General features: G+C 39.6%; 2 protein-coding genes across 3 annotated transcripts; both read left to right on the forward strand.

Annotated features, from left to right (window-relative positions):
* Window positions 1-3,261: 3,261 nt before the first annotated feature.
* Window positions 3,262-4,520, forward strand: LOC308273174 (hydroxysteroid dehydrogenase-like protein 2; the record flags this gene model as incomplete). Its single annotated transcript, XM_080710266.1, is given in 3 exon segments — window positions 3,262-3,408; window positions 3,410-3,424; window positions 3,426-4,520. Coding segments are annotated over 3 exon segments (1,257 nt in total).
* Window positions 4,521-21,706: 17,186 nt separating this feature from the next.
* Window positions 21,707-39,343, forward strand: LOC308272858 (adenosine 3'-phospho 5'-phosphosulfate transporter 2-like; the record flags this gene model as incomplete). 2 transcript variants are annotated; one of them, XM_080709885.1, is made up of 9 exons in its annotated part: window positions 21,707-21,907; window positions 24,629-24,750; window positions 29,174-29,328; window positions 30,711-30,818; window positions 31,623-31,720; window positions 34,598-34,690; window positions 35,088-35,199; window positions 37,655-37,724; window positions 39,193-39,343. In XM_080709885.1, the coding sequence occupies 9 exons, from the start codon at window positions 21,707-21,709 to the stop codon at window positions 39,341-39,343; spliced, it is 1,110 nt and encodes a 369-aa protein (XP_080566011.1). The 2 variants fall into 2 exon arrangements, with proteins under 2 accessions (XP_080566011.1, XP_080566012.1); XM_080709886.1 differs by lacking the exon at window positions 34,598-34,690.
* Between the last annotated feature and the right edge of the window lie 32,746 nt (window positions 39,344-72,089).

A 72,089-nucleotide genomic window follows, 5' to 3' on the forward strand; every position in this document is an offset into this window, starting at 1 on the left:
ATTTTCCTGATTTGATCTTCTAAAGATCTCTGAATTTCTGTGTTATCAGGTTCTGATGTTGTGGGGTTGTGGGCATTCATTGCTCCATTGTTATTCTTCTTTCCCATGATTTCAGAAGTTTGTGCCTTCTCTGGGTTCTTCCCTGAGTCACTATGACTTCACTTAAGGTGCTCTAGATCTCGAGTCTGTGGTATCTCAGTCACCACTACTCCTTTACTGGGTTGTATCGCAAAGTCTCAGATGCAGGGAGTCAATCAAGACTGCTTGAGACCGTGGGGGGTGCCAGGTTGGGCGTTCTACTGCAGGGAGTTGTGACTATGGTGTGATATCTCTGCCACCACCACTCCCCCCTGGTTTGGACTGCAAAAATCTGCTACCCAGGGAAACTATCTGTGTAAGTCTCTGGGAGTGCAGTACTTGGATTTCTCCTCTAGGGGCCGCAATTTGACTCACGGTTGTTGAGTGCACTGATGGAGCTGTAGTGGACTCATTGAATTTGCTGCTCCCACCGATTGCAATATGGTACCACTGCCATGCCCTAGGCCGTGAGGCTGGCCTATTTCTTCTCTGGTTTTGAGCTCTGCTCTGAGTCCCTGCAGGGTGTGCTAGCCCAGACCCGGGAGCTTTAGACACTCCTTGCACCAAAAAAACTGCTGAATAACACCCCGTTTTTCTGCAGCTGCTCGCCTCAGCTCTCTGTCTGCCCCTCCTCTTTGGAGCCTGGTGGGTTGTTGCGTGCGCTGGTCTGGAGCCATCCAGTGAACTCGCCGCTGCTGCCAGCAGTATGGCGCTGCTGCCTCAGGCGTGAGGCTGGTGTATCTCCTCTCTGGTTCTGAGATTCGTTCTGAGTTCCCCTCCTCTCTGGGGCCTGGTGCTGCAAGGGAAGATGGCGCCCACGCAGCTCTGCGCCACGGCTCTGGCTGCAGTACTGCGGGCTGGTTTCTTTCTGGTGTCTGGTTGTTTTCCCAGTTCTATTTTTCTCTGCCCCTTGTATTTACAGTTTTTATTTCTCTGCTGATATTGTTTTCTGGCTATGAAAGGCTCTGATTTTGTGGTAATAGAGATTGATTGTCAGCAGGATTCGTAAATGCTGCTTTTCTCCATTGCCATCTTCCTGGAAGTCAATGTTAAGGTATTTGAAATGAAAAGAGAGAATTAATAATAACAAAGTGTAAAGGAACAGATTCCCAATGTGACAAATTATAAAATTTGGAGAAAAATGGAGAAAGAAGACAATCGGCACTACTGAGCCAAAATGAATGAGAGCTCAGAAGAGAAATACTATGAGTGAGTGTACGCCTAATAATAAATGTTATAGTCTTCATATAGGACAGTATGTAAGTCATTTTTCTGTTATAATACCAAAATTTCTGAGGTGCTGGGAATAGTGGTGCACACTTGTAATCCCAGCATTCAGGAGGCAGAGATCAGAGGATCATGGTCCTCAGCTACTTATCAAGGCCTTTCACTACTCACTGAGAACCTATTTCAAAAAATAAAGAGACTAAAAAAAATAGGACTGGGGGTGTAACTCAAAGGTAGAATAATCCTGGATTCCTTCCCCAGTACCACAAAAAAAATTCTGAGGTAATCAACTGAAAAAGAGGCATGATTATTTTGGGTCATATTTTTGAACATTTCAGCCCAAGTTCAATTGGTTCTGTTGCTTTGGGGTCTGCAGCAAGGTACATCATGGCAAGAATTTGTAACAGATAATTTGCTTATCTCATGGCAGCCAAGATGCAAAAATGGAAAAGAGAGGTGAGGGGTCTAGTATCTCCTTTAATATCATACTTTCACAGGACTGGAAGACTTTCAACTAGGTGCCACTTCTTAAAGGTTCCACTACCTCCCTATAGCACCAAAGACTGGGGACCAAAACCTTACCACTTGGTTCTTTGGAGGAGACTTACCAAAACCATAGCAGACAGGAGATATTGGCCTTGACTAAGCTTACGACTTATTGATGCATCCAATGAATGTTTATATAAGCAAGCACTGATATAGGGTGGCAAATTTTTCAGATGTTTCTAAAAAATTAATCCTACCTTCCAAAAGTTTGTTGAATGGTATGTTACCATCCTCAAAATCATAAAACTAAGAAACACATAATTTTCTGTAAGTGAAGATGAGATCCAGAAACTAGTCATGTCTAAAAAGGCTTTCTTATCCACTCATGACATATGCATTAACACTGCCATATTAACCGTGGTGTGAGAGATCTATAACCATCACCGTGGCATACAGGCATGAGCTACTGTTGCCAAGGCAATGTTCCTTCCATGGGGAAGAAACAGATGTTCAAGAAGAAAGAGATGTTCAAAGCATCAAGCATCCCCAAGGCTTGGTAAGAGGTTGTAAAGAGCACTTGTATGGAGGAGGGCATTGTAGAGTTAGGAACCCTAAGGGGGTATCTAGTTCATATCTGCAATGAAGGGATTCCTTATGTAATAACACTCCAGAGAAATGGTCATCGAGCTCTGCTTTGTATCTCATGAGATAGCCCATTTTATTTTGGAAGGTTATCATGTTAGAGTCAGAGGAATGATTCTGTACCTCAGTTTAGTCTAGTTCTACCTTCCAGAACCACCTAAGTTTGATTCCTTTTTCTGTCATAGGCATTTAATTACCTGAGGACAATAAATTGTGTCCTCATGTCTTTCAGTGATTTTCTACGAGGTTTTCATTTCCAGATCCTAGAATAACATAATTACATTTATACTTTGCTTCCCTCTCTACAACCAATTTTAAAGGACCAATTGATCAAACTGAATATCACAATTAAATGCATGATGACCAAACCAACCAATGTACATATGTTAATAAAACAGAAATGTAAGAATAATGGCTTTAAGTTAAATATGAATGTACATATTTAATAGACACATTAACATATTAAATAGACCAAAAAAAGAAGTCATGCATTTGATATAGCCTGAGCCCCTGTTTTGGCTGAATCTAGGTTTTACTTTTTTTTTTAACTATAAAACCTAAGAAATCTCTAAGATACAACATTAGATGAAAAAAGGTAGATACAAAAAATATGTATTAAGAAAACATCTTACCGGCGTGGTGGCAAATGCTTGTAATCCCCGCGCTTGGGAGGTAGAGACAGGAGGATCGGGCAGGTTCGAAGCCAGACGTGCTGGCTTTCGAGACCCTATTTCAAAATATGAAATAGGGCTTTTCCCCTCCGCTGGCTCCTGCCGCCTTCGCTGCCGCCACCGCCACCATCTCCTCCTCCTCCGACCCACGGAAGTCATGTTACCCAACACCGGGAAGCTAGCAGGATGTACAGTTTTTATCACTGGTACTAGCCGAGGCATCGGCAAAGCTATTGCGTTGAAAGCGGCAAAAGATGGAGCAAACATTGTCATTGCTGCAAAGACCACCCAGTCACACCCCAAACCTCCAAGGCACCATCTTATACTGCTGCTGCAGAAATGGAAGCAGATGCAGGAAAGGCCTTGCTGTGCGTTGTTGATGTAGGAGACAAACAGCAGATCAGCAGCGCAGTGGAGAAAGCCGTTGAGAAATTTGGAGGAATTGACATTTTGGTGAATAATGCCAGTGCTATTAGCCTGACCAACACATTGGAAATACCTACAAAGAGAGTGGACTTGATGATGAGCGTGAACACCAGAGGCACCTACCTTACATCTAAAGCATGTATTCCTTTTTTGAAAAAGAGTAAAGTCGCCCACATCCTCAATCTCAGCCCACCACTGAACCTAAATCCAGTCTGGTTCAAACAGCACTGTGCATATACAATTGCTAAGTATGGGATGTCTATGTGTGTGCTTGGAATGGCGGAGGAATTTAAAGGTGAAATTGCAGTCAATGCCTTATGGCCTAGAACAGCTATCCACACCGCCGCCATGGATATGCTGGGAGGCTCTGGTGTTGAAAGCCAGTGTAGGAAAGTCGATATTATTGCAGATGCTGCCTATTCCATTTTCAAAAAGCCAAAAACATTTACTGGCAATTTTATTATTGATGAAAATATCTTAAAAGAAGAAGGAATGAAAATTTTTGATGTGTATGCAATTAAACCAGGCCATCCTTTATTACCAGATTTCTTCTTGGATGAACACCCAGATGAATTAAGCAAGCAACTGGAATCATCTGGTGCTGTTCCAGAATTCAAAGAAGAAAAGGCACAGCCATGGTCAAAACCGCGTTCTGGAGCTGTGGAGGAAACGTTTAGAATTGTTAAGGACTCTCTGAGTGATGATGTCGTGAAAGCCACGCAAGCAGTCTACCAGTTTGAACTCTCAGGTGAAGATGGTGGTACGTGGTTTCTTGATCTGAAAAGCAAGGGCGGGAATGTCGGACATGGAGAGCCCTCTGATCGGGCAGATGTGGTGATGAGTATGTCTACTGAGGATTTTGTCAAAATGTTTTCAGGAAAACTAAAACCAACAAAGGCATTCATGTCAGGAAAATTGAAGATTAAAGGAAACATGGCTCTAGCAATGAAATTGGAGAAGCTAATGAATCAGATGAATTCTAGACAGTGAAGGAAAAAAACAAAAATGACGACTGCTGTGCTTCAAAAGTAAAAAAAAGATCAACAGTTAAATCCAATGTTTGCTGTCTTTCCTGTTGTATTATGAGGATATGCATGTTTATTCTGGAAAAAAAATAGAATTTCTCTAAGACTTGAATTCTTATCATTGAAATAGCTAGCCAATTAAGTGGGATCTAAGGCATTGTATTTTTTATATTTTGTGAGTTTTGATTTCTGAGATCTACATCTCATTCACTATCTTCTTTGGGGAAAAGTATATATTATGATCAGGGTCAAGCATTAAAATTAGCCCTGTATAGACCTTCTCTTGTAAAATAAAGCTAGTTTGTTTTTAAACTTTTAGTTTGGGATTGTACACTAATGAAAACCTTAATATTTTGGATTTTTATATACTTAAAGACATCTACATGCTTTTCATATAAACTATAATAGTTAACTATGTAATATGTATTACTTATGAAAACTAAATGAAATGAAAATATTTTTTCATTTTGTTAACCAGTTTTCCAAATATAGTTACCTATAGAGAAATGTTAATGTAATTCAACTGATTACAGCATAGATCCTAGCATTTGTAGAGAACCATTTTTTTCTTTCTCTTGATTTGCCTATTCTGAGTATTTCCTATAAATAAATGGGATAAATGTGAAAAAAATATGAAATAGGTCTGGGAGTGTAGCCCAGAGATAGAAGGGCTTCCAGGAACCCCAGTACCATCAAACAAACAAATAAACAACAACAAAAAAATCTTGTGTTTTTAAAAGGAAAAAGGAAGAGTATATTTCTTATGCCTATAATATTACTGATATACTAGGCTTCTAGTAACATCTGTTGCTGTAGAGGAGGGAAATGAGGTAGATTAGGCCATAAGTGTATAACTTTTTACTACATATATAACTTTTTAAAATACATATATAACTTTTTTTTGCATACATAACATTTTACTACATATATAATTTTTCAATTTTTGAATCTTTAACTGTGTGAGTGTAATGTCATAAATATAAGAATATTTTATATTATTCTTTTATACTAATACCATATTCTTATTTTGATACTGTTGAATATTTATTATTCAATAAAAGTACAAAAATTAGAGTCCCACAAATGCCAGAATAAAACATGTCTGAGGCATTTTCTCTGGTCATCAGTATTAATTAAGCAAAATGGAAAATGAAATAATCCAAGAGTTGAATTCAGTACTCAAGTTCAAGCCTGAAAAATCACATCTCAGCCGGGCATGGTGGTGCACGCTTGTAATCCCCGTGTTTGGGAAGTAGAGACAGGAGGATTTCACAGGTTTGAAGCCAGCCTCACTGGCTTAAGAGACCCTGTTTCCAAATTAAAATATAAAAAATAAGTGTCTGGGAGTGTATCCCGGAGGTAGAAGAGTTTCCAGGAACCCCAGTACCACCAAAAAAGAGAAAAAAAAATCACATCTCTACATTAAATATCATTATCTTTAAATTTTTATGCCTATACATATTTCAACCAGAATTAAATGTATATGTAATTCCTGGCTGAAGGTTTTGAGAAAATTTAAAACTGACAACATTGCTCATTTTAGCAATGTTGGTAACTAATATGTTCAATGGTCTGATATGACTAATAATCAGAAATACCTTTTTTAAGGCATGGCAAATTAACCTTCAGATTGTAGTGTTTGTTTCATGAATAGGTATGAAAAATTTTTTTTCTTAAATTGTTGAGGCTCAGAATGTGACTGAAAGAATATAAAATGTTTTAGGAAGTCACAAATCAATGGAAGTCACACCTCAGTTGTCCCTGAGAAGCCCAGTCATGCCGGGAATTTTTATCTGGTAAAATCTAATGACAGATTCAGAAGCCAATCTCTCAACTAAATGTATTGCACATCAGTTGTATCAAAAAGATGTGTATGTTAAATATATATGTTAGATAGTTTACATGCTATGTTTCACATAGAAGTTAATGGGTACCTATAGTTGGTGATAAGTATTATTTCAAAACCACAGGTCCAACAATCATCTTATTTACAATCACTTTGATACAAAAGTTTGTTAAATAACCAGTCAGACTGTACTCCTGCAAAAGTATTATACCAGCAGGATTCATGGACTGGAATCAGGATGAATCTTTCAGGAGGATCCCCTGGCTTACAACAGCTAATTCAATATAAAACCAAGTTGGCTACTTGAATCACCCAAATAAACTATCATCTTAAAACATACTCAAAGAAGTTAAAAGCTTGAATGTTGTGTTTGGTAGGTGAGTGATGGGTCCAGCCCATCAGTGGCGGGGCTGGTGAGATGATGAGTACCGACAGCCCCAAACAACACCACATGGAGCCAGGAGATATGTCAAGCAAGATCTCATTTATTTTCCTTCAGGTAACCCAGTTTAAAGCAAAAAAGGAAAGGGGGGGGGGTGTTCCGGTCAGGAAACTATTCTAACCTATCAAACTAAAGGTAGCAGGGGCAAGGAGACCCCCCTTGTATCCACTCGGTGCTATTTGTTGTAGGTCTACTCATCGGAAGTTCTGGCAGTTGTGCAGACCTGTGTTCACTACATGTAGCCCATTCATCGGAAGTTTTTTTTTTTTTTTTTTTTTTTGGTGGTATTGGGGTTCCTGGAAGCCCTTCTACCTCCGGGCTACACTCCAGACCTATTTTTTTTTATACTTTTTTATTTGGAAACAGGGTCTCATAAGCCAGAGCGCGAGGCTTGCTTCGACCTGCGCAATCCTCCTGTCTCTGCCTCCCAAGCGCGGGGATTACAAGCGTGCACCACCATGCCCGGCACATCAGAAGTTTTGACAGCATGTTTGCTACATGTAGCTTGTTCATCAGAATTTTTGATAGGTGGTTATGTGGATGCCAACACGCTTGGCACTACCTGTCATCAGGCGGTTGAGCAGACCCCAACATCTCCCCCTTTTTTAATGTATGAGGGCGAAATGCATGGTCCCTGTCTTAGGCTGTCTTTTTTTTGAGGAGCTTACCCGTCATTGGGTACTCATGCTTTGATAGCCGCTCATAAGCCACCCCAGCCCCTGTCTTAGGTTGTCCTCCTCTGAGGATCTTACCTGTCAGTGGGTACATGGGGAGCAGAGGAGGGATGTTCATGGTCAGAACGCCAGTCACACTAATTGGGCTCTCTCTTGGTAAGCTTTGATATTGGATCTCTACTTGATGTATTTTAACTGCCTACAAACTGAACTAATCTACTGAAGATACAGGGGCCCAGGGTACAAACAATTAGGAGAGATCTTGTCCATAGTGCGTTGTTTTGTAGATCTTGTCGGAATTTTTTAAGGTCTTCTTGGAGTTGTTTTATCTTGTCCTGAATTAAGCCCAACTTTATAAAAACAGCATCTTTCCTGTAAAAATAAGCAGATGCCTCCCTTTTTGGCTATTAATAAATCCAATCCCTGTCCTTTTTGTAATAGCACATGGGCCAGAGAATCTAATTGGGCTTGTAAGTCTAGGATGGTTTCTGAGACGGCCTTAATATCATTGATTACTTGGAGGGAGAGCTTTCTATGTAACTCAAAGTAACTCAGGGTATTGGGAAAGGATAATTTGTTTAGCGGGGGCAAAATTCTATAGGGACAGGATGACAAACATTAGGGTTATCATGACTGCCTTCTAAAGTAAGAAACAAAGAACTAATCTCAGGGATTTCCTCTTCCCTGGAATCATAATTATCAGTTATTGTAGGCAGGTGTTTGATATCTCTCGCTGGGATCCAAAGTGGTCTTTTATCATCATAGGAGAAGACACATCCAGAGCCTCTTCCTGCAGTTATGAGGGGATCTGGGCCCTTCCACATTCCCATCAGGGGATCACTCCATTTCACTTTGATGGAGGAAAAGGGAATCTCTGTGGTCCAATGCCTATGAAAAGGGGATAGCCAAGTATCTTTTGAAAAATTGAGAATATTTAGGGTTAATAATGCCTTTTTTAATTGGTCATGTGGGGGCAGTGATTCCCCCTTTTGTTTTTGTAATTGGCACTTGAGGGTATGGTTGTATCTTTCTACTAGTGCTTGTCCCCGAGGGTTATAAGGAATGCCCACGGTATGGGCAATTTTCCAGCGTTGCAAAAAAGCAATAAATTGTCGGCTGACAAAACATGGGCCATTATCAGTCTTAATTTGATGGGGTAGGCCTAAAATAGCAAAATATTGTAAGAAATGGCTTATGGCATGTTTGGTCTTTTCCCCCGTGTGGGCTGAAGCCCAGGCGGCTTTGGAATAAGTATCCAAAGAGACAAAGATATATTTGAGTTTTCCAAAAGGTTTAAAATAGGTAACATCTGTCTGCCACAGCTCATTAGGGCGTAGACCATGCAGATTAACTCCAGTCAGTTGAAGAGGGGGTATCTGTAGAAATGGTTGACAGGATATACAAGCGCAAACAATCCTTTTTAGCTCTCTGCTGGGGACTTGAGGAAATTTATGATGTAATCCTCTTCAATTAATATGAGTAAGCTGGTGAAAATTAGATGCTTCCCCAATAGACATGTCAGCGCCCGTGGAGGCTAGCTGTTCATCAAGGGCATTGCCCTGTGATAAAAATTTTGATGACCGCGGAGATGTTGAACATATATGGGGGATTTTCTTTGTTTAATCACTGAGCGAACCTGTATCATTAGGGGTGTAATAGGATTAGTATCTCACTTAATATGGGCCTCTATCAGAATAGGTAGCAAATTTACTACATATAAGCTATCAGAAAACATATTTATAAGCTCTATTAACTTTTGAAGAGCTAGGGCTACAGCAATAGGCTCATTAAATTGAGGGGAGCCCTTTATCGGTGAGGAGATTATAAGTGCTGGTAAGGGCTCCTGGCCTGTAACAAAGGAAGGGTAGACTACCACCGACTCCCCCGCATGGCCCCATCAGTAAAAACTGTAGCAAAGCTAGAATCGGGGGCGGATCGAAATATTTTCGGGGGCTTCTATTCTAGGCGCATATATGAACTCATCTATTTATAGGGGCCATAATGACAATCGAGATTTCCGAGGAAGCCTTCCAGGGCGATTATAATCCTACTATTATTTCTTTTTAACCAGGAGAAATTGGAGAGATGAAAAGGAACAATAATCTTATGAGGATCCAGCCCAAATAGACGGGTGAAAATGTCTCTCCCTTTGATGATGCAATCGGCAACTTGGTCAATGATTGCGTAGATTTTTGTACCCCTTTAATGGCTAGATGGATCCAATGAACAGGGTCCCGCTTCTGAGCAAGTAATGCTGATCATAGGATTTGCCCCACAAAGACAAATAAAACAAGGGGCAAGGTGGAGTCATAACATTTTACCTGAGCATTGTCTATTAAACTCTGTATTTTTAATAAAATATTCTTACAAATTGGGTGAAGAGAAATTTTTAGGTCAAGTTGGCCCCCTTTGGAAGGTCAAAGAGAGGAGAGAGCTCTTCTGTGGATATTGAAATCCTAGGCAGAAGCCAGTTTATCTCTCCCAACAATCTCTGTAACTGAGACAAAGTATACTCTTGTTATACATGGAGCTGGGGTTTAATAGGGGACACAGCGTCCCAGGTTAGGACAGAGCCCAGGATCTTAAAAGGGGGGATTTTTTTTTATCTTTTCCTGGACTAGAGTAAACCCAAATAACATTAATCTTTTTATACATTTATCAGCCAATTGAGATGATAATTGGGGATTTAGGCTGCCTAAAATGATATCATCCATATTCCCAGGTAAATTAAAAAGAGGGGACAACACCTTAGACATATAATATTGTCAAATAGAAGGACTACTGGCCATCCTTTGGGGCAACACCGTCCACTCGTATTGAAGATCGGGGGTCTGATAATTTAGAGAAGGAACAGAGAAGGCAAACCTTTTCATATCCTTGGGATGTAGGAGTATGGAAAAAAAACAATCCTTTATGTCAATTTTTATTATATGGTATGGCAGGGATCCATGGGAGTCCCCTCTGGGGGGTCCCGAGGAGAATTATCTGTTCGTTGATTTTTTGGAGGTCTTGCAAGAACCTCCAGGTACTGTTAGATTTTTGTATAACAAATACTGGAGAACTGCAGGGGCTGGTGGACGGCCGAGTGTGTTTAAGTTGTAACTGCTGATCCACCAGTTGGTGAAGCTGGTTAAGTTTGTGTAGAGGAAGAGGCCACTGCTCCACCCATATTGGGTCTTGGGATTTCCATTGGAGCTGAATTTGAAACTGCGGAGCACTGGCCTTTAGGATTGGGGGTGTACCTGGGAGAGCTGACCATGCTGAAGGAGGGGGCTAGGGTCTCCCTGCCTCATGCGCTCAAAGGGTATGTCATCTCTATAATTAGGGTGACAGATATTTTCTTGGTCAAATTGTTGATGGTATTCTTCCTCATCTAGGAGGTCATCATAAGAGGCATGATTATCTGTTGTAATAATGGCTTCTGCCTCCCCTAAAATGTCCTGTCCTAGGAGATTGGCGGTGAGCTCGGGCACTACCAGGGGCCGAACCTCCCCCTTCCCCCCACTTGGGTCCCTCCAGGGCAACCAAGAGGAGGTTTCCCATGAAGAGGATTGGCCTCCCATCCCAAGCAAGGGAGGTCCAGGCACAAGCTGCAATGAGTGGGGGATCTCTTCTTTCCTGATGACCGTCCTGTCAGCACCGGTATCAATAAGGCATTTAAAGGTCTTATCTCCGATGGTAACAGACATTTTGGGTCTTAGCTCAGTCACTACCGGCACCGTCCAATGGATCTTTGAGGGGGGGATCCCCTTTTTTAAGGGGCTGGGGGTAGCCCCTGTTGAAGTTTAAAGGCTCCCTCTTTTGGTTGTATTTAGAACAACGGTCTTGAGCCCAGTGAAACCCCTTGCGACACTTGGGGCGAGGGGTTCGGGGAATTCCTCGCTTTCCTTCTTTTCCCTACGGGGGCCGTTGTGAATTGGGCATTCCTTGCGGAAATGGCCCTCTTTACCACATTTAAAGCAGGTGGGCTGAGAGGCAATCCTCGTCTCCTGGACAGCTTGTATTAAAGCTTGTAGGCTTTCCTGTTGGCCCTCCCTCACTGCAGCAGTCATAACTTGCATCTGGTGGCTCATGGACCCCACATACTTAGATGCCACAATCCACCTTTCCAGCGGGTGAGATTTTTGGCCTGAGAAAGCCAACTTATGGTTGGCTGTCATGCCATCCCACACTAGCATCCTGACAAACATGTCCTTTAAGGGCCCAGCAGGGAACTTTTTCTTGAGGCTATTCTAAACCCTCTCAATAAAGGTTGGCAAGTCTTCGCTGGGCTTTTGGGTGATTCATGCTATTGAGGCCTCCGTGGGCCCGCCATCCAACTTCCTCCAGGCTGCTAGTGTGGCGGTCCTAACCTGGTCCTGGTATGGGGGGGCAGAGCTGCCTGCTGTTGCCTGGTGGCAAACTGGTCAGTTGTGCCAGTTAACATGCCATAGGTTAGAGGGATGGCCAGATTGGTAGTTTGGTTTTTTTTCTCCTTTACTTCTACACTCCTCCTGATAGTAAGCCATCCATTTCATGAATAGGGGCCCAGGGAGAACAGCCTTGGTGAGATCCTTCCAATCACGAGGGACAAGGGCAGGTGGGCCAGGCTCTCAATTAGAGTGTCAGCCCAGGGATAGTTGGGCCCATCTTCTACCACCACCTTCCTAAGCTCCTTAAGATCTTGGGGGATCCAGGGGTGCCAGATAGGGGGAAGGTTTCCCCCAGGGTTAATGGTCACAGGGAACAGTTGGGCTTGCTTCCCCTCATAGTTGACTCCCTGATATAGGGGAGGTGCTGAGGGAGTCACAGGGAGGGGGCAGAAAGGGCTATGGGAGGAGAAAGATGCCAGGGGATCCCTTTTTTGATGGGGGGCAGTCCCAAAGGGATCGAGAGAGGGATACAGGGGTGGAAAATCTTTGGGGGCTTCAGTAGGTCCTTCATCTAATTTTTCCGCGCTGTCAAAGTGACTGTCCATACCTGGTCTTTTGGTTCCCAAGTGATACCAGAATGTACGGCGGTTTCCTCCCGGGTTGACGTTGACAGTTCCTCTGGCTCCCACGTGGCCCGATGGTGTCGAAGCGGAGGATGCAGAGAAGGAATTGGCCAGGGAAAGGGGTTGTGGGAGCCCTTAGCGTCCCCAAAGGGATCGAAGGGATCGGGAGGTTTCTTAGGGTCTTTGGGACCGGAGGAGGGTGTATGCTCGGCGGCCCCTTTTTCCACTGGCTTGGCGCCATGGTCAGCGACGTTTTTCAGGGGTTGTGGGGAAAAACACTCTTAAGCGCGGAGATTGTGGGAAGAACCCCGAGAGGGCGAACCTCTCCTTTATCTGTTTGAACATGCTCGAGTAGTGTTTGTACCGGGTCCTATGTGTCCCATCTAAAAGGTTCTCCTCGGGGAGCCAGGGGGAGATTTTTAAAAGACAACCCCAAGCTTGTCTGGCCTGATCCTCAGAGAGATCAAGTCCACGACTCTTTAAGAGCAATCTCAAAGATTCAAAGTAGGATTGGGCTTGGAGCGGCACAGAGCGGTGCGCACCATCTTCTTTTGCAGCACCAGGCTCCAGGGAGGAGGGGGACCCAGAATGGAGCTCAGAGCCTCAAAGGAGATACGCCTGCCTCACACCGAGGACTTGGTAGCAGCGCCTTACTGCCGGCGGCAGCAGTGAGTTCACCGGACGGCTCTAGACCAACGCACTCAACAGCCAACCAGGCTACAGAGATGAGCGGCAGACAGCGAGCCGAGGTAAGCCACTGCGGAAAGGCCGGGAGGAATTCGGCAGATTATTCTGCGCAGGAAGAGTCGAAACCTCGCAGGGGCTGGGCTCAGCACATTCTGCAGGGACTCAGAGCGGAGCTCAAAACCAGAGAAGAAATACGCCAGCCGCATGGCCAAGGGTGTGACAGCGGCGCCATATTGCCACCAGTGGCAGCAGCAGCAAATTCACTGAGTCCACTACAGCTCCATCAGTGCACTCAACAACAGTGAGTCAAATTGTGGCCCCTAGAGAAGAAATCCCAGTACTGTACTCCCAGGGACTTGACCCAGTGGGGGAGTGATGGTGGCAGAGATATCACACCATAGAAGAACGCACAACCTGGCACCCCCCATGGTCTAAAGCAGCCTCGATTGACTCCCTGGGTCTGAGACTCTGCGATACAACCTAGTAAAGGAGTAGTGGGGACTGAGATACCACAGACTCGAGATCCAGAGCACCTTAAGTGAAGTTGTAGAGACCCAAGGGAAGAACCCAGAGAAGGCACAAACTTCCGAAATGATGGGAAAGAAGAATAACAATGGAGCAATGAATGCCCACAACCCCACAACATCAGAACCCGATAAAACAGAAAATCAGAGATTTCTAGAAGATCAAATCAGGAAAATAACTGTAGAAATAATAGGGGTGTTTCGAAAAGAATTCAGAAAGAGCCAAAAAGAGATAAAGGATGCAATTAATGAAGTAAAGGCCTCAATTCAAAGTACAAACTACCGATTAGACCACATGGAGAATAGAATCTCGCTCTTAGAAGATGATCACTCCAAAAATGAGCACATAGTTACTAATTTAGAAAAAAAAATTCAACAGCAGGAATCTGACATTGAAGAAATATGGGCCCATTTTAAGAGAGCTAACCTAAGAACAATTGGAATAGAGGAGAGAAAAGAAGGTGAAACCAAAGGGATCAAGAATCTCTTCAAGGAAGTAATAGCAGAAAACTTTCCAAACATAGAGCAAGAGGTCGATACACAGGTCCAGGAAACTTATAGAACTCCCTTTAGACAGGATCAGAGAAGAGGATCCCCATGCCACATAATTGTCAAAATGACCGATGTGGAAGCCAAGCAGAGAATCTTAAAGGCAACAAAAACAAAGGGCCAAGTGACATTCAGAGGCAAACCAATTAGAATCACTCCAGACTTTCCAAACCAAGTCATGAAAGCCAGAAGGGCTTGGAGTAACATATTCCAAACTCTGAAAGAAAACAACTTCCAGCCAAAAATTTCCTACCCAGCAAAACTTTCTATCAAATTAGATGGAGATATAAGAAGCTTCCATGACAAACAGAAACTGAAGGAATTTATGTCTTCAAAACCAGCACTAGAGAAAATACTCAAAGAAATTAACTACAAAGAAGAAATAGGTAACACACACCAGAACCAGAGAAACAAGATTTTCTGTCCAACAGACAACTAAGATTGGTTATCTGTGGAGATTCATTATTTATGTTAGTCTTTTACCTATCTCTAAATTGTATTGTTTGCTTTTATTGTTGCTAATTTTTAGGATTTCTAGTTGGAATGTTAATATACCTTCAGATATAGCATTTGTAAATATTTTATCCCATTCTACCAGTAACTTTTAACTCTGCTTACATTGTCTTTGGATATACAATATTTTTTTATTTTTTAGGGAGTTTGTTTACCCTTCTGTTGCCTGTGCCATTGAAATCATATCCAAGAAATCACTGCCAATTTCAATGTTGTGAGGTTTTATGACCCAGATTTTCTTCTAAAAGTTTATAGTCTTAAGATTTATATTTAGGTCTTTTATCTATTTTGAGTTAATATTTGTATATGGGATTAGGTAAGGGTCCAATTTTATTCTTTTCCATGTAATTATTATTTTTCAACAATATTTAGTTAAAAGATTATTATTTCTTCCAACAAATGTTTGTGGAAACCTTGTCAAAAATAACTTGACAATATATGGAAGAATTTATCTCTAGGCTTTTATTTAACTCCAATAGTTTATATATCTGCCTTGAAAACAGTACTACACTGTTTCAATTATTGTAACTTTATATGGTTTGAAATCAGAAAATATATATCTTCTAGCTTTGGTTTTTTTCGAGATCGTTTTGGGTATCTAGGGTCCATATTCCATATTAGGATAGATTTTTTCTGAAAAATAAATAAATAAATGTATGATAGTTTCACCTAAAAAAAAAAGAAAAAATATTCTCTGGTAAGAAAGAAAGCAAAAAGAAATATTGAAATGTTATCTTTAAGTCATCAAAAGCTTGGTATCAGACAAATGAAACTGCTATGTGAGATTATCATTGTTAATTTTGGATAAATTGTTATAATACTAGATGTCAACCACTAAGCCAAACATGGGAAGGAGGGATAGAAAGGGAACGGGGTGGGGATTGGGTAGGGGCTAATTGGGCGATATGTGCATGTATGTCTTAAAAAGTTATTTTTTTATCCCATTATGATGTATGAATACAGTACACCAATAAAAAAATTAAAAAATATAAGTTATATGTTATATATTATATATATCCTTTCATATATTTACTTATATATTTTATATGTATTCAATGTTTCACTCTGAACTTCATCATACTGTATGATTACAATGCCCAAGTAAAAAAATAAATTAATAAATAAAATAAAAACAGCAAGGCATGGTGGTGCACACATGTAATCCTAAGACTTGGGAGGCTGACACAAGAGGTACACTGCCAGCCTTGGCTACTTTGAGAGAACCTGGCTGGAGGTGTAGCTCAGAGGTAGAATGGCCCTGGGATCAATCTCTAGTACATGTAAAGTTAATTAATTAGTTAATTAACTATAGAATATTTTCTGGACAGCAGGAAGACAGGAAACAAGTGAGATAGGAGAACAAGAAGTACCGTGGAGTAGAAATCAGAAAAGTTTCATAATGAAGCTGGTCCTCGAATGACCTAATCCCAATTATAAAATAAAAAAACAAGCCCAATAAAAAATATTTAGGTTGAACAGTTAGAGTGATAAATCCTTCCAGAACTACACTGCAAGCCGGGCATGGTGGCTCACGCTAGTAATCCCAGCATTTGGGAGGGTGAGACAGGAGGATCCCGGTTCACAGCCTCAACTACTTAGTGAGGCCCTCTGCAACCCAGTGAGACCCTATTTCAAAATAAAGAATAAAAAATAGTCCTAGGGTGTAGCTGTGAGGTAAAATGTTCCTGGGTTCCATCCCCAGTACTGGAAAAAAAAAAAAAAAAAAAAAAAAAGACACAAAGGCCTACGTGGCTCAAGGGCGCTTGTGATGTAAGCACCTTGCAGACCCGGGAGGGTGATTGTGATGCAAGCACCTTCCAGACCCTCAGCCTTGGCTGGGGAAGTGTTGGTTTAGGAGACAAGGCAGAGGAAGAAGTCGCCGGATCTGGGGAGGGAGAGACACTCCGTGTGACTGAGATGCCGCACGGAGGTGACCTACCGGCTTTGAGGTGGGCGGTCCCCAGGCGCCCTTCCAGTGTTTTGAGACCCAGGACCAGCCCCCCGGAGAACTACCCACTGCGGGTCTTCCTCCTCCAGAAGGGGCTTCGAGGAGTGAAGGGTCCCGAAGGCAGGAGCTGGTGTCCTCCTTTTTAAACAAATCGAAACCCGCTGGCACAGTTTCCATGGAGGCGCATCCTCTTCTGCTTGCGCCCCTTCGCCAGTTGGTTGGCGGGAACGGTTCAGGCCCACGTCTGTAGACTCCCTGGGATGAGGTCCTTTCGGCTCCCCTCGCGTCCCCTGGAGAACTGTCAGGCTCCTGCCTGCTCAGGGACAGCATTTGCAGTTAGGAACCACTTCCGGGGCGTGTGTTTTCAGTAAGGATGCGGGACAAGGTTCTCTGCTGTCCGTTTGCCTTGCAGTGGAAAGAGACTGTTCTTGCCGGTCTATTAAGTTTATGTCGCTAAAAGTTCTTCACGTTCCGATGGTCTTTGAATTTTTTTGGAAAAAAAAAGGAAAGGAGAAGGCGGAAACATTTGATGTACTAACAGTTTTTAAAATTTTTGACATCTGCATTACTTAGTAGGTTATCAGACACCTAGGATTTTAATTATACGGTGTTTTATAGTGAATTGAGATAGTTTGAAACTTGGAAGGGAGAGGTGCAGTCAGCATTAGAGAAACGTTTAGATAGCGTTATTTGCACTTAATATATAGATTAGATCCTAATTTTAGCTGTCTCCCTTGGGAAAAAAGAATAACTTTCAGAAGTTAGCACAGTGTCTACAGGTTTTTTTGTAATGAAGTGTGTAGAAAGAAAGGAGACAGAATCTGTTTTTCTGTCTTGTAATCATACTTAATGAACCGTGATTGATATATAGAGTACAGTTAATCAAGAAATAATGGCAAGATCCTTTTCTTTCTAACATTGTGGCAAAATATCTCTGGAATCATGTTTTTCAAGTTATTCACATGGTAACCACAGATTTTCCTTCCTTTTTTTCTTTTTGTAGTGGACGTCTTTCAGGTTGGAAAAGTCTAGATTAAGAAATTAGCAATTTTGACTTTACTAGGTCATTATATGTACCTACCGTGTTGAAATTTTCAAATATATGTTAGCAATGCTACCTTTTAATTTCATTGTAGCTGTTGTATTTTCTGTGAACTTAAGTTTCTTAAGTTTAGACAGAGGCCTCAGGCAGTAATTCACACTTGTGAGTTTTTTATTTTCTGCTTTAGTTTCAAGAGTTACTGTGGTATTCTAAAGCAAAGTAAATCATTGATCATTTAATTTGAAAATTAATTTTTAATTGAATGCTTGGGATCTTTTCTTCCCTCACTACAAGAACTTTGGCTCAGTTTTGTTAGATGGTAGTTGATATTAGTCCTTAATGTTTGAAATGGAAAGGAAAGGGCAAATGTTAGGGACACATTCTTAGGATCAGAGGCCTTCATCAGTCACTCTTTCTGACCAGCTGTGTGCTGGTCAATACTGCAAAAGTGCATTCTAAATGCAAAGCTCTAAAGGGCAGTTTTGTAGTACTGGTGCCTGGAGTTAGCAATGGAAATGAATTTATTTCCCTGTTTATTTCAGATGCTTTATGGGAAATTCAGGAGACATGTCAGTATTTGGGCTTACATGTTTAAAAAGGATAGGACTGGATTTAACTTCGCATATGTGACCTAGATGTGCAGCTCATAAAGTTGTCCAGGGATGTGTTCAAAGTGTTGAAGTGGTGGAAAGGAGCAAAATGATGTTCATAAAGTGTTTACAAAGGTGCAAGAAAGTCCTTCGTTTAATATCTTAGAATTTTTGTGCTTGAACATCATGTAAAGGTGATATCATCTCTTGCCTTATAAAATTCACATACTTTTTTTTTTACCTCAAAACAGAGAAGATAACTTATGATTTAGATATTTATAAAAATATTTAATGTGCTATAAGAATCTAGGACATCAGTTTGTTTTTAACTTAGAAGGTCCTAATCAAGGATGTAGTGTGGTCATATTTCACATTGAGCAGTGTAAAAGATGTGTGAGAAAGAGAAGAGATTATAAATCTAGCCAACAAAGTATGGCTGTTTGATGGTAGGGCTAGAAAAAAATGTAAATATGTTTGTGGATATAGTCACTAGGACTTTTGGCAAAATCGAAGTCTGAAGAATAGAAAAGAATCTTGAGATAACTCCCAGATTTTTAGCTTATGTTTCATATTAGATTGATAATATAGGAGGAAGTGAGTAAAGGTTTGTTTTGAGGAGAAAATAATGAATCCAAACTTATGCATTTTTAATATGAAGTACCGATTGAGCCTCACTGAGATGTAAAGCATTTAAAGTCTAGCCAGAAATCGAGATCCCGGTATCGCGATCCCGGTTTGAGTTGTACATCACAGGGGCTGAATCAGCTTTAGCGCATGAGCCCACAGCAGCAGTGTTTCTAAAAAAGTTGAATAATGGCCGGATATGGTGGCGCATGCCTATAATCCCAGTACTTGGGAGCTGAGACAGGAGGGTCACAGGCTCAAAGCTAGCCTCAGCAACTTAGTGAAGGTCTCAGCAACTTAGACCCTGTTTCAAAATAAAAATGAAAAATAGGGCTGGGGGAGTAGCGCAGAGATAGAATGCTGCAGGGTTCGACACCCACTACAAAAACAATTGAGTAATGATAGTCAACATGTATGCGCAATCAACTCTGTGCTGGGCACTTTTACATTTATTTCATATCACCCTAACAAAAAGTCCTGTGATAGCTATAGTTTTAACCTAATCCTCCCTCCACCCCCCACAGATACAAAACCTAAAGCTCAGAAAGGTTAAATAAATTGCCAAAATCCTCTTTGCCAGGAAGTAGCAAAGCCCAGTCCTAAGTTCAGATCTTGCTCAATTCCTAAGAATGGGGAAACCATACCATACTACTTTTTATAATGTTAGCTATAGTTGTTTGGGGTCATTACAATTTTCTTGGCATGTTGCTTAAGTAGACACATCACAGGAGATGACGACTTTGGGAAAGGGTTGCCTACTGGAGAAATCTTATGTTACCAGTAAAAGTAGCAAAGAGACTTTCTAGAAGTTTTTTTTTTTTTTATGTGTAAATACATAATCATTAAATGTACTTTTCTTCTAACCTCCATACTCTATGAGATTTTCAGTTTGCCCATAAAGTTTACCAAGACCACATTCCATTAAAAAATATCTTATTTAAGCAGACCGTGAGTGATTGCAAACTGAAGTTTAAGAGTCTCCAGAGAAAAGACCAGTTTATTTGGTTTATCTACTTATTGGATACAGAGCTGATAAATGAACACAGAGGCAAATACAATTTGAGTCTTGTCTTTCAAGTTGTTTCCTCCCAACTAGTAGGCAGGGTATCACAGAGGGGACACTAAAGGTGAACTTCAGAACGTGACCAAGAGAAAGGAGATTTGGGGCTGATGAAATATTTAAAGAAGATAATTTAAAGCATAATTTATAAAGTCACATCTCAAGGCCATCCAATAATGTAGTGTAAAAAGTTGTACTCAGATTAACAATGATTGAAACTTAATGTGGGAGGCAAGAAGAAAGTACAAAGAAACAAAGGAAAACTTTGTAAAACTACTCTGCCTAGAGATATGGCGGGTGCCCTATAAAATGTTTTGATGCCTGTGTATTATTAATTAAAAGTTGTTTTCATAGCATCATTTGAGTTACTACATAGGGCCTAGTTGATCTTTCTTAAGCCAGTAAATTAGGAATTATCCTGAAGAGGCAACTCTTGCCATTTTAAACTATCACATGTCTGTTTCTTTTAAAGAATTCCCAAAGCAGAACTCACTGCCACAACTATTTTTATCTCCTCATCCCTCAGAGTCTAAAGTTTGTTCTTTATGGAATTATAATGCCTTTGAGGAAAATGGGTTTTCTTTATAAGTATGTTCTGTTTTTTAATTGTCAAAATTCTTCAGGCTTTTCCTAATTTTTACATGGAATTTATCTTTCCAGCTTATATAAATCCACAGTGAAACTGACATTGATCTACGGTGCCATCGGTTTTTTTTTTCAGAATAACAAAAGATGACATATTTCCTAGCTGTTTAGACCCCGAAGACTTACAGTGATTTTCTACAAAGGGAAAAAAAATGTTTTCTTTTTAGCCCAAGATTTGCTATTAGTACATTAATATTATCCATTCTGTAGCCTCTGATAAACCTAGCTTCTTAAAATATTTAAAGTTGTTACTTTATTTTTAAAATATCATGATCAAACGTATTTTACAGTTCTGGTAGTTTTTATTTATTTCTTTCTTTGATACTGGCGAATGAACCTAGGAGCATTTTACCTTAGAGCTATACCCCAACACTATTTTATTTTTATTTTGAAACAGAGTCTCACTAAGTTCCCAAGAATCTAGTTAAATTGCTGAAACTGGCCTTGACCTGAGATCGTCCTGTCTCAGATACCCAAGTACTAGGATTACATCCATGCACCACCACACCTGGCTTGTCCTAGTATTAAAAGGAGAATTATTCTTTACTCTTCTACAAGGAAAGACTGATTAATGTTCAGAATGTTACGCATAAACGATTGAGGTTTTAAAATTTGTATATTTTTCCTAGGTATAAAAACAAGCCATGCTTAGTTTTTTGATGAAATAAGTACCAGGTTAACTTTTGGTTTGTTGCTCTGGAAACCAGTATAGTATATATCCAGTTTATTGATGCATTGATCTTTATCAGGTGAAGATAAATTATTTGGAGATTAGGTATATTGTTTTTGGTTGTTTGGAAACTAAGGAGAATTAATGTAGTGATTCCACAAAGAACCAGCCTTACTTTTAAAATTTTAAAGTATAATTTTGATTACCATTTGGAGCACATGACTTTAAGATCTAAACATTTTGCTTTAATTGCATATTTTCTTCTCTAGGATTTGGCAAAGCAGGCAAAAGTAACACTAAAGGAAAAAGACCAGCTCAACAAAGATAATTTTGGAAGCCCTGGATGCAACCAAAAAGGAACAATGTATCACAAGTTCCACAAATCCAGGGAATATACCTCTATCACTATGCCATCTGAAAACCAATCAGTGTCACCCCACATTGAGTCATTTGATGACATCGTAGTACATGGCATAAATCTCAGCAACTTTAACAAAATTGCTCAATTTTTTATATGTGTTGCTGGAGTTTTAATATTTTACCTAATTTATGGATATTTACAGGTAAAAATGTTATTTGCAATCTACTATTTATTTATAGCAATTGGCATCAGTATGAGCACTTAATAGTACTTTTGTTCAAGATATTTTTACTTACAGAATACCAGTTGATTCATAAATTTGAGGGTTTTTTTTTAATAGAAGAAAACAAAAGGTCTTCTTAAAATGGCTGCTGAAATACCGAGATCAGAATCTCAGAATTAAATTTTCTAATGGGGAGGAAGGGTATATAGAAACTATCTTGAAAAATTAAACATAAGATCAATTTTAAAATATTATACTTAACAAAATAGATAATTCCAACCCTGCATTAGTTTTTAAAGGAAAACTGCGTCAGGTATTGGTAAAGAGATATATGGGAACATAATTTTCCAATAAAATTGATAGCTCAATTCTTGGAGCTCATCATAAAAGCTCATTTTATAAAAATGTATCAGGATAGTTTGTGCTTTCCTATGGGTATCTTTACATCTTGTGATACTTAAATTCTTTTGTTGGCTGTTGAAGTATTATTTTGTCCTCATTTTTACTGATTTTTTAATCTAACTTCCCCAGAATCTTATTTTTGTTTACACAAAACATCTGTAATATGTAACAGTTTGTTTTATATTTTCACTGTATTAGGGGATAGTTGTATATATTGGTAAGCAGCAAATTTTGTATGGGACTCCATAACATGAAGAACCTTTAAAATTCAAAAAAGGAAAGAGATGTATTTTCTTAAAATGATTCTCATACTCATTAGTACTAATAAGTTACAGTAATCTTAAAAGTCTTACTCACTGTCTTTGTCTTAGAGGAAATTATAAAGGCAGATGTAAATAAACAAGAAAGTAGAGTTATGACTTTTAACTAGCTCCCAAAAATGCCATGAAGAATATTCATGTAAAACAAAGACATGATCAAAAATTGTAAATCTTTACAAATGAAGATTGTAGAAAACTTACTATTTCAATGAGTAGCAATTAGAACTAGAAATTAAAATTTCTTGTTGAACAAAGTTTTTTTCCCTTTTTTATGTCACTGTTACAAATAGTTTGGAGCTGAAGGGAAAGGAAAATTAATTAGAAATTTACCTTACAAATTTTATTAGATTCACTTTTATTAGTAGTCAGATATTGTCATTTTTAATTAATATGTGCAAAGTTTTACTTGTGTGTGTGTGTGTGTGTGTGTGTGTGTGTGTGTGTGTGTGTGTTACTGGGGATGGAATCTAAGGGCATTCTACCTTTGAGCTACACCCCCAGCCCTATTGTTTCTTCTTTATTTTGAAACAGGATCTCACTGAGTTGCAAAGGGCCTCACTGCATAGCTGAGGCTGGCTGTGAACCATGATCCTCCTGTCTCAGCTGCCCAAATGCTGGGATTATAAGCAGGCACCACCACGCCTGACTTGCAAAGTTTTATTTTAAATTACATAAACCACTGCAGATCCTGCTTGTGGGCTACCATCTTCACTTTGTGAAAACTGACATTGCTCTTTTTACACTTGGTTAAAATAGTTTAAAGAAAATGGTTGTGGTTTGGTAACATAAGTGAAATACGTGTCTCAGTCACACACAAGATAAAAAGGTTGATTTCAGTTCAAATTAAGCCAGATAACCTTATAAGACTACTTCTAGTGACTTGTTAAAATGGTCTATTAACAATTAACAGATATTATGATCATAACATTGTATTTAGGCAAATTCTCTCTACAAGGGGAATTTTTACTTGATCTGTGGCTCAAGAATTTCACAAAATACCATTATTGGTATGCAGTGTGTTCCTGCAGATAAACAGGCCTGAGATGATGTCCTTCTAGTGAAATAGGCTCTTCATATAATAAACAAGGTCTGGACATCCATCTTTTTCATTTTTTGATATGCTTTTACTGGTACGTGGAGATTATGCCTCACAGTGAGGTTCGAGTGGTGCGCAGGCGCACACAGCGCTTGCCGTGTGTCGCTCTGGATCCCACCCCTCGCCCCTGACATGCTAGTGAGATTGGTAGTGATACCTCCATACATGGACCTGGTGTTACTGAACTGCCTCCTCTTGGAGCCTCCTTTCCCCTCCCACTCCCCTCCCATCCCCTTCAGCTCTTCTCCTGCTCTCATTCCTCTGAAGTCCCTGTTGTTTACCATTTTCTTTGTAGCTTCCACTTAATGAGAGAAAACACACAACCCTTGACCTGAGATGGCTGATCTCACTGAGCAAAATATTCTCTCGTTTCATCTCTTTTCCTGCAATGGCTTAATTTTGTTCTTTACGGCTAAGTAAAATGCCCCTGTGTGTATGTGCTGCGTCTTATTCATGTATCTGTTGGTGGACACCTGGGTTGGTCCATAATTTGCTGTTACAATTGTGCTGTTGTGAACATGGATATGCATGAATTACTATAGTTTTCTGACTTTTAATTCTTTGGAAAGATTCCAAGGAGTGATATAACTGGGTTATACCAGTCTTTGGTGTTGGTGTTTTAAATAAAGAAGCAAAGGATAGTGTTTCTTTATATTTACTTATTTCTCTGCTTCCTTTTATACCTAGTCACTTAATGTCTATTATTTGGAAAGAACTAACTTCTAACCTCTAAAATACCTGTCATAAAGCCTGTGGTTTGATTGGGGGGGGGGGGTTGAGAGTATGGCTTGGTTCGTTTGAATATGTTGTGTTTATTATAGATTTACTGTGAAATTGGTCTACCCCTTTGAACTTAACAAAAAAATTCATGTCTTTCAACAGGAATTGATATTTTCAGTGGAGGGTTTTAAGTCTCATGGCTGGTACCTTACTTTAGTGCAGTTTGCGTTTTACTCCATATTTGGCCTAATAGAATTTCAGCTTATTCAGGACAAAAAGAGAAGGTATGTAGTTTGTTTTATTTGTTAGTTTTTGGCTATTATTAGTTGAATCTTTTTTAAAATAAATTTTAGCATGTTGAATATGCATGTAATTTACATTTCAATTAACATTTTTCATCATGAGGTTTGGTTAGAATAATTAACTTACTGAAAATAATTAATATGGGTCCTCTATACACTGAAAGACATCAGGCATCTCTTTAAAATGTAAAATTATAAAATAAAATAGGTTAGACACACCTTATGGCAAAGCATATCTTCTTAAAACACAAGAAAGTGTTCAGAGACACATACTTGTTTATAAAGTTCACTTAAATAGGTGTGATTGCTGAAAGGTTTTCAGTGCGACTACCATTAGAGTGATAAAGAGAAATAATCAGTGTCTGTTTTGTAACCAGTTTTAAAATGTGAAGTTAATGTTTTGTTTTATGCTGTATACCCAACTAATATTATCATGTAATGTTCAATAGCTTAGATTTGCATTCGTAAACATTAGAGAAAGATTTTTTAAGGCAAAAAGTACACATTCAAAAATCTCGTTTTTTTTTGTTTTTTTTTGTTTTTTTCAGTACCGGGGATGGAACCCAGGGACATTCTCCCTCCAAGCTGCATCCCCAGCCCTATTTTTTTAGTCTTTTTATTTTTGAAACGGTCTCACTGAGTTGTGAAGGCCTGGCTAAGTAGCTGAGGCTGTCCGCAAATCTTAATCCTCTGGTCTCCCACCTCCCAAATGCCAGGATTACAAGCATGCGGCACCAGCCTGGCTTTGGTAATATCTTTTAAAGTGACAACCATCTATATTTGGAAAATGTATGTCTTGAACATGTTTTTAAACATGTAATAAAATATTATAAACAGAAAGTGGAGCTGGGCATTGTGGCACATGCTTGTGATCCCAGCTTATGGAAGGCTGAGATAGGAGATTGCTGTTCGAAGACAGCCTCAGGTACTTAGGCTCTTTACAACTCAGTGCGACCCAGTTTCAAAATAAAGAAGAACAAATAGGGCTGGGGTGTCACTCAGAGGTAGAATGTTCCATCCTTAATACCGCACAAAATAAAGAATAAAAATAAGGAATTTGAGTACAAAGTAGGAATTTTAATATGAAATATTTTTGATAAATGCCATTCTTTCCTATCACACCCTAATAATAGGTACTTCATGTATCGGGCAGTGTTAAGTACAATAAAGACTATAATAGTAATATTCTGTCTTTTTCATGTGAATGTTTAATCCTTTAGAAAAAATTTTAACAGCGTGTGTGTGTGTGTGTGTGTGTGTGTGTGTGTGTGTCTGTGTGTGTGTATAGAATGGTGTTTAAGTATGTATGAAGGTAACTTTGTAATTTTAAATATTTAATTCTGTGAAACAAGATTTTTCCTGGAAGAATCTGTGTCATATTTTTTCTCATAGATCTAACTTTGTTTCTAAAACTCTTAATGCCAATAAATAACTATACTTATTATAATAAAAATATTTGAATATGAGAACATCACCTTCCTTATTTTCATGCTCTAAAACCATATATCTGTAGTTGATAGAGACTAATTGAAAAGGAAACCAAACTGATAGGCCTCTGATTGCTTCTAATATAAAAAAGACACTTGTCTTTGCTAAGTATAAAGTGACACAAAGATGTTGTACCTCCAGACTGTTAAATTTCAGAAAGCAACCATTGTCTGTCAGTTATCCGGTTGAGATGGGAGTGGGCCGTGCTCATGCCAGCCTTTAAACCATATTACCAAAACATATCACAGAATAAAATATTCATGTTTAATTTAAACATAAATGAAAGAATTTAGAAGGATTTATAGACAACTGTAATTATGAATTGGAATCTTTTCTTTCCAAGGCACATTAAGTTTTTAAAAACTCATTAGAGGTATGTTACAATGAAAATATGCCAAATCACATTTATTTTTTAACATATACCCACTTCTGAATTTATTCAAGTTGACTGTTATTAGACCTTTGTTAAACTTACTGCTTGTTGTTTTCTCCTTTCTACATTTATATAAATAACTGTATTGGAAAGAGAATGGTATTTGAAATTAGAAGGAATGGATTTGATTTTAGGCATTGCTTGGTAATGGCTTTGGTAAGACCTCAGGAAACTTTCTGAAATTCTCAGATTTATTGAAAATCAAATATGGTAATGTGTACCAAACTATATTATAAACGGTAATATTCTAAATATGCTACTTAATACTTTTTACCAAAAATTATCTTATAACTTTATTATTAAATACTTTCAGTTTTAAGCATGGTGGTTTATGCTTGTAATCCCAACATTTGAGAGGCTGAGACAGGAGGATCATGGATAGAGGCCATCCTCAGCTACTTAGGCCTTTTGCAACTCAGTGAGACTGTGTTTAAAAATAAAGAATGAAAACTCAGGTTAGGGGTGTGGCTCAGAGGTAGAATGCCCCTGGGTTCCATCCATGGTACAGAAAAAAAAAAAATCAGTTTTTTCGTACAGGAGATCTGTCAAATAGGGTTTGAAGGGTTTTTTAAATTATAAAGTTCCCACTACTTCTAAAGAAGTAGGCAATCAAAGTATTAAATAAAATACAAATCATGAGACTCCTAGAGGCCACCTGATGAAATCCAGCGTTCTCATTTTACCCATGAGGAAAAAGTAACCCAGGGGAGTGCTGAGATCTCTGTGAGATTCTATAGTAAGTTGCTGGCAGAATCCAAACATTCTGAATTTAGGTACCCTGAGTTTCAAATGGATTTTCTTTCTACGTATACTGTGCTGACTTTCTAATTATTCCTTTTAATTTTTCTGACCTAACTTTTTTTCTGGCCACTACTGTCTGTGATATATCTTTGAGGAATTTGACCCCTGTGACTTGTATCATTGTCGGGACAAGAGATGCTGCCCTCCTTCGCTGATGAGGAGAGCGAGGGCCTAACCCGGCGGACAGTGTGAACAGGAGTTTGTATGCACCGATGCATACTTATGCGTGCCAAGTTATTTCCAGTAGCTTTCAAAGGTTGACTGCTCTGTTAGTACTTGGGTAGGAAAGGCTTCAAAATGCAAATGATGTATTCCAATTGAAATTGTTCAGTAAGTTATTTTACCTTGAGTACCTGACCATAAAAAAGATACGGAGGAATTTTGTTGCCTTGATTTACACATAAACACAGGTTCCAAAGTGGGAATGATTTCTAAGTAGCAGCATAATCAAAGTATGTGATTAGTGCCCCATTGCATTCATCACACCAGTGTACAAGGCTATTATGTAGACCATTAAGTATGCAATCCTTGGGGGCACAGGGATACAATAATGGCTCAAAATCCTAAAGATGCCACATTTAGAATTTCCTTAAGGAGCCTGGTGTAATGGCACACACCAGTAATCCTAGTACTTGGGAAGCTGAAACTGGAGGATCGAGGGCTTGAGGCCAGCCTCAGCATCTTAGCTAGAGCCTGTTTCAAAAATACAAAGAGCTAGACAGGCGTGGTGGTGCACGCTTGTAATCCCAGCATTTGGGAGGCCAAGATTGGAGGATCAGAGTTTGCAGACAGCCTCAGCTACTTAGTGAGGCCCTCTGCAGCTTAGTGAGAACCTGTTTAAAAATAAAGAATAAAAAATAGAGTACGGGGTATAGCTCAAGGTCAAATACCCCTGGGTTCCATCCCCAGCCCTGCATAAATAAACATATAAATATATAAATAAATATATGAATATATAAATATATAAATAAGGCTAGGGATGTAGCTTGTAAGTAGAACACCTCTGGATTGAATTTCCAGACCTGCCCCCACAACACAATGAATCTCCTTTAGAAAATCTGCATACAGCCAAAATTAAGGTTTGTGATCATGAGAGAGGAACTGTATCTTAAAGTTCATTTTTATACTTTCTCAAAATCAGATGTGATTTAAGAGAGAGTATGGTAATGGCAATTATGTCTTGAGTTTTAGAACACATGTCCTTTTTCTAGAGAAATTTTGCTCAGGTTCTGCTGCAGAATGAATAGATGTATTTTTCCTAATGCTAGATGGAAAGAGTAAGAAACAATAGAAATTAGAAATTACTTAAAAGTTAGTTGAGGTGCCCTTTAACATTATGTAGATCAGTATTTTTTAAAATGGTTTCTTTTGTAAATCTAGCCAAGATAGTTTTTGTCTGTAGACTGCTGTTGAGAACACTTCAATCCCCATTTAATACCTTCAGTAAAACTCAGTACCTCTTAATCTTATTACTTCTTTACACAGTTGATAGGCCTCATTTATGGCTGATTATAGTTCTTTTACATAGTATTTCAACTTTAAGAAGTAATTTTTAGTACCTAGTTTTACTAGTATTTCCAGAAATATTAACCAACAATTAGTATTTACACATTGTAAATACATTATCTTAAAGTAGTATGAATTGGGTCCCAAAATGAAGGTCTTAAAAATTGTCTTTTACAGAATACCAGGAAAAACTTACATGCTAATAGCTTTTCTAACTGTGGCTACTATGGGGTTATCAAACACCTCTTTGGGCTACCTGAATTATCCTACCCAAGTCATCTTCAAGTGCTGCAAATTGATTCCTGTTATGCTAGGCGGAATTTTTATTCAAGGTATAGTAATGATATATTTTCATACTACCTGAAACTAATAGGCTATGTTATAGCATCTAGCATTAGGAAAAACATTAAACGTCTATAATATTTGTGGTGAGCATTTTAAGTATAGCAATTCTGAGTGATATCTTATAAAAGTAAGAAACTCTAAAAACACTCATGCTTCTCTGGTATACCTAAGTATTTGAAATCAGTAATTTAGACTTAAGAAAAAAGAAAAAATATTTTGTTTTATTATTTTACTTTGGAATTTAACACATTCTGATTCACATGTCGAAGACCCAGCTCAAAAGTACCTGGAAAGTTCCTCTTTTTAATTCATTCATTTTCCTTCCTCCACTGCACAGTGGGCAGTTTTCTTACATTGAAGAAAAACTTGATCTGAGTAGAACTGTTTTCTTATAGCCATGCTGACTGGCTGGTGTTTAAAGCCCCTGCTAAGCTATAAGCTGTGTGAAGTTACCGGGAGAAGAGGCAGCTAGAGCAACAAGCAGTAAACGAGTTTTTCTTCCCACTCACTCTTACAGGGATGTTCATATTTCAGTAATTGAGTACTTCTGCATCATTTAAGTCTCATTTTATGCATTTCCCAAAATAGATCTTTTAAAATAAAAGTGTGTATTATAACAACTTCACATACCATTTCAGGATAATGGTCCACATAGGAAAAAATGTTCATATCAATATTTATTAAAATTACATTTACCATTTAGATTTGGCACATATTATAATTCCTTATAATTCTTACAAAAAGTTAGGCTACATTTTTTTAAAAATATGGATGTAGTAAAACAAGCTAATGCTTCCCTGCCTAGAAGTTAATACATAATAGCATTTGTAAACTTAGAAACTATGAGAGAAAATTTATAACCTTTTATTACCTAGTAAGTTTAAAAAGCACTAACTTCTATAATATTTTAAATATTTGTGATTGCACACTATTCTTGTCATTTTTTTCCCAAAATCATGTACCACATACTGTGTTTGAGTCAGCAGTGGAAACATATCCGAAGGTAGCCCCGTACGTCAGTGTCACTTAGCCATCATAACTGTCTTGGTGTAAGTATACTCCAGTACACAGCAGCAGAATCACCTAAAGATGCACCTCTCAGGGCATATCCTGGCCATTATGATCTTCTGTATTTTATTCACTATCAGATAAAGTAGGACCTCATTTCTTACTTAAGGACGTTGGTGCCCACTCATAATTTAATCATCAGAAGCCCTTCTCTGTTTCATGCCTTGACCTAGATGTTCTTCACATTTTGGGCACTAGATATGACAAACAGATCCCTGCTCTACTTGCTAAGCACATAGCTCTGACATTAGGCTGGTTGGATACTTGCATATGAGACGTGGATGACCTTTGTTTTACATAGGGAAGCGGTATAACGTTGCAGATGCGTCTGCTGCAGTCTGTATGAGCCTCGGCCTGATCTGGTTTACTCTTGCGGACAGCACGACTGAACCCAACTTCAACCTGACAGGTATTTATATACATATACTGTGTTCCTAGATTTTATAGGCCTTTTACTCTACAGTAAGAATCTCTAAAATTTCATAAGGATTCTAAATGATGACATGAGGTATGTGATTCTCATATCTACCATGAGACGTTCACACTTCCCATCACAACTCTGGAATTGCAGTATCTGTAAAATTGAGGGAGCTCATTAAAACTATGAAAAGATTCTGCACTCCAGTTGCTTCAGAAGATCCTAAGTTTTGGGTGCTCTTTTAAATAAAATAGCTTATAAGGCACAGAGAATATGTATTATGTATATTATGAATATGGTTTATACAAAAAAGAAACTATAGTAAATTCTAGTCAGGAACCATCAAAGAAAAGACCTTTAGAGCTGCCTCCATGTGTATGTGTTTTAAATTAGACATTTTAGTAATATATGCATTCTTTTATGACGTTTCTCTTTATATTTTTCGCCTAGCTGACTAACCACTAATCCCTGCAAATCATCTAAGAATTTCTTCTATACTTGCTTAAAAGTAATTCTTTTAAACATATAATCTAGGATAAAAGTATAACTTTTATTTAAAAGGATGTGGAAATGCAGTCATGATGACAATCCAATTTTTTTAGTGTTAGTTAACTTATTTTGTTTTACTCTCAACTGCTAATTTGCAACTGGTTGTGGTTAAAAGTATTTAGCTTTTCAGAGCAAATGTTGTTGAAGATTTGCTTTTGGTTTTTAGCCCACTTTAATATGTGATAGAACTTGATCATGGTCTCTGTGTTTAAATAAGGCAGTTGTTTCTTTTCTACCTCCTCGAAGGCGTAATGCTTATCTCCCTGGCACTGTGTGCAGACGCCGTCATTGGGAACGTTCAGGAGAAAGCCATGAAACAGCATAATGCTCCGAAGTCTGAGATGGTAAATACTCTAGCACTTTTTTCTTCATGCCAGACAGACTAAAAGATGGTGACGTACCTAACTTTTTGAAATAAAGCATCAAAGACTTGGATTGTATAATAATAATTGTATATTATTATTTTATATGAATAACACATCCAGGAATATATTTCATAAAAGTAATACATTAAAAGAAGGTAAAAATTACCATTACCACTGCTAACAATTTATTGTTTTTTTTTTCCTCATTCATTTAGCACTTTCTTTCTTATTAAGAGAGTCTTTTGTTATGCTGTTTGCTTGCCTTTTTGTATTGAGTGTTATTTTACATGTAGAAGTTAAAATTTTTATATGGTCCCATTTCTTTTTATCTTCATGGCTTTTACTGTCATGGTTAAAAATGACTTTTTTGAACCCTAACATTTTAAGAATTTTACCTATGTTGCCTAGTAGTTTCATGATTTTTCTTTCTCTCTCTCTCTCTTTCTCTATAAATCATGATCTAATCCAAAACTGTAAAAAATTGTTTTCTTCAATATGGCTACCCAAAGTCCCAATTTTGTGTATTGAAGAATATGCTTTTTCAGCTTCTTTTAAATGCCTTCTCTATTATTATTTTTATTATCACATTCTGATGTAGGGTACAGAATTAAATTCTTTTGAATTTATTTCTGTATCAGTACATATACTAATAGCAGCTTTACCATACATTTACCATCTCGTAGGAGTAGCCACCATTGTTCCTTTTCTCTTTCAGAATATTACTATCAATAGTTATTCTTGGGTGTTCATACCCCCCCTAAACTAGAAATCCCATTGGTATTGTGATAGGTATGGCATTGAATTATAAATTAATTTAGGGAAAATGACATCTATACACTTGATTCTTGCAGTCCAAGAATAAGGTATGACTTTCTTTTATCAAGTGGATTTTTTTTACTATCTATTAAAATTTTAAATTTTCTTTATATAAATCTAGCATGTTTCTTAAAGTTATTTTTAGGTCTTCTTTTTGATACTTTTACTGTAAATATTCTTTTTCTTTTAATGTATTTTCTAACATGTTTTTATTTATATATAGGAAAGTGTGTGTGTGAGTGTGTGTGTGTGTGTGAGTGTGTGTGTGTACACTTTAAGGACATATAGTAATATTCTTTCCTGCTACTGTCTCAGCACAGAGTAGGGCATCTTCAGGCATTTTCTTCATCATCATCACAACTCTTTCTAGATGGCCTCAGAGAAAATTTAAAGAAATGCACGTGGTGTGAAAATTAATAAAATACAGTGACTTAGTGGTCAGTTTTGAAATAAGGTAGCCTCTCTCTCTTTCTCTCTCTCTCTCTCTCTCTCTCTCTCTATATATATATATATATATATATATATATGTATATATATATGTATATATATATACATATGTATATATACATATATATATATATATATATTTTTTTTTTGCGAGTCTGGGATGGAACCCAGGGGCATTTGACCTCTGAGCTACATCTCTTGCCCTGTTTTTTATTCTTTATTTTGAAACAGGGTCTCAGTTGCAAACTGCGATCCTCCGGTCTCAGCCAAGGGTAGCCTCATTTCACATCACAGCTTTACTAGCTCTCATTTGGGGAAAATTACTTAATATATCTATGTTTTAGGATTTTTTAACATATACTTTTATTGTTACTTTTTTCCCAGTACTGGGGATTGAACCCAGGGGCATTCTACCTCTGAGCTACCCCAGCCCTACGTTTTATCCTTTATTTTGAAATAGGGTCTCACTAAGTTGCAGAGGACCTCACTAAGTAGCTGAGGCTGGCTGCCTCCAATCCTCCTGTCTCAACCTCCAGGTACTGGGATTACAAGTATGTGCCACCATGCTGGGCTTTATTATTACATTATAATTATACATCCTGGTGAGGTTCAATGTCATATAAAAACCATGCCCACAGGTCTTGGTGTGTTTCCCTTCAAGTCCCACCCAATACTCCCCATACATAATAGTGAGATGGATAGTGATACCTTCATACATGGGTGTGCCATAATTCACACATGGGCAGTCCATAATTAGAACTGTTTCTTTCATCAGTTCTTCCTTTTCCTCTCTCCTTCATTTAAAAATTGGTATTGAGGCGGGCATGGTGGCACATGCTTGTAATCACCGTGTTTGGGAGGCTGAGACAGGAGGATCGCAGGGGTTTGAAACCAGCCTCAGCTACTTAGTGAGGCTCTAAGCAACTTAGTGAGACCCTGTTTCCAAATAAAATATATTTTAAAAAGGTCTGGCCCGGAGGTATAAAGCCTCTGGGTTCCACTCCTAGTACCACCAAAAAAAGAAAAAAAGAAAATTGGTATTGAGCACTGGATTAAGAGTATCTATCTCTTGGTGGTGTGAGTAATCTTGTAGAGCAGTAGCACAGAAACTGACACAGCAGGTGTTCAAGTCTAATACTGTTCTTGCTATTGCTGAGACTGTGTAAAGACCATAGTAAACTAAGACAAAAGGCTGGCATGGAAATTCAGAAATAGATATGCCATCAACTGCTATCATTTGCAAACAGCATTTAGTTTTTTCATGTTTCATAAGTAGATTTAAGGATTTTGTTTTGTTTATATTTTTAGTCTACTAACATTAAAATCTGATTTAAATTCACCAGGCAAGAAATGAATAATTATGTAAGTATATGTGAAAAGATGAGTTGAACTGTATCATTGGGTACATAAATTGAAGTTGTAGATTAATAGACATTGGTATCAACCATCATTTCCAGAAAGTTAGGCCATGTGGAAATGATGTTACTTTACAAAGGTTTAGTTTTGCACACTTAATTGAGTAAATTAATTGAGCTCTATATTTAAAGCTTTCATTTTCCACTTTGGATTTGATAGTATTTTTATCTACTTTAGGTTTTCTATTCGTATTCAATCGGTTTTGTGTACATTTTATTGGGATTGACATGCACTAATGGATTAGGCCCTGCAGCAACATTTTTTTCAAAGGTAAATACCATTCACATCTTTAAAAAAATAAACATCTTTCATTAGATAGATTTTCCTATATTTCTAATTTTCCTAGTTCCAAAAGACTATTGACGTAACTTGATAACTACTGCAATATATTGTAAATCAAAGATTATTTCAGAAATTAAATGATTGATGTTTAAATTTTTCTTATCATATACCTGTAAGTTAATTTTTAAGCAGTTCATAATGGAGAAGTTGAGGAATTTTAATTTCATCATTATTTTTACACTAAACCAAAAGTAGCATGTGCTGGACGGCATCGACAAATGGCTCAGCATTGCTTAAGAAGTTGATAGAATTAGAGGTAGTGTTTCGTTTGTAGGACCTCGGGTTTGTTTCGTCTTCTCCTTACAGGCACTTTCCTTTGTTGCAGGATCCTCTCAGGACCTATGGTTATGCTTTCCTTTTTTCCCTCACTGGGTATTTTGGAATATCCTTTGTGCTGGCCTTGATGATATATTTTGGTACCCTTGTTGCTGTCACAGGTAGGAGGGATTCACAGGCTTAGATTATGAAATAAGCTTTTATATCTTTTTTGGTACTCTTTTCCAAAAGATAAGGGTAACACCTCTTCTTCATTGAAAAGAAAATGTTATAGTACACCAGTTTATTCTTTGGTTTACAGCATATTTTTAATTTTTAAGAAAAATGGCGTTTCATCTTAAATTCTTACTCTAAGTTTGATTTTTTTTTTTTTTTTTTTTTTTTTTGGTCTTTCTGTGGAGCTGGAGATGGAACCCAGTGCATGGAGCATGTTCCACAACCACTCTGCCACTGAGCTATGCCTCCTTCTCTCAAGGCTTACTTGAAAGTTAAATGTATACATTTGTCTTAATAGTAACCCTGAAGCTGGGTGTAGTGGTGCACGCTTGTAATACTCGAGCTTGGGAGGCGGAGACAGGAGGATCACGCAGGTTTGAAGCCAGCCATGCTGGTTTAAGAGACCCTGTTTCCAAATAAAAATATAAAAATGGGTCTGGCAGTGTAGCCCGGAGGTAGAAGGGTTTCCAGGAACCCAGTACCACCAATAAATAAATAAATAAATAAATAAATAAATAAACAAACAAACAAATAAATAAATAAATAGTGAGGTTGAAAAGCATTAGAAAAAAATTTTGTAGAAGTATAGTGGTCGCCGGGCGTGGTGGCACACGCTTGTAATCCCCGCGCTTGGGAGGCAGAAACAGGAGGATCACACAGGTTCGAAGCCAGCCGCGTGCGCTGGCTTAGGAGACCCTGTTTCCAAATAAAAATGTAAAAATAGGTCTGGGAGTGTAGCCCGGAGGTAGAAGGGCTTCCAGGAACCCCAGTACCACCAAAAAAAAAAAGAAAGAAAAAAAAAAAGAAGTATAGTGGTATGAATACCTTCAAAGAAAATGTCACCTTTATATACTTTTAATTTATTACCAAAGTTGCAGTTTCTTTGCATTTAAAATAGGATAAGTTCATTTTAAACAAAGCTTTTGAGACCTTTCACATATATTTTCTAAAACAACAACCAGACTAGCTATTCTTTTCACAAATAATTATGCACCTGCTCTGTGCAGGGACTTTGCTTGGCACTCTAGAGGATTGAAGGCTGAATTTGTTCTGCTTTAGAGGAGTCTATAGCCACATGACGGGCTGGTGACAGGTTTGGTGCTGTTTCCCACAGCTGTGAGATGCAGTGCTTGTCGTGCTGGTGTGGGCAGCTTTCCCCCTCCTCTCTCTCTTATATTAAAGCCAAAGGCGATAGTAATTAAACATACACATAGCCCTTATTATATACAAGATGCCATTCTAAATATTTTATATATATCGAACATTTTAATCTTATAACAATCCTAAAAAAGAAAGGCACTATTAATGTTCCATTTGACACATGGATAAACTGAGGCTCCGGGAGGTTGACTTATCTCTTGGGCAGTGAGAGTCAGGATTCCAACCAGGGTCGTCTGACTCATACCGCTATTGTATTGTACTGCCTCCTGAGCTGGTGTGAAGAGTCCATATCCTCAGTAACCCAGGCTCCTTCTCCTGCTCTGCCATCATCATATGCCTGCCAGGAGTGGGGTGAGTAAGAGAAGATAAGAGACATACTCTTCTCTTTATGGAAACTGCCTAAGGACCCACACTCCTAGCAATAGCACATCTCACATTTCATTGGCACGTGACCTTACTTTTTGGTAGGAGAGACTGGAGCATATGCCCAGCTAAAACTAGGGTTCATCTACTAAAAGTAGGTACTGGGAATCATGCTCTGACACTTCTTACCAGGACTGTTTCTTCACTTGGCATTCTTTCATTCATACATTGAATATTATTAAGTGCCAGGAACTGTAGACTCTTGGAATATAAGGATCAATGAGAAGAAAGTAAGTAAAGCACACATTCTCTGGGAAAACAGCAGTGCACACTGATGTGGGGGAAGGGCTATAATGGAGAAGTGGGTGTAGTTCCTTCTCTGCCTGGGTGAAAGGACGACGGTTTCAGGCCTTATGGCAGACTTCAGGTGTAATACCTAGAAAGACAAGGAAAATTAATACAAATACATGAAATGGATCATAAAAACTTTTCATCTTACACAGAGATAATCACAATGAAGATTAGTGTATTCTTTTCTATTTTTAGTGAATAACTCCTGGTCTACCTACTCATATCTTCCTTAGGAAAGCCCTTCTTTTCTGCCACTCAATTCTCTTTAAGGGATGATGGCCCCATAGTACCCGGTTTGTATTGAGTACTTATTACAGTTGTACTTTAACTATATTAATGCCTGTTCCTGATAAAGCCCAAAGCCCCATAACAGCAAGAAGTGGCTGGTTGTCTTCTGCCTTGCAGTGCTCCTGGACCTCACATGATTCTGACATATCTTCAGCTATAAGTATTTGTTGAGTAAATTTTTTCTAAAATATTACCAGTGTAGTAGGCACATTCTAAACCAAGTCTTTGCCTCTACAGTGACAACAGGAAGAAAAGCAATGACCATTATACTTTCATTTGTGTTCTTTGCTAAACCGTTCACATTTCAGTAAGTACTTTTTATTCCTAAGTATTTCAGTTTTTAGACTGTGTTTCACATTCCCCCTTTAACAGCCTTATTATCAACCTTTACTTTTTTGCAGAAAGTATGATAATTTTCCTGTAAATTAGTGTGTTTTATTAGGCTTTATAAAGAGTCCTCATCTTGAATTTTTATCTGTTGAAGAGTCTTCTGCTATTTCAGAAATGTTACAATTTCTTGTTTTAAATTTATCATTTTGTATACTTAAATTTCCTCGCCAGAGCCCAGTGCATATATGTCCCTGTTTCCAGGATATTGAATAAATGTGAGTGGTGTATGTGCTGTGGAGATTAAGGGACTCCCTCCTCCCTAGGGCAGGCATTTAAAATATGTATTTGTAGCGCATGCTTTTACAATTATTTATTTATATCCTCTTCCCATAAAGGATTCAGGGTAGAAGAGTACTTGGTAAATTGTGTCTTATTAACATATTTAATTAGTGGCTTTCTGTGGAAACATTTGCTATTCTCTGTATCATCTAGAATATATTTAAAGGTAGTGTTATTTAAACTTACATTGTTTGGCCGGGCGTGGTGGCGCACGCTTGTAATCCCTGCGCTTGGGAGGCGGAGACAGGAGGATCCTGCAGGTTCAAAGCCAGCCGTGCTGGCGTAAGAGACCCTGTTTCAAAAATATAAAATAGGTCTGGGAGTGTAGCCCAGAAGTAGAAGGGCTTCCAGGAACCCCAGTACCACCACCAAAAAAAAAAACCTTACATTGTTTGGTAATTGTGAAGTTTTGAACGTCCAACTTACTATTTTTAACATAAATTTCCATTAATATATTACAGATGATTTGTTGTCTGTAAATTACTTTTCCTTCCTGCATGAGAGAAATTACAATATAGTAATTAAATTACAGTGATTTACCTACTTTCTGAGGGATGTGTTTCTTTTATCCTTTTATATTCTACCCAGTAGGACAAATAGTTGGACTGCTGAGTTGAATTGCCAAGACAGCCTTTGATAGGTTGACAAGTCCCATGTTTTAAATATAATCTTAAGACTTTTGTTAGGGGCTTGGGCTTTAAATATGCTATTAATCCCAAATGAGCCTTATTTTGTTAAAAAAAAAAAGCTTTTCGGTATACATATATATGTGTGTGTGTATATGTATGTACATATATATGAGATTATATTTACACATGTGACAAGGGTTTCTCTGTATAGAAAATGATTTTACAAAATTTTATACAAAATATAAGTATATAATACATAAGTATGTAGTAAAACATAACTATATATACTTAACATGAGATACATGGAATTCAATCTAATTTCATCTCAAAGTACTTTCTTAATGTTATTGTAGACCTCTAGTAGCATAACTTTATTTTATTGAAGAATTATTATGAACTGACCACCAAATTCTCTTGTTAGCAATAAATTGTTACATTGTTAATTGTACCATTTTTTTCTGTATTTCTTTTTCTTAGGTATGCATGGTCTGGTTTACTAGTTGCCCTTGGTATATTTCTCAGTGTTTACAGCAAAAAACTGGATAAAATAAGATTACCACCACTGAATACTCTGATGAACAAATCAGTGGAAATGAAAAAGTCAAGGATTCTGGCGCAAACTGTATAGACACTGATTTGTCTTGTTTAAAAATAGAACTTTAAGGGAACATTTTTTAATTAATTTTTCAAAAGGATTGTTTTAAAAACCAAAGGGTCTGAAGGCTGCTGCCCATCTGGATGGACTGCGTGTGAAGTAGCTTCCAGGCCTCAGCCTTTTTTCAGCACATTTTTTGGATTGTTTCACTTCTGAAGCAATTGAGAGCCGCACCTAGCACACTTTACAATATGATTCCAATATGAAGGACTGTACTTCCTAGCAGCTTCTTGAGAATTTCACTGGAAATGGACCATTCTGAAAGACTGATCGAATATCAATATGACATCAGAAACATTGTTAACACTGATATGTAATAGCACAGTTCTGTCTTCATTCCGCTTTGGTGATATTTAAATTGATTCTCTGTTATAAGATAAGAGTAAGCTGATGATTTAAAGTCTAGAGAGAATAGCATTCATTATAAATAAAGTTATCTTTTGTTTTTTTTAAGGAATGTGTTAGTAGAATTTTGTTCTAGAGAAGTAGAAGTATCAATCTGAGCTTTAAAACTTGTTTTACTCTCATACATAAAAATATTCTTCATAGAAAACACGCCGTAAGTTTTAGGTAGAATACAGGCAAGGCAGTAAAAGCAGCAGCATCCTACATCCCATCAGTATGCGTCACAAGAATAGTCTGTCCTGGTCATAAAAGAAGTATTGGAAGAATCACGAGTAGGACTTGTTAACTGAGAGGAAAGCAGTTGACATGGCCCATGTCCCTGGCTCCAGGAAGACAGCCTCTGAATCCTTGGAGTTTCCCAAGTGATAAGGTCTCTCAGTTGTTTCAGATTCAGGGCTAGCCATGCTGGAAAAACTTAAGGATGTGGCTATGGGGTTGGGGTTTTGAGGGACATCAAAGCGGCCAACCTCCAGGGAGAGGAAGGAAGCTGAAGGTGAGGCTCGGTCAATCAGATGGGCAATGTTTAATCGGTGAACCATATGGCCACACACTGGTCTCCAATGGAGAACCACACTGATGTCGGGAGTGCTTCCTTGGTTAAGACTCATCCCGAGAACATGGAAGCTAAGCACTGCAGCCCTCCTTGACCTGGCCTCATGGGTCTTTCAGCTTATCTTGATTGGTACCTTTACAGTAAAACTGTTTTAGGAAGTACACTTCAAGTTGTGGTACATTGGACCAGAGGGGATACAAGCCCTGTACTTGTTACCAGTTTAGGGACCCTATCACTTGCGAAGCTCCAAGGATTTAGAACCTGTCTATCCTTCCAGCACTTAATTCTTCCAACACATCGTTTGTGACCAGGAGCAAATTATCCTTGTGATGCATACTGATGGGGTGCAGGATGCCATTGCTTTTACTATCTTGCCTATATTCTACCTAAAGTGTGAGTGCTGGGGGAGCCCAGGTTTGCAGTTGGTGTGTGTAATGAGAGCAGCCATGGAGACCGTCTGGTTCTTGACATTGCACTTAACTCGATACTTGGGATCAGATTTTCACTTACAGGTTATCAGTCAAATAACAGTTGTTACTCTTAGCATTTTCTGGGCTCTTAACCAATTCCCAAGTGCTTTTTATCTTAAGCTCTCTTTTGTTTTTATTTGTGTGGTGCTCGAGAATGAACCCAGGAGCACTGTACTCTGAACTACATCCCCAGCCCCATTTTATTTTGGGGGAAAACAGGGTCTTGTCAGGTTTTTGAGAGCCTCACTAAGTTGCCAAGGCTGGCCTTAAACCTGTGCTCCTCCTGTCTCAGCCTCCCAAGTACTGGGATTAGAGGTATGTGCTACCACTACCATATTCATCTTAAGCCCTCTGTATTGTAGATTCTGAACCTACTTTACATTCTAGATTCTTCTTCAAAGGGTGTAGAACTGTTGCAAAATCTGACCAGGATAATGAGCTAATGTTGGTTACCATTGAAAGTACTTATGAATTATGAAATCACATGTGCCCTCTAAGCTATGTTGTTATCACTCTATTAGATTCACATTATGAAATCACATATGCCCTCAAAGCTACGTTGTTATCACTCTATCAGATTCACATAAATGCATCTTCATACTCAAAACCTTTGCTGTTTCTTTCCTAATTAAGCACTTGATGAGTTTCCCTATTACATTTTTGAACAAAAGTTTTTCCTACTTTTATTCTGCTTTTCATTTATCTCTGTTGTACATCATTGTACCAGCCCTACTGAACCAGCCATCGTAAACTTTTTAAACAGGTAATGTAGCATCACTAGCATGACTGCTTCATTGCCATTACAATATACTTGTTCATTTTCACGGGGCCAAGTATGAACCAGGCCTTATACTAGATTATGTTTCTTCAACATGTGCACAGAGGAATGAGAAAGGGAAGGATAAAAATCAACATGAGGTGGTTTTAACATCATGCTGGGCCATAGCATTTCAATACCTCAAGATACCTGGAGAAGGGTAAAGAAGGAGTCCCCAAATCAACCCCCTGAGGGATAGAAGTAGGCGCCTTTATTCACAGGCTGTCATTAATGGATTGCTGCCTGAGGGCATCAATTAACCAAAAAACCTACCCTGGGGGAGATGTATGTGTTGGGAGGTTCTTTGGGCCTCTGAAACATCAGAAGAGCAAAGGGCAAACAAACAAGAAACCAGAGTGCAGACTTGAGGGAAGACTTAACCAGTTTCAAACTACCTGCACAGTGTAAGCAAGAAGTTGATAGCCATCCTCACCCTCTTCTGCCCTCTGTTCTAGATTTATTTCACCTGTGACCTATTGCTGCAGCTGATGGCTTCCCTATAGGATGATGGAGACATCTGAGCTTTCAGTTACTGTGCCCTTAAGTCACTACCGCTGCAATTGACAATTTGTCATTTGCACTGGGCATGAGACAGTCCAGTGAATACCCCAGCTTTATAAACATACAGCCTTTTTGTCTTTATTACGTTCGACATAATATTAAATCTTTTTATGTCACAAATTCTTATAAGAATCTGAGTCTCTTCTCTACCTTGTTGTCCAACAATACAAGACGCACGACTAATAGTCTGCCGTCATTACTTTAATTTATATGGCTCCTACTTTATTTCCTGGCCAAAGAGCTCTTTCATGGAGACCAGAATCTCTAATCAAATAGTGAAGTGAGAAGCACAAATTCTGCCATTGAGTTACTACGAGGTTTTATGAAAAGGGCCAGTTCCATTTCCACTTCTTGGTTCCCAGGCTCTTGTTCTGAAGCTATTAGGGGGAACAAGACCTATCTCTTAGCTGTTGGTTGTGTGAGTAGAAGTAGCCTGGACAATAGCATCCCAACCCTCTTGGGGTATTTGTTCTAAGTAAAGAGTCTTGCTGATGTTCATCAGACCAAGTCAATGAGCTATCAGGCTAATTGCCTCCAGGTGATATAATATATGTAGGAACAGTGAATCCCTTGGTCATGTGCCATTGTTCCACCTCCCTTACCTTCAAGTGTCTTCTTTACTCAGTGGCAATATGTCAGTGTAATGGTTTGAATGAGAATGTCTCCCTAGTACTCACAGAAACAAGGAGCAATATTGGAAGTAGGACTTGGCTGCTAAGGAGGGCTTTCTGGGCTATAGCCTTGGGATTATATATGGTTCCTCTTCCTCTACTCTTCTCTGCTCTGGCCTCCAAGATGTCAGGATCACAGCCCTTGTGCTAAAAACTGTGAGTAAATAAATCTTCCTTCCTCTTAGTTTCATGGTCAGTCATTTAGCATATATCAGTGAGAATGCTAAGACAGCCAGAAAACCATGTAAGTCTATGAGAGAGTAGTGCTGGCAGAGACACTGTGATCAGGGTATTCATACCAAGAGAGATGTCAATTCTATAAGGACAAACTCTAGCTCTTTCCAGGATGCTGATCCTTTGGGTCATCAGTCATGATGGAATTGCCTTCCTTTTCTAGGACAGCCATTTCTGCAATGAGCCCTAGTATTGCCTTTATTCTTACTCTCTCTTCCTTTTCTTTGTGTCTACTATCTGCTTCTTGGTATGACCTTCTATACTCCATGGATGCAGGTTTTTGGCTCAGATTTCTGTTTAAGGAGAAAGAAAATTAAAAAAGAATATCGCTCCCTGAAATTTGCCAGACTCTGAATCATTACAGGCTTTATATTCTATGTCACATGTATCTTTCCAGGTATCTAATACTTATCTCCTGTTCTCTACATCCAATAACCTGTCAAGACCATAAAAGACCAATAAGGTGATCTGTAAAACTTCATGAAAATCAAGGTTTTTGCATGTGCCAAATCATAATAGAGAATACGAGAGTTATCCAGATCCTAGAAAAAGACATTGAGTGTGTATTGAAATCATTTTCATAAAGGAGACAGCTACTCTTGTTCTGCATTACCAATAGAGCTTTTTTCCAGATCAATCACCACATAAAAAATAGAGACCCTCCTTTTATTCTAGTAAAAACCAAATACCTTGCATAATGACTGCTATTGGAGCTGCTGTTTGGCTAGGTTTAGAGTGTTATACACAAAATTCGGGACCCATGGGTTGAGAGAGACCATCACCACACACAATAATGAAAAGGCAGGAAGGGGGTGTTATTGGGGAACTAGCTCAACCTAGGGTCCGAGTCTCATCCAACACATTGGAACCTTGACAAGGACCCCGAGTCTTTGTTCCAAGGCAGTTTTATACATTTCAGTCACTCAGGCTGTGATTACAAAGGAGTTTTCTTTAGACCAAAAGAAATTCTTACCGCTGTTATCACAAGCAACAGACAGGATACTTGGTGCCTCCCATTTAGTTTGTGCCTCCTGGGGTTTGTTGGGAGTTTTCATTCTGACCCAGGTGCCAAAACTGGCACTTAACTGTTAGTTATATTCCTGGGAAACTGAAACTTAGGCCTAGTGTGTTTGCTGTATGGATGAAGCCTGTCATGGCCCCACTTTGGTCCTACTATAGTAGTTCCCCAAGATATACCATGATCCATCTAACTACTCCAGAAGCCAAAAAAAAAAAGTTAATTCAATAGGGATATGACAGAGGTCATTGGTCCTACATTTTTAAAGTCTTAGCCACTGGCACAATCTCTTAAATTCCTCCTAGGTGCAATTAGGGTCTGATTTCCTATTTGTACAAGGAAAGATAATTTCAATAGTGTCCACTTGCCTTGACTAACCAACCCCAAATAAAACAAAACCAAAATAAACAGAAGGGCTACTGATCAAACGGCTAGCATCACCTGTTCCCATAAAAATAGAAATCTGACCCATAACTCTTACCACAGATTAGATGATACTCCAATAGTTTTCACACATACGAATGCCCTAAGGAATCCAGAAACCCACTGGATACACTGTCAGAAGACTATAGCCAGAACTCCTTTTATTACTTCTCTACTTTGAGTCCACAGTGTCCACTTGGTTCCTGTGTTGGTAAGAATCTGGTAATTCATTTTCCATAGTCTATAAGTCCTTGGGTGAATGTTTCACATTCCTTGAGAGATGTATTTGAAATGCCTATTAAAGACACTTGAAGCAGCACTGCAGCATTCTCCTCAAGGGACTTGTTCCCCCCTCCTGCGTTTTAAAGAGGCTGCATCCTCCCCTATTCCTCTGATTGGTCACCTTAGTTGCTTCACTATAGGGCCCTTTCTTTAGCTCGACCTCTTCCTATTGTCCCTTTCCTCCTAGTTTTTGCTGATTAGGGGAAGCATCTGATTTTTATTTTCTGCGATATTTCTCTGTGCATGCCGCGTTGCAAGTATTGATCCCACTCTTGACAGAGGGGCCGCAATTTGACTCATGGTTGGGTCGCTGATATTTAGCTGTCGCAGACTCAGCGAACTCGCTTCCGCCACCACTGGCAATATGTCGCTGCTGCTACGCCCCGGCCGTGAGGCTGGTATATTTCTTTTCTAGTTTTGAGCTCTGCTCTGAGTCCCTGGAGGTTGTGCTGAGCTTGGCCCCTGGCAGCTTTAGATGCTCCTTGTGCCAAAAAAAAAACTGCTGAATTATACCTGGTTTTCCCGCAGCTGCTCACTTCAGCTCCGTGTCCACCCCTCCTCTCTGGAGCCTGGTGGGTTGTTGAATGCGCTTGATCTGGAGCAGTCGAGGGCCCAGTGAACTTACCGCCACCGCCGGCAGTATGGCACTGCTGCCATGCCCTCAGCCATGAGGCCGGCACACCTCCTCTCTGGTTTTTAGCTCTGTTCCAAGTCCCCCTCCTCTCTGGAGTTGGTGCTGCGAGGGAAGATGACAATAGCTTGGCTATGCCATGGCAATGCGGGTTGGTTTCATTTCTGGTGTCTGGTTGTTCTTCTAGCCTTCTTTTCCTCTGTCCCTTGTATTTACAGTTTTTATTTCTCTGCTGTTGGTGTTTTCTAGCTATGAAAAGCTCTGGTTTTGTGGTAATAGAGATCGATTGTTAGCAGGACTCATAAACATTGCTTTTCTCCGCGCCATCTTCCTGAAAGTTAAATGTATTTTAATTAAAGAGAGCCAGGTCAATTACCACAGGAAAAGGATATCACAAATTAGAAAATGAGAATAGACTTTGGGGTGTTAATTGAAGTAAGAAGCAGCAGTATGACCTTATGACTTTTTAGTAATAAAGGTAAGTGTGTGTGTTTGCATGAGTGAGTGCCCATACCTGTACTTCTGATATCTGATCAAAATGATGATACCCAGACAGAAGTGCACCCCCTCATGTCAGGTCTTAGTTTCCAAATACCCTATCAATAAAAAGGAACCAAGGCTCTGGAAAACAATTCCCAGACAGGAAGTGGGGAAAACACAAGGTGAAGTTGAAACATCTCCTGGCGCCAAAAATTACAGAAGGCCTCAAAAGGAATGGGAATGTTGAAGGGACACAGGACCCAACCTGAAAGACCTCCTATCGCCCGAAATGGGAAAATGTGAGTAATAAGTTAAATTATGATGCTACTGGATGATAGCCAAAGGATTAAGTATCCCTGAGGTCATGTTGATACAGATAATTAACTGTAAACAAATGAACGGAGGAGAATTTTTTTTCCTGGCATAAGAGTTTCTAATAAATATAGAAGGGAGGAGGGGAATACAAAATTGCCACTAGAACACTACAATTAAAAATGCCAACTTCCGGGAAGATGGCAACAGAGAAAAGCGGGGCTTACAAGCCCCGCTAACAACCAATCTCTATTACCACAAAATCAATGCCTTTCATAGCCAGAAAACACCATCAGCAGAGAAACAAAAAATGTAATTACAAGGGACAGAGAAAAAGAGGGCTGGAAAAACAAGACACCAGAAAGAAACCAGACCGCAGTGCTGCGGCCGGAGCCGCGGCACAGAGCCGCATGGACGCCATCTTCCCTTGCAGCACCAGACCCCAGAGAGGAGGGAGACTCAGAACGGAGCTCAGAGCCACAGAGGAGATACGCCGGCCTCACGCCCAAGGACGCGGCAACAGTGCCTTACTGCTGGTGGCAGCGGCGAGTTCACCGAATGGCTCCAGACCAACACACTCAACAGCACACTAAGCTCTAGAGAGGAGCGGCAGACAGCGAGCTGAGGTGAGCTGCTGTGGAACAGCTGGACAGAATTTGACAGATTTTTCGGCGCAGGGAGTGTCTAAAGCTCCCAGTGGCTGGGCTCAGCACACCCTGCAGGGACTCAGAGAAGAGCTCAAAACCAGAGAAGAAATACGCCAGCCTCACAGCTGAGGGCATGGCAATAGCGCCATATTGCCAATGGTGGCATCAGCAGCGAATTCACCGAGTTCACTACAGCTCCATCAGCACACTCAACAACAGTGAGTCAAACTGCGGCCCCTAGAGGAGAAATCCCAGTACTGTACTCCCAGGGACTTGAGCCAGTGGGGGAGTGGCGGTGGCAGAGATATCACACCATAGGAGAACGCCCAACCTGGCACCCCCCATAGTCTAAAGCAGCCTCTATCGACTCCCTGGGTCGGAGACTCTGTGATACAACCCAGTAAAGGAGTAGTGGGGTCTGAGATACTACAGACTCGAGATCCAGAGCACCTTAAGCGAAGTCATAGTGACCCAAGGGAAGAACCCAGAGAAGGCACAAACTTCCGAAATCATGGGAAAGAAGAATAATACTGAAGCAATGAATGCCCACAACCCCACAAAATCAGAACCCGATAAAACAGAAAATCAGAGATTTCTAGAAGATCAAATCAGGAAAATAACTGTAGAAATAATAGAGGTGTTTCGAAAAGAACTCAGAGAGAGCCAAAAAGAGATAAAGGATGCAATTAATGAAGTAAAGGCCTCAATTCAAAGTACAAACTACCGATTAGACCACATGGAGAACAGAATCTCGCTCTTAGAAGATGATCATTCCAAAACCGAACGCATAGTTTCTAATTTAGAAAAAAAAATCCGACAGCAGGAATCTGACATTGAAGAAATATGGGCCCATTTAAAGAGAGCTAACCTAAGAATAATTGGAATAGAGGAGGGAAAAGAAGGTGAAACCAAAGGGATCAACAAGCTCTTCAAGGAAGTAATAGCAGAAATATTTCCAAACATAGAGCAAGAAGGCGATACAAAGGTCCAGGAAACTTACAGAACTCCCTTTAGACAGGATCAGAGAAGAGGATCCCCACGCCACATAATTGTCAAAATGACCAATGTGGAAGCCAAGCAGAGAATCTTAAAGGCAACAAAAACAAAGGGCCAAGTGACATTCAGAGGCAAACCAATTAGAATCACTCCAGACTTCCCAAACCAAGTCATGAGAGCCAGAAGGGCTTGGAGTAATATATTCCAAACTCTGAAAGAAAACAACTTCCAGCCAAAAATTTCCTACCTAGCAAAACTATCCATCAAATTAGATGGGGAAATAAGCTTCCATGACAAACAGAAACTGAAGGAATTTAAGTCTTCAAAACCAGCGCTAGAGAAAATACTCAAGGAGATTAACTACAAAGAAGAAATAGGACACACACCAGAACCAGAGAAAAAAGATTTTCCATCCAACAGACAACTAAGATTAGTTATCTGTGGAGGTTCATTATTTATGTTAGTCTTTTACATATATCTAAATTGTATTGTTTGCTTTTATTGTTGTTAATTTTTAGGATTTCTAGTTGGAATATTAATATACCTTCAGATATATCATTTGGAAATATTTTATCCCATTCTATCAGTAACTTTTAACTCTGTTTACATTGTCTTGGGATATACAATATTTTTTTTTAGGAAGTTTGTTTACCCTTCTTTTGCCTGTGCCATTGAAATCATATCCAAAAAATCACTGCCAATTTCAATGTTGTGAGGTTTTATGAACCAGAATTTCTTTTAAAAGTTTATAGTCTTAAGATTTATATTTAGGTCTTTTATCTATTTTGAGTTAATATTTGTATATGGTGTTAGGTAAGGGTCCAATTTTATTCTTTTTCATTTAATTATTATTTTTCAACAGTATTTATTTTATTTTATTTTTTAACAATTTTTTTATTGAACATAGATAGTATACATTTACACAATTTGGTGCCCTCTCCTCCCACCCCGCCCCCGTTTTCTCTTCCCCCCTCCCACCAATGGTTGTCCAGGTTAACCATGTTTTATTCATAATTTTACACATGTTCAGGTATAGACCCTCATTAATCAAGATCGGCCTTTCTCCTCTCCTATCTTTCCATTAAAACTTAGCTAATATTTCCCTTCTAATATCTGGAGTCCCACTGGTATCCTTTGTGTTTTCTAGTTTGGGCATATTAGAGGAAACATGTGTATCTTCTCCTTCTGTGCTTGGCTGATCTCACTTAACATGATGCTCTCCAGGGCTTTCCATCTTCTTGCAAATGATATAATTTTGTTCTTCTTTATGGCTGAATAGAATTCCATTGTGTGTATTTTCCACAGTTTTGCTATCCATTCATCTGTTGATGGAGATCTGGGTAGGTTCCATATTTTGGCTATTACAAATTGTGCTTCTATGAACATCGGTATGCATATGTTGCTGTATTTCTCTGAATTCAACCCCTTTGGAAAGATACCCAGGAGTGGTATAGCTGGATCATATGGTGGATCTATTCCCACCTTTCTTAGGAATCTCCACACAGATCTCCATAGTGGCTGAACTAATTTGCACTCCCACCAACAGTGTAAAAGAGTCCCTCTTTCCCCACATCCTCGCCAGCATTTGTTGTTGTTTGATTTCTTTATGCTTGCTACTCTGACTGGGGTTAGATGGAATCTCAGTGTAGTTTTGATTTGCATCTCCCTGATGGCCAGTGATGAAGAACATCTTTTCATGTATCTTTGGCCCTTTGTATCTCTTCTTTTGTGAAGTGTCTATTTAGTTCATTTGCCCATTTCTTGATTGGGTTGTTTGTTTTGCTAGTGTAGAGTCTTTTGAGCTCTTTGTATACTCTGGATATTAGCCCCCTATCAGAATGGTGGCTGGTAAAGATCCTTTCCCATTCTGTAGGCTTCCTCTTTAGGTTATTGATAGTTTCCTTTGATGAGAAGAAACTTTTTAGTTTGATATTATCCCACTTGTTTATTCTTGCTTTAATTTCCTGAGCTTTGGAGGTTTTGTTGAGAAAGTTACTGCCTGTGCCAATATGTTGTAGTGTTGAACCTATGCTCTCCTCTACTAACTTCACAGTCTCAGGTCTAATTTCTAAGTCTTTGATCCATCTTGAGTTGATTCCTGTGTTTGGTGAGATATAGGGGTTTAGATTCATCTTTTTACAAATGGTTAGCCAATTCTCCCAGCACCACTTGTTGAAAAGGCTGTCTTTTCTCCAGCGTATGTGTTTGGCCCCTTTGTCAAAGATTAATTGACTAAAGATGTGTGGGTTTGTTTCTGTATCTTCTATTCTAATCCACTGGTCAGTATATCTGTTTTTGTGCCAGTACCATGCTGTTTTTACTACTATTGCTCTATAGTATAGTTTGAAGTCTGGGATTGTAATGCCTCCTGCGTGTTTCTTGTTATTGAGAATTGCTTTGGGTATTCTAGGTCTTTTCTTTCTCCATATGAAGTTCATGATTGATTTTTCTAGGTCTCTGAAGAATGTCACTGGTATTTTAATGGGAATTGCATTGAACCTATAGATCAGTTTTGGCAGAATGGCCATTTTGATGATATTTATTCTGCCTATTCATGAGCACGGGAGATCTTTCCATCTTCCAAGGTCTTCTTCTATTTCTTTCTTTAATGTTTTATAGTTTTGTTGTAGAGGTCTTTTACATCTTGGGTTAGGTTTATTCCTAGGTATTTTATTGGTTTTGAGGTTATAGTGAATGGAATTGTTGTTCTTGTTTCTTTCATTGTGGATTTGTTGTTGGCATAAAGAAAGGCCACTGATTTCTTTAGGTTGATTTTGTAACCTGCGAATTTGCTGAATTTGTCAATCAGCTCCAGAAGTCTTTTGGTTGAGTTCTTTGGGTCTTCCAGATAAAGGATCATGTCATCAGCGAATAAGGATAATTTTACTTCCTCTCTTCCTATGTGGATTCCTTTGATTTCCTTCTCTTGTCTGATTGCTGCAGGAAGAGTCTCAAGGACTATATTGAAAAGGAGTGGTGATAGTGGGCATCCTTGTCTTGTTCCTGACTGTAGCGGAAATTCTTGCAGTTTTTCCCCATTCATTATAATGTTGGCTTTGGGTTTGCAGTATATTGCTTTGATGATGTTGAAGTACTTTCCTTCTATCCCAATTTTTTTCAGTGTTTTTAACATAAATGGGTGTTGGATTTTGTCGAATGCTTTTTCAGCATCTATTGCTATGATGATGTGGTTTTTGTTCTTGGTTCTATTTATGTGGTGAATAACATGTATTAATTTGCGTATGTTGAACCAGCCTTGTTTTTCTGGGATGAAACCGACTTGGTCATGGTGTATTATTCTCTTGATATAGTTTTGAATGCGTATAGCTAGTATTTTGTTTAGAATTTTTGCATCTATGTTCATTAAGGATATTGGTCTGTAGTTTTCCTTTCTTGAGGTATCTTTATTTGGTTTGGGGATTAATGTGATACTGGCCTCATAGAAGGAGTTTGGAAGAGTTCCATCTCTTTCAATTTCCCGGAACATGTTATGAAGTATTGGTATTAGTTGTTCACTGAAGGTTTTGTAGAATTCAGCTGGGAACCCATCTGGGCCTGGGGTTTTTTTTTTTTTTTTTTTTTTGGTGGAAGAATTTTTATTGCCATTTCTATTTCTTTGGTTGTTATTGGTTGGTTTAGGCTTGCTATGTCCTCTTGGTTGAGTGTAGGAAGGTTAACTGTGCTTAGAAATCTATCAATTTCATCCAGGTTTTCAAATCTATTGGAGTATAAATTTTTAAAGTAGTTTCTGATATTTTGAATTTCTTCCCTATCTGTGGTGATATCTCCTTTTTCATTTCTAATTTTGATAATTTGAGTTGATTCTCTTTTTCTTTTGGTTAGGTTGGCCAGGGGTTTATCAATTCTATTAATCTTTTCAAAGAACCAACTTTTTGTTTTATTGATTCTTTGAATTGTTTTTTTTTTGTTCTCTATTTCATTTATTTCTGCTCTAATTTTGATGGTTTCTTGTCTTCTGCTGGCTTTGGGAATAGACTGTTGCAGAATTTCCAGATCCTTGTGTTGTGTCATTAGGTTCTTTACTTGGTGGTTCTCCGTCCTTTTTATGTGGGCACTCAATGCAATAAACTTTCCTCTTAGTACTGCCTTCATGGTGTCCCATAGGTTTTGGTAGGTTGTGTCTCTGTTTTCATTTGTTTCCATAAATTTCTTTATTTCTTCCCTAATTTCTGCTCTTACCCATTCGTCATTCAATAGTGTATCATTCATTCTCCATGAATTTGAATACTTTCTTTCGAGTTTCCTGTTGTTGATTTCTACTTTTATTCCATTGTGGTCTGAAAAGATGCATGGAATTATATTGCATTTTTTGAATTTACTGGTATTTTCTTTGTGTCCCAGGATGTGATCTATTTTGGAGAAGGTTCCATGGGCTGCTGAGAAGAAAGTGTATTCTGTAGTTCCTGGTTGAGATACTCTGAAAATGTCTATTAGGTCCATTTGGTTTATGGTTTCCTTTAGTTCTAAAGCGTCTTTACTCATCTTTTGCCTTGAAGATCGATCCAGTGGTGTGAGAGGCGTATTAAAGTCTCCCAGAATTATTGTATTTGGGTCTACTTGGGATCTTATGTCCAGAAGGGTTTGTTTTACAAATGTGGTTGCACCCATATTTGGGGCATAAATATTTACTATCATTATATCTTCTTGGTGTATTGTTCCTTTTAATAAAAGGAAGTGCCCTGATTTGTCTCTTTTGATGTGTTTTGGTTTGAAGTCTGTTTTGTTGGATATCAGGGTTGCTACCCCTGCTCTTTTTTGGTCACTGGTGGCATGGTATATCTTTTTCCATCCTTTCACGTTCAGCCTGTGAATGTCTTTGGCTGTGAGGTGAGTTTCTTGCAGACAGCATATATTTGGATTATGTTTCCTAATCCACATTGCCAGTCTATGTCTTTTGATTGGTGAGTTAAGTCCTTTGACATTAAGAGATATTATTGAAATATGATTTTTGTTTTCTGCCATTTTGTGTTCTGTCTACTCTTGGGTGGTGTGATCTTTCTTCTTTACTTAAATGGCCCACTTATTAACTTCCTCTCTTCTCTAATTCTGGAGTCTGCTTCTTTTTTCTTCCTTATGGTTTATTTCTTTAAGAATTTTCTCTAGTGTTGGCTTTGAATTCATGAATTTTTTGAGATTCTGTTTATCCTGAAAGACTTTGAATTCCCCATTGATCTTGAATAGTAGTTTTGCTGGATAGATGAGCCTTGGTTGGAAGTTATTTTCTTCCAGGGTCTGAAGCACGTCGTACCAGTCTCTCCTAGCATTCATGACCTGGGTTGTATATTCTGGGGTGATTCTTATTGTTTTGCCTCTATATGTCACCCGTCCTTTTGGTCTCACTGCTTTTAAGATTCCTTCCTTGGTCTCTATGCTGGTCAATTTGGTTATTATGTGGCGTGGAGTGGTTTTTCTTTGGTCCTGTCTCAGTGGAGTTCTGTATGCCTCCTGGACTTGAAGATTCAAGTCTCTTTCCATATTTGGAAAATTCTCTGAGATTATTTCCTTGAAGATATTACAGATGCCCTTGGTCTGTACCTCTATCCCTTCCTCAATGCCTATTATCCGTAAATTAGGGCGCTTCATATTATCCCATAATTGCTGGATGTTTAGGTTTTGTTGCTGTAAAGATTTCTGTATATCGCTGACTGTGTTTTCGGTTTGGGATGTACTGTCTTCTAATATTGATATTCTGTTTTCCATTTCATCTAATCTTCCAGAATTTCTTTCTATTGCTGTCTTCAATTCACTTATTGCCTCTTTCATTTCATTCCAGACCTCTTTCTGATTCTTTTTTAGTGTTTCTAGTTCACCTCTAACCTCCTCTATACTTGTTTTAAATCCTTTCATCATATTGAACAACAAGTCAGTATTCATGATTTCTGCTGTCTCTTCATAATTCCTGGTTCTCATATTTATAGCGTTCTCTGTCCTGTTTTTCTGATTTCTACCCATCGTTCGTGAGTAATGTGCTTAGTCAAATCTTAATATTAGGAGTTTAGGGGTATTGGCTAGTCAGCAGAGCCTTTCCAGTGTTTAGGGCGGGTGATGTGTGAGGAGCTGGGGTGATTGGTAAAGGAGTCGGATTAGGTAGAGGATATGTTAGGTTGCGAAAGACTTTAAGTATGGTAAGGTAATAACTTGCTAGGAATGAGAGAGAGTTAACTACTAGGACTCTTGTCGTTAGTAGAGTAATTATGGATATAAGAAATACTTTGAGTATTAAACCAGGAGGTATATTATGGGGAAAAGTTTTGGGGGAGAAAAGTATGTAGGTTAGTGTGGGAAGGTTTGTAAATAGGGATGATGGAAGGAGCAGACAGACATAAAAAAAAGAATCCACACAAGATACCAAGACTATTATGTAATCCAAGAAAAAGGAAGGAAAACCAATCAAAGGAGGAGAAAGAAAAAAAGGAAGGAAAGAGGAAGAAAGAGGAAAAAAGAACAAGAATAAAATAAAAGAAACTAGCAGCTGTGTGAAATAAAAAATAAGGCAAACTATCCAATGTGTGTGTGTGTATATATATATATATATATATATATATATATATATATATATAACCAACAAGTTAGAGTAAAAGAAGTGTGGGTTAAAAGAAAAAAAAATAAAACAGCAATAACCATACCAAAACAAAAGCACTGTAACAGCAAAATAAAACATCCACATTAAAAGTAAAACAAACAGTCCTCCTTATTTACGCATATGGGTTCAGGTCCATATAATATGTGCATATCTGATTGCTTTGGTAGCTTTCAGAATACCTTCCAATGTCTCTTAGTTTTTTTTGTACTCTATTTTTATCTTCTTAGGTCACTCTGGGTGTTTGGACAACTTTCTCTCCTTTAGCTGCTTTAGGTTTATGTGTCCGGATGTCTAGTTTCACTGTTATTTGATTCTGTATAATTCACAGGTTCTGCGAAATTCTAACCTGTGGTCAGCACCAGTGCACTCACCACCCTAGCCTCCAGCCTGTGCTTCCCTACAGCAGGGGTGGAGAATGACCAAAGTATAATTGGAACCTCCCCTTGAGGTCCTGTGCAGATATTGTGGCCCGATGGATTTTCTTGTGTCTCTGGAAATTCCAGCTGGGCTAGCTGGTGTGGTCCCAAGATGTACCCTGGGCAAATGGATACTGGTTCCTGGATGCCCACACTTACTGCCTGAGCTCTGCCTATTCCGAGAGTGCAGGCTGGATGCACTGCTAATACTGGACCCAAGTGAGAGTGGATGCAGCTGTCTATTGCTGCTGGTATGCTCTTCCAAGGTGTATTGAGCTGTGCTCTCGCTTAGAACTAAGCATCTGGCTACCAGGAGGGTGGGAACACCCAGCGGTGGGCCAGGGGTGCAGGGTAGGTGCTCAAGGGTCCAGTGCGCAGTGTCCAGCAATGGTCTCTGCCTCCCGCGGGACGTAGAAGCTGGGGGTGCCCCAAGGAGATTTCTGGGTCACACAGGGCTTTCGCAGCCTGGAAGGCAGGCTCTGGCAAGGTGTCAGGGGCTAGACACACAAGCAGGCTCCAATTTAGGGGTGGCAGTGGTACTGGCACTGACTACTAGCAGGGGACCGTGGCACAAGCAAGGTGCGCCAGGAGAGTGCTCGGTTCTGAGGCTTGTGCCCGTGCTGGGGGGTTAAGGCTGCGCACACGCTAGGACCCCAACTTACCAGGGCGCCCTCAGGTACCTGACTTGGTGCAGGAGTCCGTGGGAGTCTCTATGCAGTTGTGACCGGTCGCTGGTGGGCACACAGAATTCTGATGTGGTGCTGCTCGCTGCTTAAGATGCGGTCCTAAGTCCGTTTTTAGTCCCGGATTATCTTGCCGCAGTAATATCGGGCAGGCAGTTCCTTGGGCAGCTGCAAAGGCAGCCCGCCGATTGGCCTTCCGATCAGCGTTCCGATTGTATCTGCAGCAGGTCCCGTGTCCGATCTTTGCTCTTCTTCTTCAAGTTCAGGGTTCTGCCGAGGTACCTGGATGTGTTTTGGTTCCTGGTATGTATTTATTTTGTTGATTAAGACACTGCCTTCTAAGTATTTAAACTTTATTTGCTTCAGCTACTGAGAAGTGCTGTGTCCCTCAGTCGCCATTTTGAAAAACTCAACAATATTTAGTTAAAAGATTATTATATCCTCTACCAAATGTTTGTGGAAACCTTGTCAAAAATAACTTGACAATATATGGAAGAATTTATCTCTAGGCTTTTATTTAACTCCAATGGTTTATATATCTGCCTTTAGAACAGTACTACACTATTTAAATTATTGTAGCTTTATATGGTTTGAAATCAGAAAATATACATCTAGCTTTGTTCTTTTTTGAGATCGTTTTGAGTAACTAGAGTCCATATTCCATATTAGGATAGATTTTTTCTGAAAAATAAATAAATAGATGTATGATAGTTTCACCTAAAAAAAAAGAAAAAATATTCTCTGGTAAGAAAGAAAGCAAAAAGAAATATTGAAATGTTATCTTCAAGTTATCAAAAGCTTGGTATCAGACAAATGAAACTCTTATGTGAGATTATCATTGTTAATGTTGGATAAATTGCTATAATACTAGATGTCAACCACTAAGCCAAGCATGGGAAGGAGGGATGGGGAGGGAACGGGGTGGGGATTGGGTAGGGGCTAACTGGGCAATGTGTGCATGTATGTCTACAAAATTTTTTTTATCCCATTATGATGTATGACTACAGTGCACCAATTAAAAAAAGTCCAATATAAAAATAAATAAAAATAAATAAATAAATAAAAGACCATCGCTGTAAAAAAAATGCCAGTGATAGCTAAGATTAGTGGTCAAATATTGTAGGAGAAAAAAGTATATTTGCATAGTCACAAAGTATCTTTCCTTCCCCAAGATATCTATCAATTACAGTGTGGAATATAGTAACTTTATAGTTTGAGAAATCCATCATGTACAATCTTAACCTTTGCTCCTAATACCACATTCTAACATCCTGGATCATTTGTTTGTTGCATGTATTATTTATTGCTTTAACTCTTCCTGACAGGATGTAACCTCCACAGGGCAGAAATTGTGGCCTACTTCTTTCATCAATGTGACCCAAACACCTAAAACAATGCTTGGCCTGTGTATGGGTTTGGTCACTCTTCGCTGAAATCAATGAATGTAAAATGGAGACAAGTAACTGTAGTGCAATTGTGTTACATTCCTGGTTAAGCTTTATGTGCCATAGACAGTCTTTGTTGATTGAGATCCTTTGAGCGGAGGACCATGGAAGTGCCTTCAATTCAGAGTTGCTGCTAACTCATGAAATTCTTTTGTGTGAAATGGAAAGCGTGCCCCTTCCTCCAGGCAGATGCAGCCCTGCACCAAAGGGAAGAGTTGGCAGTCTAAGTGTGGCAAGGGCATTGTCCCCACTCACCCCATTAGGCAGGAGATACTGTGTAGTGCTCAACCTGCCCAATAGTACATGATGGCCCTGCATCTACACATGGAGATTCAGAATGTAGCAGAGCTCTCCACCCTCTTCCACACCTCTGCCTAAAGCATCCTGAACTCTGGGGCTGGGCCACTGTAGGCTCTCTCAGCACCTTTTCCAAAGCTGGCTCGTCAGGCTTGTCTAGGTGCCCTGGCAGACACTTTGGCCCAGCTTACTCATTTTTAAAATATACTTTTATTGGTATTTGTAATTATATGTCACAATGAGGCTCAGAGTAATAGAAACGTACATGCACACAGCAATTGGTGTGTTTCCCTCCAGATCCTATCCTTCCTCCCCATACATGTTATTGAGATTAGTGTTTATAATTTAATCTATGTACATAACATTATTTGAACTGTTTGGTTCCATATCCTTGTCCATGATACCATCTCTGGATCCTATTTGCTCAGTGTTGCATAGTAATGACCCCTTCTCTCCCCTCTCTCAGACTAACACTCTCTTCCCAAACCCCATCTAGGCTTCCTGCTTGACTTGAAAAAGGATCCAGACAGCACCTGGATTTATGATGGTCTTTAAACTGTGCACCAGGAGCCCTCCCAGCTGCTGCCCTGAGCTATGTGGAGTTCAAGGCAGGGGACAAGCAAATTCAGGCATGAGCATAGGGTCCCATGGCCCTGCTTCAACAAAAGTATCTTTGCTCACAGCCTTTATATCTTTTCAGCATGAATTTTGCCTAGAAAGCAAACATTGTATGTCTAAGCATTAGACTATAGATATTTTATGCCTTTAGGATGGACATAGTCATTTTTAACATAGAAAAAAACTAAGTTGTAGTTGCCTCCCACTTAAGAGAATTTTAATAGACCACCTATAGAATGCCTGGTTTCCAATGATGGGCCTACTGGGGAGCCCCGGCAGGAAAGAAGGATTAAAGATGAAAGTTAAGGCAAGTCTCCTACAGAAAATGACTGATTACTTACTAAGATGATTGATTCATAACTATTCTTTCTGAAAGTAATTATACAAAAAGGCTAACATCTTTTTGTAATCTAATAATTTACTCCATAATTTATTGCCTGTACGAGTTCCTATTTTGGTATGTCTGATGGAGCACAGTTGTATTTAAGGGGAACCCAACATGTAAACTATGGAACTCACTTCTTACAAGTCACCTTCCCACTGTCTGCTTAAATTTGCCATCAGGACACAGGCAGGTACTCCATGGGGGAAGGGCTGCCAGGCTCCAGGAAGAGATGGGAATGGGGGAGCAGAGAAGGGGAGTTACAGGAGCCCCTACAAATGACTCCTGACTCAGACACCAGGGAAACAATGACTGGATCACAAATGGACAAAGGACTCAAATCTTCAGTTTTAAAATTAAAAGAGGCAAATGTCAACAAATACAGGAAAACTCAGCATCACCAGTGATTAGGAACATGCAAATCAAACACAACCTGAGATCACATGCCTCAGAAAGGCAAATGTGGAAGCCTGTGCTCTGTTTGTAGCAAAGTAAAATGGTGCAGCCACTGTAGAGACTGGTATAGGAGGTCCCTCAAAAATTTAAAAGTAGAATCCTCATATGATCTACCAATTCCATTTCTAGGTATACATCCAAAAGAATAGAAAGCAAGGTCTTAAAGAGATGTTTATGGTTCGTAGCAGCATTATTCATAACACCTAAGACATGGGAAAACCTCATAAGTCCATCAACAGGTGAATGTGTAAACAAAATGTGGTCTGTCTACACAGTGGAATATTACTCAGCCTTAAAAGGAAAGGAGAGACTTCCAGGAAGATGGTGATCAAGAGAAGTAATGTTTACAAATCCTGCTGACACTCAATCTTCATTGCCTCAAAAACAGGGCTTTACATAGCCAGAAAATACTATCAGTAGAAGAATAAAAAGTATAAATACAAGGGAAGAGAAAAAGAAAACTAGATGAACAACCAGAGAACAGAAAGAAACCCCCTGTCTTGGGGCGGTGGGTGTCACACCGGTGCAGTCTTGCCTCATAGTACCAGACTCCAGAGATGAAAAGGAAAACAAGGAGCTGAAATGATGAGCTGCAGATCAATCAGTTGTAATTCATCAGTTTTTCCTTTGCAAAGACTGGCTAAAACTTTCAGTGGCTGAGCTCACCACGCCCTCCAGGGATCCAGAGCAGAACTCAACACCTGAAAAGAAACCCGCCAGCCTAACAAGGGCACTACAGTGGTACCATCTTCCAGCAACAGCTGAGCTCACCGTGCCCACCAGAGATCCATATCAGCATGCACCAAAATCATAAGTAAAACTGCAGTCCCCACAGAACTCCCAGTGCTGCACCCCCAGGGACTTAAGCAGCTTTGATAAACTCCCTGGGTCTGAGATCTTGCAGTTCAAACCAAAGGAGTAGTGGTGGCAGAGATTACTACACCCTTCAGAGACCCAGAGAAGTGCTCATTAACATCTTAAGTTGCAGTTCCCTGTGGGAAAACGCCCAGCCCAGTGCCCCCAAGGTCTTGCACAGCTGTGATTAACTCCCTGGGTCTTAGTACAACCCAGTGAAGGAGTAGTAGTAGCGGCTGAGTTTACTGTACACTCCAGTCAGCCAGAGCGCTGCTCAGTAACATCATAAGTGAAGTTGTGGTGACCCAGAGAAGAACCCAGAGAAGGTGGGAGTGGGATCTGCTGTTGGACATATCAGAAGCTGAGACAGACTCAGGCTCTGATCAGTGGAAAGTGGTGGTGGGGGGGACCTACACTTAACACTAAAACCAATGAGTAGGATTTCCGGGAACACCACAGACCTCCTAATTGTGGTTAATGGGAAGAAGTCAGACTAGCCCAGCCCTAGCTGTGGAGAACAGGGACTCCTACATTGAGTTTGGTTTCAGAGGCATAATCCACAAACAGAGGCAGGGAGAGACTGAGACTCCAAATCTGTGGAAAACATGGAGGGTGACCTTCACTCAATACTAAATTCAGCCCCATTGATACCGACCATTTGCATATACTTAGACTCAGAGAACCAGACTCACAGTGGGAAAGGTACTGGTGGCACTTGGTATCTACAGAGAGAGACTGCAGAGGATCTATTTGCTGAATAGTAATTTATTTGTAGAGTTCCATTAATTTGTTGTTGGGGTTGATTTTGGTTTTTTGTTCTTTTTGTGTGTGCAACAGCATATGCCTGGGTGTTTTTTTAACCCACTTCCAAACCCTCTCCCAAGCTTCTTCCCTTGTACATATCTACTCTACTCTCTATCCATTTATATCTTTTTTCTTCTTTTTATCTCTCCCTTGTCTTGTATTTTGTGTGTGTGTGTGTAAAAATTGTATATCTTTTATTTTTTTATTTTTATTTTTTTAATTTATTATTATTTTTGTAATCATACATACATCACTTTGGAATACAAGACTTGGGAGGATATACAAGCACATATCATCCAATAAGCCCTCATCCAATCCCCATCCCATTCCCTCCCCTCCCTTGATCCCATGCTTAACTGGTGATTATCTTTGATATAACTGTTTACACACCTCATGAGTTTTAAAGAGATTCCATCCTCCCCCATCCCTCCCCTCTGATTGGTCACCTTAATTGCTTCTCAATAGGGCCCTTTCTAGTACTCGACCTTCTCCTGTTACCCCTTTCCTCCTGGTTCTTGCTAATTAGGGGAGGCATCTGGGTTATACTTTCTGTGCTATCTCTGTGCATGCCGCATTGCAAATTCTGATCCCACTCTTGACGGCCCCAGTAGTGGCCTGGCCACCCAGAGAACTCTTATCCCGACCTCGCTGGCTGCAGCACTGACCTTGCCTCATGGGAGGCCCCAATCCTGGCCTCGATGGCCCCCACACCGAACTAACCCATCAGCTGGCTCCTCTCCCGGCCTCAGAGACCTGAGCACTGGCCTAACCTCACGACAGGCTCCAATCATGGCCTCGCTGACCCTGGCACCAGCCTAACTGCTCAGCAGGCTCCTATCCTGGTCTCTTTAGTCCCAGCTCCATCTTGCCCCATGGCAGTTTCCGATCCTGGCCTCACTGGCCCTGGCACTGGCCTTACCCCTCAGCAGAGTCTGATCCCAGCCTCGGAGGTCCCAGCACCGGTCTTGCCTCACAGCAGGTTCCAATCCCAACCTTGCTGGGCCTGACACTGGCCTAACCCCTTGGCTGGCGCCAATCCCTGCCTCGGAGGCCTCAGTAGTGGCCTTGCCTCATGGCAGGCTCTGAACCCAGCCTCATTGGCCCTGGCACTGACCTCACTCCTTGGCAGGCACCAATCCCGGCCTTGGAAGCCCCAGCACCAGCCTTGCCTCATGGCAGGCTCCGATCCAGGCCTTGATGGCCCTGGCACTGGCCTAACCCCTTGGCAGGCTCCGATCCCAGCCTTGGACACCTCAGCACCGGCCTTGCCTCATGGCAGGCTTCGATCCAGGCCTCGCTGGCTCTAGCACTGGCCTAACGCATCAGCTGGCTCCAATCCCAACCTCAGAGGCCCCAGCACCAGCCTTGTCTCACAGCAGGCTCTGATCACTGCCTCACTGGCCCCGGCACTGACCTAAACCCTTAGCAGGCTCCGAATCTGGCCTTGGAGGCCCCAGCACCGGCCTTGCTTCATGACATGCTCCGATCCCGGCCTTGCTGGCCCCAGCATTGACCTAACCCCATGGCAGGCTCCGATCCCAGCCTCGGAGGCCCCATCACCTTCCTTGCCTCATGGCAGGCTCTGATCCGAGCCCCCTCTTCACCCAGCAGGTTGTCCCACGTTCCTGAGGTGTGTGGTGGTAGTATTCTACCTCTGAGGTAATTTCTTCAAAAGTTCCAGGTGTATTACGTCAGATTTCTGCCTCCCCTGAGTACTTGCCGCTGCCAATGCGACTGCCTCCACCATTTCAAATCTTTCCCAACCTGTTTTCCCATAGCACATAATGTCCAGTGTTCCTAAGCATGCGCGACAATAGCATTCGACCTTTGGGGTGATTTCTTCAGAGAATCAGGGTGGGTTGGATCAGATGTCTGTCTCTCCCAAAGACAAGTCTCCACCGCCATCTTGGCCACTGCTGTCACCACCGCCTTCCTCCTAGGTCTCTGCTAGAGACCTTACAGGTGAAGTCCAGGATTCTTAAAGATGTAGAGAAGCCTCAGTCCTCTATCCTGGGGAATTTTTCCAAAAGTTCCAGTTCAGATGTATATGTTTTGTCTGCATCTCCAATATTCTAGCTGCCACCTTGGCCATCCTAACCCCTCTCGAATATTTTTCTTTTTTCTTTTCCCTTTTTTTAAAAAAATAAGAGAAGAAAGTATGTGTGGTTTAGGGAGGATGTGGGATCAGGCACTCGGTAACGATGAAAATATTTTTTCATTCTGGGTGTGTGGGGTGGGGTCACCTAAGGGTGCCCTGCCCATGCCTGCCCACGAACTCAGGGTTGGGGCCTGGTGGCCCGGACCTCAAGGTCCTTCTGGGTTGGGAGGGGGTAACCTAAGGGTGCCCCACCAGCGTCTGCACATCCGCCCAGTGTCGGAGCCTGGCGGCCCAGAACTCAGGGTCCTTCCAGGTGGGGAGGGGGTCGCCTAAGGGTGCCCTACCAGCACCTGCCTATCCGCCCAGGGTCGGGGCCTGGCGTCCTGGACCTCAGGGTCCTTCCAGGTGAGGAGAGGTTGCCTAAGGTTGCCCCACCAGCGCCTGCCCATCCACTCAGGGTCGGGTCCTGATGCCTGGACCTCAGGGTCCTTCCAGGTGGGGAGGGGGTCGTCTAAGGGTGCCCCGCCAGCGCCTGCCCATCGCCCAGGGTCGGGGCCTGGCAGCCCAGACCTCAGGGTCCTTCTGGGTGGGGAGGGGGTCGCCTAAGAGTGCCCCACCAGCACCTGCCCATCTGCCCAGGGTTGGGGTCCAGCAACCAGGACTCTTGTCTTGTATTAAATCCACTTCACATCACTATATCAGAAACTCTGCACTGGTTATTAGAATTTTTACTATCTCTAATTTCTAGTTTATACTTCCTTACCAAACTCATACTCTCATTTCAGTCGACCCAATCTGAGACCTTACCCTATTCTTCCATTTACTCATTCACTTCCCTCTTTACTCGACCTTCACTGCTGAATATAATACATCTTGCCTTTGTATATACCAGCTGACACTTAGAGACTGAGAGAAATGTATCAAAAGCAACAGGTACAAACTTCTGAAGTCATGGGAAGGAGGTATAACAATGGAGCAATGAGTTCCCATAACCTCACAATAATGGAACCTGATAACACAGAAATGCAGAGATCTCCAGAAGATCAAATCAGAAATGTAACTGTAAAAATGACAAAGGAATTCCAAAAAGAATTTAGAGAGAGTCTGAAAGAAATAAAGGATACAATCATTGAAGTAAAGGCATCAATTCAAACTATAAACAATCAATTAGATCACACAGAGAATAGAATTTCACTCCTAGAAAATGATCACTCCAAAATGAACGCATAGTTTATAACTTAGAAAAAAAATTAGACAGCAGGAATTGGACACTGAAGAAATATGGGCCCATCTTAAGAGAGCTAACCTAAGGATAATTGGCATAGAGGAGGGAAAAGAAGGGGAAGCCAAAGGGATCAACAATCTCTTCAAAGAAGTAATAGCAGAAAAAGTTCCAAACATAGAGCAATACACAGGTTCAAGAAACTTATAGAACTCCCTTTAGACAAGATCAGAGAAAAGGTTCCCCACATGACATAATAGTCAAAATGAACAATATAGAAGCCAAGGAGAGAATCTTAAGGGCAACAAAACCAAAGGCCAAGTGACATTCAGAGGCAAACCAATCAGAATCACTCCAGATTTCCCAAACCAAGTCATGAAAGTCAGAAGGGCCTGAAGTAATATATTTGAAACTCTGAAAGAAAACAACTTGCAGCTAAAAATTTCCTACCCAGTAAAACTATCTTTCAAGTTAGATGGGGAAATAAGAAGCTTCCACAACAAACAGATGCTGAAGGAATTTATTTCTTCAAAACCAGTGCTACAGAAAATACTCAGGATTAACTGCAAAGAATACATAAGTAATACACGTCAGAACCAGAGAAACAATAACTTCCATCCTGCAGACACCTAAGCAAAGAAGAGCAAAGAGTATTTCAAACAGAAATAAAATCTTAACATGTGAGGAATTAAAAATCATCTCGCAATAACCACACTGAATGTAAATGGCCTCAATTCCCCCAATAAAAAGACATAAAGTGGCAAAATCGATTAAAAATCAAAACCCATCTATCTGCTGCTTGCAAGAAACACACCTTACAAGTAAAGATAGTAACAAACTTAAGGTAAAGGGCTGGAGCAAGTTAATCCATGCCAACAGAACTTGAAGACAAGCAGTAGTGACAACTATGATAACAGACAAGTTAGACTTCAAGTCCAAGCTTATTAAGAGATGAAGAAGGTCATTATTTACTGGTAAAAGTAACAATCCAGCAAGGAAAATAATGATAATCAACATTTATGCCCCCAAAATAGGTCAACTACTTTCATAAAACAAGCTCTTTATGACATTAAGTCACACATAAGTGCCAATACAATAATACTGAGAGACTTCAAGATGCCTCTCACACCATTACACTGATCTTCTAGACAAAAGGTCAGTAAAAATGCCACAGAGCTGAAGAACACCATTAATCAAATGGACCTACTGGACATATATAAAATATTTCACCCAACTACAGCAGAGTTCACATTTTTCTCAGCTGCTCATGGAATTTTCTCAAAATAGATCACATCCTGGGTCACAAAATGAGCACTAGCAAATTCAAAAATGTGACATACTTTCCTGTGTCTTTTCAGACCATAATGAAATTAGAAATCAACTATAAAAAGACCCAGAGAAACCACATGAACATGTGGAGGATGAACACCACATTTCTGAATGAAGATTTGGTCATTTAAGATGTAAGAGGTAAAATCAAGAAATTTCTAGAAACAAATGAAAATAAAGATAAAACATATCAAACCTCTGGTACACTTTGAAGGCAGTATTAAGAGGAAAATTTATAGCACTGAGTGCTCACATAAGATAAAACATAAAATCATCAAATAACCTAATGACACACCTCAAATCCCTTGAAAAACAGAAACAATCTAACCCCAAAGCCAGTTGAAAACAGGAAGTTATTAAAATCAGAGCAGAAATTAATGTAGTAGAGAATAAAAAAATACAGAAAATCAAGAAAACCAAAAGCAGGTTTCTCAAAAAAATTAACAAGATAGATTAAACCACTGCCAACCTAACTAAAAAAAAAAAAGAGAAAATCAACCCAAATTTTGAAGATAAGAGATGAAAAAAGAGAGAGGACTACTGACAGTGTAGAAATCCAGAAGATTATCAGAAACTACTTTGAGAAACTATACTCCAACAAAATGGAAAGTCTGGAAGAAGTTGACACCTTTCTAGATAAATACAACCTTCCTAAACTAAGTCAAGAAGGTATAGAAAATTTAAACCAACCAATAGCAGTCAAGAAATTGAAACAGCAATAACAGAGTTACCACCAAAGAAAAGCCCAGGACCAGATGGTTTCCCAAGTGAATTCTATAAAACTTTTATAGAAGAGCTAATAACAATAATCGTCAATCTATTTCATGAAATAAAAAAAAACAGGACTCTCCCAAATAAATTCTATGAAACCAACATCACATTAATACCAAAACCAAATAAATACAGTTCAAGGAAGGAAAACTACAGGCCTATATCTCTGATGAATTTGGATGCAAAACTGCTAAACAAAATACTAGCAACACGCTTTCAAAACCACATAAAGAAAATCATATACCACGACTAGGTAGAGTTCATCTCAGGGATGCAAGCCTGGTTCAATAGATGAAAATCAATTCATGTAATTCATCATGTAAAAAGAACCAAAGACAAAAATCGAATGATCATTTCAATAGATGCTGAAAAAGCATTTGATAAAATTCAACTGAAGAGAATCAGAATAGAAGAAACATATTTCAACATCATAAACGCAATCTACAATAAGCCCACCACCAACATCATATTAAATATGGAGAAACTTAGAAAATTTTCCTTCTAATCAGGAACAAAACAAGAATGTTTATTATGACCACTTCTCTTCAATATAGTACTTAAGACTCTAGCCAGAGCAATAAGGCAAGAAAAGGAAATCAAAGGAATACAAATAGGAAAAGAAGAACTCAATCTTTCACTATTTGCAGATGACATGATACTATACTTAGAAAACCCAACAAACTCAACCAAAAGGCTCATAGAACTGATCAACAAATTCAGCAAAGTGTCTGGATACAAAATCAATCTTAAAAAATCAGAAGCTTTTCTGTACACCAACCATAAATCCACTGAAAAAGAAATTCAGAAAACACTTCCACTCAGGATCTCCCACAAAAAAAATACTTTGGAATAAACTTAACCAAGAAGGTAAAAGATCTCTACAAAGAAAATTACAAAACATTGAAAAAATAAATCAAAGATCTTAGAAGATAGAAAGATCTTCCATGTTCATGGATATGCAGAATAAACATCATCAAAATGGCCATCCTTCCAAAGGTGATATACAGATTCAACGCAATGCCCATTAAATTACCAAGATGATTTCTCACTGGCATAGAAAAATTAGTCCTTAAACAACAAAAAAACAGAATATCCAAAATAGTTCTCAGCAACAAAAACCATGCAGGAGGAATCACAATACCTGACTTTAAACTATACTACAAAGCCATTGTAATAAAGCAGCATGGTACTAACACAAAAACAGATACATAGACCAGTGGAGCAGAACAGAAGACCCAGAAACAAAACCACATACTTACAGCCAATTGATTTTTTTACAAAGGGGCTAAAAATATACACTGGAAAAAAAGATAGCCTGTTCAACAAATGGTGTTGGCAAAACTGGTTAACCATAAACAGAAAAATTTAAATTAATCCCATTTTCTCACCCTTCACAAGAGTCAATTCAAGATGGATCAAATACTTGGAACTTAGACCAGAGACCTTGAGGCTCCTTGAAGAGGACATAGGTCCAACCCTACAACACATAGGCACAGATGAAAACTTTCTCCAAAGGTACAACAAACTAAAAGGGAATCAATATGTGGGATTGCATGAAGCTAATGAGGTTCTAAACAGCAAAGGAAACTGTCAAGAACCTCAATCAAGAGTCAACAGAATGGGAGAAGATTTTGCCAACTATTCCTCCAATATAGGACTAATATCCAGAATACACAGAGAACTCAAGAAACTCAGCGCTAAGAAAACAAATTACCCAATCAAAAAATTGGCAAGTGAATTAAATAGACACTTCATGAAAGAATAAATTCAATAAATACATGAAAAAATGCTCAACATCATTAGCAATCAGAGAGATGCAAATCAAAACTACCCTGAGATTTCACCTAACTCCAACTAGAATAGCAATCATTTAAAAAAAAAAAAAAAGATGCTGGGAAGGATGTGGAGAAGTGGGAACTCTAAAACATTTTTCATGGGCTTGCAGATTAGTGCAACCACTTTGGAAAACAGTGTGGAGGATCCTTAGAAAAATGGGAACAAATCTGCCATTTTGATCCAGCAATACCACTCCTAGGTATTTACCCAAAAGATAGGAAACCAAACTACCAAACTAATGCATGTGTATCTATGTTCATAGCTGCACAATTCACCATAGCCAAACCATGAAACCAGCCAAGATGTCCATCAACAGATGAATGGATTACAAAACTGTGGGATATGTACACAATGGAATTTTACTCAGCCATAAAGAAAAACACAATTGCATCATTTACAGGGAAATGGATAGAACTGGAGGACATTATGCTAAGTGAGATTAGTCGCAAAAAATAAGAAATCGGATGCTTTTCTGTCTATGTGAAAGCTAGGGAGAAATGGGTAACAGGAGGAACTCTAGATGAAGAAGGAAATCCTATAAAGAAGCAAATAAGGCGACCTAACTGAGGAGATGGGAGGGGCTAAGTGGGAAACTCTCTAAAGCACATGATGTACTTAAACATATCAAAGTCAATCACTAAGCATGTACGTCTCCACAAGTCTTTTATCCCATTAAGATATATGACTACAATGCACCAATTAAAAAAAGAAAGGGAATTCTGAAACAGGCCATAATATGGATGAACCACAAGGGCATTATGCTAAGTGAAATAAGACAGTTACAAAAGGACAGATACTATGTGATATAAGACAGTTATATGTTAAGACAGAATATTTTATATCCTCTAGAGTAGTCAAATTCATAGAGATAGACATTAGAATGAGGGTTGCCAAGGGCTAGGGGTTGGAATATACTAATTATTTAATTGGTACAAAGTTACAGTTTTGCAAAACTCATAGTTCTGAAGAGAGATGTGGAGATAGTTACAAAACAAAGTGAACACTACTGAACTGTATATTTAAGAATAGCTAAAATGTTAAATTTTCTATACTTATTTTACCATGGTTTTTAGTACTTTAATGGTGCACTATAATTAAATATCATAGCGAGATTCAATGTAGTACAAATATATATATATATATATATATATATATATATATATATATATATACACACATCACTGGTATATTTTATTCTACATAATTTTAAAAAATCAAACAAAATGACCCTCTAAACTTAAAAGGGAAGACATCTGTGCCCTGGGAGAAAAGGTAGGGGGGTTTACATCATTTTGACTAAATTTCAACATGAAGTAGGTGTTTGTTTTGGTGGTTGTTGTTGTTTTGGTGGTACTGGGGGTGGAACCCAATGGCTTTCTACCTCCAAGCTATACTCCCAGATCTATTTTTATATTTTCAAAACAGGGTCTCACTAAGTTGCTGAGGGCCTAATTCGCTGAGGCTGGCTTCGAACCTGTGCAATCCTCCTGTCTCACCCTCCCAAGCACAGGGATTTAAATGTGCACCACCATGCCCAACCTAAAGTAGGTGTTTCTGAAACCTGGTCTCCAGTGTCATGGAGAACATAAAGAAATGCAAGGCTGGCAGACCTATGTACCACTCTGGAGGGCAGTGTAGGCGGAAACCGTATATCAGAGCATGTCCTCTGAGACAGTAATGCCACTTGAAGGCACTTTACCCTAATAAATAAACAACCAGATGGTCACAGGTTTATCTGTAAGGAAGAACATCTGTGTATGGCCTCAAATAATCAGAAACAACGTACATGTACATAAGTGGGGCAGAGTGAAATATAGCAATACCCTGCCACTGTGCAGTTAGGAAGAATTTTGTCAGAGAATACACAGTGGCCTGGGGAAATGTTCTATAGTGGAAAAGTTTAAAAAGTGGACTACTGCCAGGCGTGGTGGCGCACGCTTGTAATCCCCGCGCTTGGGAGGCAGAGACAGGAGGATCGCGCCAGCCGGCGCGCTGGCTTAGGAGACCCTGTTTCCAAATAAAAATGTAAAAATAGGTCTGGGAGTGTAGCCCGGAGGTAGAAGGGCTTCCAGGAACCCCAGTACCACCAAAAAAAAAAAAAAAAAGTGGACTACCCTTCACTCCTCGAAAGCCTCTTCTGGAAGAGGAAGAACCGCAGTGGTTAGTTCTCCAGGGGGCTGGTCCTGGGTCTTAAAACACTGGAAGGGCGCCTGGGGACGGCCCACCTCAAAGCCGGGAGGTCACCTCCATGCGGCGTCTCAGCCACACGGAGTGTCTCTCCCTCCCCAGGTCCGGCGCCTTCACCTCTTCTTCCGCTTTGTCTCCTACACCAACACTTCCCACCGCCAAAGGCCTACAGGCCACTTCCGCCTTTGTGTTCTGGCGTGCGTGTCCACGCTCGAGGCCCCACCCTCCAGGCCCGGCTGGGCGCGCATGCTCAGTGCTCACCAGGAGGGAGGGGCGTGGCCTGGAAGGACCGCCCATATTTCAGCTGTGTCTACTGAAAAGGAATCTCTTGTCGCGTGTTTCTGGCCTCCAAGACCGAACATCCCCTGCCCTGTGGATGCCCACCGGGGAGGTGATAGTTTTATGTTAATAGTCCTGAGATTTGAGAAAGCGGCCACATGGACAGTATTGGACCCAGGTTTGAAAATCCTTGGGCTACCTTTTCACCCTAGCTGATTTATATAGGACGAGACAACCTTTGACACTTGTGTCTGATTCCTTGTTCTTGCCTGATTCGTACTTGCTTTTTCAGTGAAGGTAGATTAAAATGAAATTGAGGTTGTGTGTGATGGAGCATGCACTGGTCCATCTAAAAGTGTTACCAGCGTTATATTGATACTACCACTGCTTGAAATGTAAGGCTGCATCTATAATCACTGAAATGTAATGATGTAAAAACCAAGGTGGGACTGCTGATGAGTAATTTTTAGATAACAATGATGTCAAAGGTGATGATTACCATAAGATGAAAAAAAGGAGAAGAAAATAGATGGGTTTGAGAGTCTGCTTTGGATACCAGGAAAGGAATGAATTGAATGAATACAAATGTTACAATCCAAGCATAATGGTACACACCTGTAATTCCAGTACTTCAGAGGCTGTGACAGGAGGATCGCAGGCTCAAAAACAGCCTCAGCAAGTAGTGAGACTCATCAACCTAACAAGACTCAGTTTCAAAATAAAATAGGGCTGGGGGGATGTGGTTTGGAGGTAGAATGCCTCTGAGTTTAATCCCCAGTAAGGAAGAAAGAAAGAACAAAGAAAGGAAAGAAAGAAAGAAAGAAAGAAAGAAAGAAAGAAAGAAAGAAAGAAAGAAAGAAAGAAAGAAAGAAAGAAAGAGAGAGAGAGAAAGAAAGAAAGAAAGAAAGAAAGAAAGAAAGAAAGAAAGAAAGAAAGAAGAAAGAGAGAAGAAAGAAGGAAAGAAGGAAAGGAAGAAAGAGGAGAAAGAACAATAAAATCACATCGGTACTACACAGAAACAGCAGCATTGACGTCGGGCTGGCAGTTAGGGTTCACACTGAAGCAAGGCAAATGACTCCTATCTTAAGTGGTGGTGAGAGAAAAGAAAGGTCTGGCTAAGCATTTTCATTTAATATTTACCAATCTTTGTTTTGCCAGTTTTAGCAACATTTTAGAAATGTTGAAACTGAAACTTGAGAGTACTATAAATTTCCTAAAGAGATTGTAATTGACAAAGTTTTTGAATGATGCCATACTGTTGCTGGATAATGTGGCTTCCATACTATTGTTAACTGTTCATGCAGTTAGTATTTATCAAGCACCTTTTAAGCAGGCATATATCTGGCTCATCATCTATAAGTTACAAGGATGAGCTCCTTGCCCCCAAGGAATTATGGGATACACATGAGAAAGTAAATGGTGGTATTAAACAACCTACAGTATAAGAGGTAGCAGGTGTCACCCACTTATTCCTGGGCAATCACAGCAGTCTTTGAACAGGGCTTTCTCCTATTTCTTTATAGTTTAGATCCACTCCGCACCTAGAGTGATCCTTTTAGAATCTGTGATAGGATATGCTACTGTTCTACTGAGAACCTTTTAACGGCTTGACATTTTACTCAAACTTTAAACTCTTACCATGGTTTATAACTTCTTACTAGATCAAATTCAAGGTACTTTTCAAAGCCTTTCTAACCTTCTTCAAACACAGCAGGCCTCCGGGCCTTGTGTCTGCTGTCCCTTCTGCACAGAGCACTGCCCTCTCAGATGTGATAGCCACAAGGGCTTGTTTCTTCATTTTGTTACAGTCACTGCTCAAATGACACCTGCCTATTCTTATCAGCGAACTACTTTTACATGCCAAGAAAATGACATTAAACATGCATGCGATACTATCTAGGTAGTACTTTTTATAGAGTAGGTGTTTAATGAATATT

The sequence above is a fragment of the Muscardinus avellanarius genome (assembly GCF_963383645.1).
Source record: "Muscardinus avellanarius genome assembly, chromosome: 14".
Lineage (NCBI taxonomy): Eukaryota > Metazoa > Chordata > Mammalia > Rodentia > Gliridae > Muscardinus > Muscardinus avellanarius.